This window comes from Chrysemys picta, chromosome 9 (assembly GCF_011386835.1).
Source record: "Chrysemys picta bellii isolate R12L10 chromosome 9, ASM1138683v2, whole genome shotgun sequence".
Taxonomy (NCBI): domain Eukaryota; kingdom Metazoa; phylum Chordata; order Testudines; family Emydidae; genus Chrysemys; species Chrysemys picta.
This window is the reverse complement of record NC_088799.1, coordinates 39,169,970-39,242,058: the sequence shown is the minus strand read 5'-3', so window position 1 is coordinate 39,242,058 and position 72,089 is coordinate 39,169,970.

The window sequence follows — 72,089 nt, the reverse complement described above, 5'->3', positions numbered from 1 at the left end:
CACAAAACCACTATCCTTCCTGATCTCACTTACAGTGCAGGACATCTGGAACACTTCCACTGACTTTAATTTAAAAAAAAATACAGATATTTTAGTTCATGAATTAACAGAATTTCAGAAAACACTGAACAATATTTTGAGAAAGGTAGAGGAAAGAGATGGCTTCACTGATTTAAGGGAAAAAAGGCTGTTTCTGAGTCAATCTTAAATTACAAGTTTCAGCATGTTATAATTTTAAATTGTTAATAAAACCACCCCCCTCCATTTAAAGAGTGGGTGATTCCGTATAATGGAGTTGTATATGCTCCAATTCTGCAACAGGTTCACTCAGGTCAGACCACTGCATGTATGCTGGAGCTCTACTGACTTCAGTGTAGCTCGGAGGTCTATCAGCGTGAAGCCAGTTGCAATATGGGGAGCTAGTTTATCATCTCATCCTTAATATCTGACAGATGCTGAATGTCAGTATAGCCATTGGTGTGAAAGAGTTTGGGCATCCGACATATATAAAGAGGGCTTGTCTAGCAATTCATTCTAGCTATTAGCTGGACACATAAAGAAGCTAGGAAAGTTGGAACATAACAAAATGTCTTAATAGCACCCCAACGTTGGGGAAGGGGTTATTTTTTATTAGAAAACATGTTTGAAGAGGTACAATACAACAGTTATGGTGAAATCATAATTAAAAGGATGATAAAATGTCCGCTGGGACAGGAGAAGAACACCAGTAAAATTCACAATGAATGGAAAATTGATTTAAAAGTCTATAAGAATAAACTGCAGATTCCTACCTATAGGAGAAATCTGGAAGATCAACAGATGGAAACAGGATCTTTATGGGATTTATTAGGAATTTTGACTCAAGACTTGGGCCAAAGTTATTGCTGGTTTTTGTTTTTAAATATGACCTAACATCTCCAAAATCTCATGACTCCAAAATCTGTAGGCATATTAATAAATTGACTGATTTTTAAAAGTCCACTTGGCAGCCAGCAGGTCCTATTGACTCCAAACTCCTATGCTTAAGGACATGTACTATATAGGAGATTAAGAACCACCACACTGAATGGGCAGATTATTGACCACCTCAAGTTCCTTGCACTTCTCTCTGAAGCCTGTGGTACCGGACACTGTTGGAGGGATGATACTGGATTAGATGGAATGTGAGTCTGGACTGGTATAATGAGTCCTATGTTCCTAGTTTTGCAAGAAGAATTAGCAATTACAGCTAAATGATTTAGCAAAACCTTGACATCCCATTAGAAAACAAGTTGTGGTAAGGCAGCAGCCCTGACTAGCTTGTCACATTTTTCTGTTCCACTTTGCCTAAATAAAACTGAGGCAAAGCCCTGACACTTGAGGGGACAGTGGGCAGTGGATTTATAATTTTGTCAGTGAGTAGGGACAATTCCTGAAAAGACACTAATTATTCAATAAGAGAAAGCTCTTGCAAATGTTGGTTTATGATTGATGAATTGTCATTCTTTCTTAGCAATCTGAGAGCAGAAGTTGATTTGCCTGATTCTAAAGTTCAGGCTTTGGGAAGGATAATTCCTTGCAGCAAAGGAATCTCTTTTCTTGCCATGTGTAGAAATTAACTTCCCAGGATAGTAATAAAGGTATGGCATACAGGAGTGCTGGTAAGAATCTGATCTTTATTTCTTGGCCCCACTGACATGTGAATTCAGGGTCACAGAAGGCCAGTATCCAATGACTCCCTGGCTGCTTCTATATGGATGGTAAGCAATTCTATCCTCTCCATCAATTTTGTCTGCATGTTCTGGAATTCTTGGAGGTGAGGAAATAGTTATGAGAACTATAGACCCCTGCATGAGATTAGAACATCTGTTCCATTGCTTTGTTGCCTGGGATACTAACGGAATACAGGGTTTTTTTTAATCCAGTTTGTTTTTTAAATATGACCTAACATCAGGCTTCTAAATCTGTAGGCATCTTAATAAGTGGGCTGATTTTTAAAAGTCCACTTGGTGGTGAACAGGTATTTGAAAGTGTATTTCCCTTCCTACCAGGGCCGGCTCCAGGCACTAGCCTGGCAAGCAGGTGCTTGGGGCGGCCACTCCGGAGAGGGGCGGCAGGTCCAGCTATTTGGCGGCAATTCGGCGGATGGTCCCTCATTCCCGCTCAGAGCGAAGGACCTTCCGCCGAATTGCCGCCGCAGATTGCGATCAAGGCTTTTTTTTTTTTGGCTGCTTGGGGCGGCCAAAACCCTGGAGTTGGCCCTGCTTCCTACAAACCTTTGTTCCTACCAGCCATTCACTACCAGACTTTCTCCTTAAAACATGTTTTGCAATTAGGCTTTATTTCTTTCTGGACAAAATTTCCAAATATTTAGGGCCAGGTTGGTCATCAACTCTGAAGTAGTTCTCATTGTTCGGTCAAGTGAGATACTACAGTGCCATTGTCTAGAAGTTAACTGCATGTGTGACCTGAAGAACGTGTGTCTTACTTAGAGTTCTTCGACTGATAAATCAGGCTTGTTTATGCTCAGTGGAATGGACTTTTGACAAGTCCATGAACGCTTTGGATTGCTGATGAGGAAAGAAAGCACAACAGGCTGCCTTTGAGACATCTGTCTCCAGAACCTGGATAGGTTAAGAGGTGAGTCTAGAAGAGCAGTATGTTAATCAGAGGAGATTTCACTGCTACTACCGAAGGCTAGACCAAACCATCTGTGACAGATGGAGGCTGAATTTTCAACTGGTTTTGCCATTAATAAGCAATTTTCTATTCTTCTGCCATACAGAGGGATCATAGGAAAATTAGGAACCAGAGACCTAAGTAGAATTGAAAATGCTTTTCGGTGACAGATGGAGCAGACATTACCTCTTAGGACATACTTATTTAATTTCTTCTGAGTTTAAAATGTAGTCATTTTACTGAAGATAATAGGGCAGTTTTCACCACAGTATAAATGGTCCATGTGTAAAATAAGAGCACATTCAATTAATAGCGTGAGCGTTATGCCCCAAATACACACAGTTGCCTTTTAAATAAGTTGGCTAATTAAAAAGCAGGATATACACAGCTGACAATTATAAAACAGTCCTCTGTGGCTCCTCCATCTCATTTCTACACCGGACAGCTCTCCACGCTCCCATCTCTCTTTAGATCACTGTAAGTAGTGCCAATTAATACCCAGATAGTGTCTCTTACAGCTGAAATTTACTCATTATAACCAAGGTAATGTGTTTACTATATTGGGCAATAGCACCCTCAGCCGTAAGCTGCACTTCAACATAAATAATTGTGTTTGTGTCTTCCGAGTCACCAGTCACTTTCAACCACTAGCTCAAAAACAAAAACAAAACAAAACGATGAAGCAAGCAAGAAAGGAGGAGGGTGGGAAGTAGTTAAATCTAGGGGCCTTTACCATCTTCAGTCCCCAACTGAAACATCTAAAAGTTTCACTGGAATGTATCTTTTATTGACCTTAACTTATGTGCATTGTAATTTTTCTGATTTTTTTTTTATAGGACCAGGAGATGTTTTCTCTTGTCTTATATTTAGATTTTAAGTTCTTTGGGCCAGTCACTATTTCTTTATGTGTTTGTACATCGCCTTGCACAATGGGGCCCTGATCCCTTAGGAACTACTGTAATACAAGTAATAACAATGGGAATTCTGCCTGGCAATAATATATATAGGTCTTAATTAAACCTTTCTATCAGTGAGGGAAAACTGGTTCTGGAGCTGCTAAACATTATTTTGACTGCTCTAGGATTAAATCATGGCTTCGTTAATTTAAGCCATTCTTTTAGAAAAGAGATAGCATATAAACTGCAAAGTTTGTGACCTATAGGAAATCTGGGTACTTCTCCATCAATTGTGGAACATACTGTATTTTAAATGTCTGTAATGTGAGTACAAACAGCACATGATCTCTTTTGTGTCTCTCTTCACTCTGTCCTCCTAAGAAATAATGGTAGCAGAATATTATATTATGCTGATTAACCTCTTCCATTGTTACTTGTCCAGAAAAATCTACTAAGTATTTGCCTGCATGGAGTTTAGAGACCCATTCTACCACAGCCACTAAGGGATTAACCACTGTGGCTAATTGCTGGGCCAGCAACAGCTGGAGGGCAAGAAGGCTGTAAATTAGAGGAGAGGGGTGGCTTCTACACAGATTGAGGATATAGCTACACAGCAGCTGGGAGGAGTAATTCCCAGCTCGGGTAGACATGCATACACTAGCTTTGCTCAAGATAACAGTTAAAAATAGCAGTGTGCCCTCAGTAGCTCAGGCTAGCTGCCTGAGTACAATCCCACCTGACCTCCTGGGTACACACTTGGGCAGCTAGCCCAAGCTGCTATCCCTGTCACCACAGCTACACTTAGGCACTAGGTTGAGTTAGTTCATGTACATCCACCCAAGGTGGGAATTACACCTCCCAGCTGCAGTGTAGACATACCCTGAGGGACTACTGAGAAGTGGTCCATTCAGCAACAGACTGTCGGGAAGCTGCCCAGGAATTCTGACTTCCAGAGAAGAAGAATCAGAAAACATGGCTCTGGGAAAAGCCTACAAGAGAGGTGAGGTAAGAAGCAGTAAGGGGCAATAATATGAGAAACATGTCCCAGCTGCTTAATGCCAGGATCCTGGACTGGATCCAGAGGAGAGGGTAGCCAGAGGGGCTCCCCTGTCATCCCCAGCAAAGGTAAGCCTTTTAGAGCACAGGGGTTAGGATTTCAGGGATCTGGGATTATCAACCCCTAACTAAAATCACTGGAGTCCTGGTCTATCAGACTCTCTTTTGTCCCAGAAGAGGGGAGACTATAAATGCCCTGGCTGGCATTTGAGGAAGTTGCTGCAACACTACAGACAGGCATGAGAGGGCACTGACCATCAAAGCTATCCACTGACATTGCCACCTGAAAAGTATTAGAGTAATAAATATATAGAAACTGCCAGACTGGATCAAACCTGAGGTCAATCTAGTCTAGTATCCTGGCTCTGAGAGTGGTCAGGGCCAGATGCTTCAGAGGAAAGGGCTAGAAACCTTGCATTAGGCAGACATAATCTGTCTCTCACACTAGATCTCCCCTTAATCCCTAGAGTTAGGCCTGGTCTACACTACGACTTTAATTCGGATTTATCAGCTTTAATTCGAATTAACCCTGCAACCGTCCACACAACGACGCTATTTATTTCGATGTAAAGGGCCCTTTAAATCGATTTCTGTACTCCACCCCGACGAGCGGAGTAGTGCCAAAATCGATTTTAGCAATTCGAATTAGGGTTAGTGTGGCCGCAATTCGATGGTATTGGCCTCCGGGAGCTATCCCACAGTGCATCATTGTGACCGCTCTGGACAGCAATCTAAACTTGGATGCACTGGCCAGGTAGACAGGAAAAGCCCCGCGAACATTTGAATTCCATTTCCTGTTTGCCCAGCGTGGAAAGCACAGGTGACCACAGATAGCTCATCAGCACAGGTAACCATGCAGGCTGATAATCGAAAAAGAGCACCAGCATGGACCGTGAGGGAGGTACTGGATCTGATCGCTGTATGGGGAGAGGATTCAGTGCTTGCAGAACTTCGTTCTAAAAGACGAAATGCAAAAACTTTTGAAAAAATCTCCAAGGGCATGATGGAGAGAGGCCACAATAGGGACTCAGATCAGTGCCGCGTGAAAGTCAAGGAGCTCAGACAAGCCTATCAAAAAACAAAGGAGGCAAACGGTCGCTCCGGGTCAGAGCCGCGGACATGCCGCTTCTACGCCGAGCTGCATGCAATTCTAGGGGGGGCTGCCACCACTACCCCACCTGTGTTCGTGGATTCTGGGTCGGGGATAGTCTCATCAGCGATGCCTGAGGATTCTGCCGATGGGGGAGAGGAGGAGGAGGAGGATGAGGATGAGCTTGCAGAGAGCACACAGCACTCCATTCTCCCCAACAGCCAGGATCTTTTTATCACCCTGACTGAAGTACCCTCCCAAGCCTCCCAAGCCAGTACCCAAGACTCTGACCCCATGGAAGGGACCTCAGGTGAGTTTACCTTTTAAAATATAAAACTTGTTTTAAAAGCAAACGGTTTTTAATGATTACTTTGCCTGACTTTGCATTCGCGGTCAGTTCAGCTACTGGAAAAGTCTGTAGCTACTGGAAAAGTCTGTTAACGTGTATGGGGATGGAGCGGAAATCCTCCAGGGACATCTCCATGAAGCTCTCCTGGAGGTACTCCGAAAGCCTTGCCAGAAGGTTTCTGGGCAGTGCATCTTTATTCCCTCCTCCATGGTAGGACACTTGACCACGCCATGCTTGCAGCAAGTAATCTGGTATCATTGCCTGACAAAGCCTGGCAGCGTATGGTCCCGGTGTTTGCTGGCATTCAAGCAACATCCGTTCTTTATCTTGTTGTGTAATCCTCAGGAGAGTGATATCGCTCCTGGTAACCTGGTTGAAATACGGGAACTTAATTAAGGGGACAGAGGTGGCCGTTCCTACTGGGATGTTTGCCTGTAGCGGAAAATAAATCCTTCCCTGCAGTTAGCCAAGCGCAGATGGGAAATTGGCCCTGAGTTTTTCGCGTTTGGCTAGCAGGGATCTTCCCTGTTACCAGCCACGCGGTGGGGGGAGGGGTACCGTGATCATCCCAGACAATTCATGGCGGGAGGGGGGCGGCGGCGGGGGGGGGGTTAGTTTGGTGCCTGCAGGGATCTTCCCTGATACCAGCCACGCGGTGGGGGGGAGGGGTACAGCGATCATCCCAGAGAATTCATGGCGAGAGGGGGGGGTGGTTAGTTTGTTTTCTGGTGCTGCTGAATGTTAACAGAAAAACCGCAGCACTCTACTTGCCTGAAGGGGCCCAGACAAGCCCCCCCACACTGCCCCCCCCAACTGGCTGAGATTGGACACAGCTCGTGTGGAGTGCTGCCACTTCATTTCCCAATTCTGCAGCAGTCTACAAGCTATGCTTGGTATGTGGGAAAGGAGGGCGCAGAAGCTTACCATGGCCGCATGCAAGCCGAATTCTGTTGCCCAGACCTGTGATCTCTAGCAGCAAAGCCACAGGCACTCAGCATTAAGAGGCAAAATGCGACCTTGCACAGAAATCACATGTGCTATGTAATGTGAACAGTGTTGGTCACCGTGAAAGAGTATAAGCATTGTTCTGCAAAATGTAGCTTTTAAAACAATTCTCTCTTTTTTCCCCTCCCTACAGCAGCTGCAAATTCCTCAAGCCTCCCTCCTCCATCCCGAAGGTTATCACAGATAAGGCGTCGTAAGAAGAGAACGCGAGAGGACATGTTTTCTGAAATTATGGAATCCAGCCGCAGTGACAGAGCTCATGTGAATGAGTGGAAGGAAACAGTTTCAAAGTATAGGAAAGAAGTCAGTGAACGTGAGGAGAGGAGGGACCAACGTGAGGAGAGGAGGGACCAACGTGAGGAGAGGAGAGACGCTCGAGATGAGAGGTGGCGGCAGGAAGACCAGAGGATGAAGGATGCAACGCTGGGGCTGCTCCGGCGTCTGGTGGAGGTTCAGGAACGGCTGCTGGAAAACAGACTGCCGCTTCAGCCCCTGTTCCACCCTCCCCCCCTCCCCATGTTCCGTATCCTCCTCACCCAGACGTGTAAGAACGCGGGGGGGGAGGCTCAGTACACCTTCCCATTCCACCCCAGTAGACAGCCCAAGCAAAAGGCTGTCATTTTTTTAACCTTTTCTTTGTGGCTTTTTCCTTCCCAGCAATCCTCCTCCCAAATACCACCCGGGTTCCCTCCCTCTTTTTCTAATCTATTAATAAAGAATAAATTATTTTTAAATGATAGTGACTTTATTTTGTTTGAAAGAAAGCTGGGGGAAGGGGCAGGGTGGGTTCCTTACAGAAAATCAGTCAGTAAAGGGGGAGGATTTTCATGAAGGAGAAACAAACAGATATTTCACACGGTAGCCTGCCAGCCATGAAACTGGTTTTCAAAGCTTCTCTGATGCACAGCGCTTCATGGTGTGATCTTCTAATCGCCCTGGTGTCTGGCTGCGCGTAATCAGCAGCCAGGCGATTTGCCTCAGCCTCCCACCCCGCCATAAAGGTCTCCCCCTTACTTTCACAGAGATTGTGGAGCACACAGCAAGCAGAAATAACAATGGGGAGATTTCTTTGGCTGAGGTCAGAGCGAGTCAATAATGATCTCCAGCGACCTTTTAAACGGCCAAATGCACATTCTACCACCATTCTGCACTTGCTTAGCCTGTAGTTAAACAGCTCCTGAGTCCTGTCCAGGCTGCCTGTGTATGGCTTCATAAGCCATGGCATTAAGGGGTAGGCTGGGTCCCCAAGAATAACTATGGGCATTTCAACATCCCCAACGGTTATTTTCTGGTCCGGAAAGTAAGTCCCTTGCTGCAGCCCTTTAAACAGAGTAGTGTTCCTGAAGACGCGAGCGTCATGAACCCTTCCTGCCCAGCCCGCGTTGATGTTGGTGAAACGTCCCTTGTGATCCACAAGTGCTTGCAGCACCATTGAAAAGTACCCCTTGCGGTTTATGTACTCGGTGGCTTGGTGCTCCGGTGCCAAGATAGGGATATGGGTTCCGTCTATTGCCCCACCACAGTTAGGGAATCCCATTGCAGCAAAACCATCCACTATAGCCTGCACATTTCCCAGAGTCACAAACTTTCGTAGCAGCACCTGAGTGATTGCTTTGGCTACTTGCATCACAGCAGCCCCCACAGTAGATTTGCCCACTCCAAATTGATTCCCGACTGACCGGTAGCTGTCTGGCGTTGCAAGCTTCCACAGGGCTATCGCCACGCGCTTCTCAACTGTGAGGGCTGCTCTCATCTTGGTATTCTGGCGTTTCAGGGCAGGGGACAGCAAGTCACAAAGTTCCATGAAAGTGCCCTTACGCATGCGAAAGTTCCGCAGCCACTGGGAATCGTCCCAGACCTGCAACACTATGCGGTCCCACCAGTCTGTGCTTGTTTCCCTTGCCCAGAATCGGCGTTCCATGGATAGAATCTGCCCCATTAACAACATGATCTCCAAAGCACCGGGGCCTGTGGTTTCACTGAATTCTGTATCCGTGTCTGTGTCCATGTCCTCATCATGCTTGTCGCTGCGCTGCCGCCGCCGCTGCCTCCTCGCCTCGTTTCTCAGGTCCTGGCTGAGCATAAACTCCATGAGAACGCGCGAGGTGTTTACAGTATTCATGACTGCTGTCTTGAGCTCAGCGGGCTCCATGCTTGCCATGGTATGGAGTCTGCAGTGTTCACCCACCCAGGAAAAAAGGCGCAAAAATGGTTGTCTGCCGTCCGTTGCTTTCATGCAGGGAGGGAGGGAGGGAGGAGGTGAGGCTGTACCCAGAACCACCTGCGACGATGTTTTTTGTCCCATCAGGCACTGGGATCTTAACCCACAATCCCAATGGGCGCGGGAGACTGCGGGAACTATGGGATAGCTATGGAATTGCTACCCACAGTGCAACGGTGCAGAAATCGACGCTAGCCCCGGTACTTGGATGCACACCACCGAAGTAATGTGCTTAGTGTGGCCGCATCCATTTCGACTTTATACAACCTGTTTTTCAAATCCGAATTATCTAAATTCGGATTAATCCCGTAGTGTAGACATACCCTTAGAGATAGTTTAAACTTCATGATCAGGGCTTAAAGCAGTCTAAAAAGCAGTCCCACCTTGTGCTAGTTACTGAATGGGAGCATAGGGAAAGAGGGCACAGGAAGTCTTCCTCTTTTCATGAATTCCTCCATGCATGGTCATAGTCTCTGTGCTCCATTAAATGCTCCATTAAATCCCAGCAACTATAGAGAAGCTGGGCAAAGGTTGAGATGAGGTTTGACCATGGTTCTGTCCTCCTCTGCACTGCCAAGTGGAGTTGGTAGGGTGCAGAGAGGGGTACATGTAGAAGACAAGTACCTCCTGTGTGCCCTGAAGCTGTAGTGCAGTGACTCTGCCTCAGGCGATGCATTTCCAGCTGCTCACAACATGGGCCAAGTCAAGGATGTCCAGCTGCTAGTTAGGGGGGTTAGTTGCAAAAATAATCTTCACCACCATTTTTCTTAATTGTTATTACTAAATCTGAAATTCACTTGGTGCCCTCGAGTAATGAACAGAATATCTGATGCTGTATTACCTACCCACTGTTTTTCCTCTTATAGCCACTTCATTTGGACAAGTAATGGCATCGGTACACTGTTTTGTTTACACAAAGGCTCTATATACACTACAGAAATAGCCATGATTAAACACTGGACTATGGCCCAGTCATGTTGTGACATGTTTTCTTTTTGCTTGTGGGAATAGAAAAGAACAATGTTATGGCCCCAGATTTTCTGATCTGGGTGAGTTGTGCTGGAGTGGAGCAAAGCAGTTGTAGTGGGGCAGTGGATTTGGTTTTATAACGTAGAAAACCACATAATTAAGAAAATATATTTTAGCCTAGGTATTTATGAGGATTAAAGGAATGTCCTCTGACATTGTCATAATATGTGTTGGAGGGATTCTGGCCATATTGATAATACAGATGGGCAACAACCATATTTCATAATTGTTTACACATAGTTATTTTTGTGTAGTTTAGTTGGAGGGGAGTGTAAAACAAATGTTGACCGCCCCACAACCACACTGATAAAAAAAGTTAACATCAGAGGGCTATTTAAATATTCACAGGGTATTAGCACTAAATTACTGTCTTTCGCACATGTGTCTCTGTGCTGTGATACATTAAGAAAATTTACAACGTTCAGTGATTTGCACTTTCTACCATGTAGTAGGGTAGTTTATTTTACTGAGCTTTAATACAAAGCATGTAGGAACACCTGCTGGCATTTTGTTTTTCCTATAGCGTCTGTTTTGTGAGGATTTTTTTTTAATCTAGGTGTGTTTCATTTTGATCTGAATGTATTAAAATCAAATATTATAACACAAGGCACACAAGGAAAGAAAGATTGCACCTGGAATCTGTAGAAATATTTTACCCATAGTTTGAAAGTAATCAGGTACCCGACCTTCTAGAATACGATGGATCTCATGCTCAATACATTTAAAGCTTCAATAGCCTTTTGCTGATGCCATTCATTTCAACCAGAGACGGAGGAAAGAGGAGAGAGTTTGATGGTTCATTGCTGGTGTATGTGCAGGGAAAGGATCAAGCTGTCCCTTTTTTGTCTCACTAAGTTCCTGAAAGTGGTGTTAATTACTAGAGTCTCAAAATGGTGTTGGCATTTGAAATATGAAACTGAATTTATACCAGTGATTAGGGTCAATTTATCTTCTAACCCAAGGTGGATTTGTGGTAGGAAGAGAGGGTGAGGAAATGAAATTAGTTTTCTTCCTGACATTGAAACATAAAGGCTTTATTATGCTGAATTTCTCTGGGCTTTGCATCTTAGATTTGTCTAGGTTAAACCAAAGATAAACAAAACAAAACAAAACAAAACAAAATAGCATAGCACAATGTGCAGCAGAGTTCTCATGTTTGGGGCCAGATTGTGCGTAAAGACCTCATGTAACTTCCCATTTCATGCCCCCGTTCACTAAAAGGGTTAGTGACAGATTCTTATCCATCGATATAATTATTTACTAAATTCCAATGACTGGACCAATCACTTAACATCTGTGTAACACCAATGGCAGCTAAGGATTTCTATAGGTACTTCTATGGACCTATTCTGGATACAATGTCTTTGCCCTGGTGTACCTGAAAGCAAAATTTCCCCTGCAGAATCATTATTGCTGGAGATAATCATAGAATCATAGACATGTAGGGCTGGAAGGCGCTCTGAAAAGTTCTGGCCTCCCCTCATAGCCAAATAAATCTAGACCATCCCTGACAAATGTTTGGCCATCCTGTTCTTAAAAACCCCAGTGATGGAGAAGAAACAGGAAGTAAAAATCCCAGTTTGACTTTCAGATTACAGGTGAGATTTTCAGGACTGGCAGTTAGGGGAAAAAAACACAAAAATACTTGTAAACTGAATAAATTTGATCTGGAAGTCATAGAAAGACAATAAACATGGCATAGAAGCATAGAATCATAGAATATCAGAGTTGGAAGGGACCTCAAGAGGTCATCTAGTCCAACCCCCTGCTCAAAGCAGGACCAATTCCCAGCTAAATCATCCCAGCCAGGGCTTTGTCAAGCCAGGCCTTAAAAACCTCCAAGGAAGGAGACTCCACCACTTCCCTAGGTAACGCATTCCAGTGTTTCACCACCCTCCTAGTGCTAGTGAAATAGTTTTTCCTGATATCCAACCTGGACCTCCCCCACTGCAATTTGAGACCATTGCTCCTTGTTCTGTCATCTGCCACCACTGAGAACAGCCGAGCTCCATCCTCTTTGGAACCCCCCTTCAGGTAGTTGAAGGCTGCTATCAAATCCCCCCTCATTCTTCTCTTCTGGAGACTAAACAATCCCAGTTCCCTCAGCCTCTCCTCATAAGTCATGTGCTCCAGACCCCTAATCATTTTTGTTGCCCTCCGCTGGACTCTTTCCAATTTTTCCACATCCTTCTTGTAGTGTGGGGCCCAAAACTGGACACAGTATTCCAGATGAGGCCTCACCAATGTCGAATAAAAGGGAACAATCACGTTCCTCGATCTGCTGGCAATGCCCCTACTTATACAGCCCAAAATGCCGTTAGCCTTCTTGGCAACAAGAGCACACTGTTGACTCATATCCAGCTTCTCGTCCACTGTGACCCCTAGGTCCTTTTCTGCAGAACTGCTACCTAGCCATTCGGTCCCTAGTCTGTAGCAGTGCATGGGATTCTTCCGTCCTAAGTGCAGGACTCTGCACTTGTCCTTGTTGAACCTCATCAGGTTTTTTTCTGCCCAATCCTCTAATTTGTCTAGGTCCCTCTGTATCCGATCCCTACCCTCTAGTGTATCTACCACGCCTCCCAGTTTAGTGTCATCTGCAAACTTGCTGAGGGTGCAGTCCATGCCATCCTCCAGATCATTAATAAAGATATTAAACAAAACCGGCCCCAGGACCGACCCTCGGGGCACTCCGCTTGAAACCGGCTGCCAACTAGACATGGAGCCATTGATCACTACCCGTTGAGCCCGACGATCTAGCCAGCTTTCTATCCACCTTACAGTCCATTCATCCAGCCCATACTTCTTTAACTTGGCGGCAAGAATACTGTGGGAGACCGTATCAAAAGCTTTGCTAAAGTCAAGGAATAACACATCCACTGCTTTCCCCTCATCCACAGAGCCAGTTATCTCATCATAGAAGGCAATTAGGTTAGTCAGGCACGACTTCCCCTTCGTGAATCCATGCTGACTGTTCCTGATCACTTTCCTCTCCTCTAAATGTTTCATAATTGATTCCTTGAGGACCTGCTCCATGATTTTTCCAGGGACTGAGGTGAGGCTGACTGGCCTGTAGTTCCCCAGATCCTCCTTCTTCCCTTTTTTAAAGATGGGCACTACATTAGCCTTTTTCCAGTCATCTGGGACCTCCCCCGATCGCCAGGAGTTTTAAAAAATAATGGCTAATGGCTCTGCAATCTCACCCGCCAACTCCTTTAGCACCCTCGGATGCAGCGCATCCGGCCCCATGGACTTGTGCACGTCCAGTTTTTCTAAATAGTCCCGGACCACTTCTTTCTCCACAGAGGGTTGGTCACCTTCTCCCCATGCTGTACTGCCCAGTGCAACAATCTGGGAGCTGACCTTGTGCGTGAAGACAGAGGCAAAAAAATCATTGAGTACATTAGCTTTTTCCACATCCTCGGTCAGTAGGTTGCCTCCCTCATTCAGTAAGGGATTGGCATCTCACAATGTCACTTTTACTTTTAAGATAAAGCTTCAGTTTAAGGTTCCTCACAACAGCTTGCATTTGCACTTTTTCTTCTACTCTTGTTTTCCTTGTAACTGTATACCTTATTACTGGTTTATGTTGTAAAATTAATATCAGAATATGTACAGCATGTGCAATGTGGCTGAGTTGCTATGGAACTTTAAATTTTGAATTTCCTGTCTCGTGTGCTTGAGTGCTCAACTTCTGTTTTTTTTTTTTATTTAATATGCTGTATAAAATATACTTTCCAGATTTATTCTGAATTGTGTATTTGAATTTAGAAATTTAAGGTTGCAATTTAAAACACTGTGCCCGTTGTGGAGTAGGGAAGGAGGAATGATGGGATTACTGTACTTTTCCAATACTCAGAGTACATCTCTTTATGTTCTATTCAAGGTTTTGGACTGTAAACTAGTCATCTGTCTTTATCAAGGACCATGATCTGAAGAGCCGATGCTTTGCCACTTTGGACAAACACAGATTTTCAAAGAGAAAATTTTATAAGTTACCTAAGTGACTCTGGGCTTGTCTACACTGGACTGCAGTGCGGACTACTAAAGTGTGAATTGCAGAGCACAACAAAGAGTTGGGATCTAACTGCCCCATGTGGACACTGCCAGCATGAATTTAACATAGTCCTCTTTCACAAAGGACTATATTAATGCAAACTAGATACCATTTAGTTTATGCCAGCAGGATCCAAATGGAACAGTTAGAGAGCAACACTTTGGTGCTCTCTGCAATTCAGACTGCATTGTCAGCACTGCAGCACGATGTAGATATAGCCTCGGGAGCCTAAACTCTATATTCAAGTGGTTTAGGTGCTTGGGAGCTGAAGTTTCATGGGACTTATGCCCAGAGCCACCAAGGAGCCTGATTTTTAACGGTATTTAGACACCTAAAGATGCACCTAGGCAGCTAGTGGAATTTTCTAGGGGACATAGTGGGTCAATCAAAAACACTCCAATGAGAGTTAGGTTCTTTTGAAAATCCCACTATGTGTCTATCTGCATTTTTAGCTGAGTAAATATCTTTAAAACTCTAGGCCCTGAGTGCCTTCACCTTGCATTCCCTGGAGATGATTTCAGTAGGTGTTAAGGGTGCTCAGCATCTGGTATAACTGTCCATTTGGAAGCTGTTGCAAATCCATTGACACTGCTGGGGTTGCTCTTGACTTACACCTACATGAGAGTAAAAGCAGACCCTTTGTCTGTTGGCCAAGCACTTAGCAGAATTGTGGGTTGCTCCCATCCCTATATGAACATACCTGAGTAGCCACTACAGGTGTATAAATAAGTACCCGTGTTTAAATGTAGTCCATGTATATTCAATAATGTTAGTACATATAGAGTTTTATGAAAAATTCTCAAATTCAGGGGATTTCCTCTATGAGGGGAAAGAAGTTTTCTTCTTGATTTTTATCTACAAAACAAGAGAAAAACGTAACAGCTGCATGCTATGTTAAAAGGGAGCATAGACATACATTAAATCCCTTATGTCTTTTTAATGATGCAATTGTGAATTATATTCTTGTTGCATTTGTAATTAGAAGGCGGAACAGATGGTAAAGACTAGTTGTAAAGCGTTTTGTCTATTAAAATAATCCACACTGCCAAGCTGATTGTTGGCTATAACAGGGTTTTTTAGTCATTGAAATACTCAGATACTATGCTGATGTCTAATTGATTATTACAGCTCATTACAGATGAGCACATTTATTTTAAATGTGCAATATATATACACATTTGTTATGTGCTATATATTCTTTTCACAATCATTAGGGAAAATGAAGCTTTAGTCCATCAAAATCTGTTTACATGGGTAGGCAGGACTTGCTTTTTTCCCCCATGTGTGCAAAAGTTAAATGTGCTAATGTTAATGTGAACAATAATTGACCAATTGGGATGTTGCTATATCACACAAATGAGAACAACTTTGTTTAAATCAGTGGTTCCCAATCTAGGGGCGCAGCTTGTTCAGGGAAAGCCCGTGGTGGGCCAGGCCAGTTTGTTTACCTGCCACGTCCGCAGTTCAGCCGATCGCAGCTCCCAGTGGCCGCGGTTCGCCGTTCTCGGCCAATGGGAGCTGCAGGAAGCGGTGGCCAGCACGTCCCTCAGCCCGCACCGCTTCCTGCAGCTCCCATTGGTCGAGAACGGCGAACCGCGGCCATTGGGAGCTGCGATCAGCCGAACCTGTGGATGCGGCAGGTAAACAAACCGGCCCAGCCTGCCGAGGCTTTCCCTGAACAAGCGGCGCCCCTAGTTTGGGAACCACTGGTTTAAATGATTCTAATGATGGCTGTTTCCTTTCTTTTGGGTCAAAAAAGTTTGATTTGGTGTCTCTTAGTACACCTCCCCCTGCTTATCACATAGTCTGGGAATAAATATAGTGGAAACATTTCTTTACACTGGCCCCAGCTATGTCATCCTACTCTCTAATACACAGCGAACATTTGACTTTGACATTCTTCTGTGTTCTGGCTGTTGTTCAGTAACCTTAGACATTGTCAGGGCTCACCATGGTGTCAGATGCCCTCACTATTGTTTATGTTGAACTAAAAGCAGTACCAGTTTAAAACCCAGACAAAACTTGCACCTACAACTGTCTGCCAAAGATGGGCCCAGGACAGCCTTCCCGCCTATCAGTTGGTGACAACTTGTTCTCCCCCCCTCCTCCTTCATATTTATAACATCCCTACTCCCTATATGCTTTCTGCTTGTCTTAAATTGTCTGAAGCTTGCAAACTGCTCCCTTTACCTACTTTTATAGATCTGTGGTACTTTGACTTACCCTCCCCACAAGCAGAGACAGAGAGAATATTAAGGAGATGGAGCTGAAAGCACAATTGTTACAACAGGGATGCAGGAAGCCACACATGTAATTCCTTGTCCATCACTGGAGTTAGATGGAACCCCATGCAGGGAGTCAGGGGTGATGCTCTGGCTTCAGGACAGGTTGTGGGAATAGGCTGTAGGGCCATATGTGGCTGCATATGCATAATACCACTGTCGCTCACTGCACAGGAAGTATAGTAGCTAATTTTCCATGATGCCACCAGTGCACTCTGCTTACCAGGGGGAGGCAAGATCAAACCCATAAGATCTGGAGCAGGGGATCAGAACACAGTTCCTACTTTTTTAAAAAAACTCAAATTGACAGACAAATGACTAAATATATTTCTTTAGTGATCCAACATTTCTTCTTAATGAGGCAAGTTGTCATTGACTCTGCTTGTTGTCTATAAATTCTGACTGACTCAATCTTCGTAATGTCAGACTGGTCAAAGACATCAGTAAATTGCATGAATAAAACATAATACTTGGTAATTGTCCTTAGCTGGTAACATACAGTAATTCAATTTATTCAATAGCCTTTGTCCAAAATAGTGTTGCCTGAATTGCCTATTACTCTTTCTTTCCTAACAGGAATAATGAAACCTCCATGAACAGTTTATCTATTTCAATTTTTTAAGACCCATAACAGGGAAAGTTAACAAGGGGTTATGAAGTGTTGCAACCAAAGGCATGCTCAGTATGAGTAAAACCGGTGAGCATTGTACTGTAGGTATGTGCATAACTGGACCGTGAGCCTTCTGACAGATCAATGATGTTACTTCTTCTCTAACAGAGATGCAATATCTTTAAGTTCATTGCAAGTATTATAGAGAACTGGAACCATGGTAGATGCTTTACCTCTGGTCTCCCAACAGCTGAAACTTTGCCCTGATAACTTATGGTTTATCACAATGTGGTAATCATTCCAGAAAGGAAACTATATATCCCCTATACTCGAGTCTAGGACCATTCCTCAAGTAAATGATCTAGTGGATTGAGGCTGAGACTGAGACCCAGTAACTTCTGACTCATAAACCCGGTTCTGCCACTGACTCATTGAGTCAGATCCTCTGCCCTATTAGGGACCCTTTCTGCTGCTGGAGTGGCACAAAGTGACCTTAAACCAGCCCTAAATGGTCAGGCCTCTGGGGGAAGGAGAGGAAAGAACTGGAGTGCTCTTATGGGATTGTTCCAGCCTTGTGGCTGCTCTAAGTTGTGCCAAGAGCTACCTTTGCCTTGTGTGCTGCTGAGGATTCAACCCACAGTGTGTCCTTGCGTAAGTCACTATTAACTGCCATGTGTTTTTCCTCAGCTATTAAAAAAAAGGCAGGGGGGCTTACTGTCTGTTACATACTTGACTCCTAGGGCTGTTGAGAGATTAATTAATGAATATTTGGATGGCACTCTGACCACACAAATCCCACTCTAAATGTTAGATAATCCACAGTCTCTGTTACCCTCACACAGTAAATTACAATCCCGTATTCAGATATTTCAAATTACTTCTGCCATGTAAAGCAGTCATGCAACACAAATCACATTGTCCTTGTATTTATGCTGCACTCTGTAGTCACAGAATACTCACAGCACCTCTAACAAGCTACCTATAGGACAACTTTTTTTAACATCAAGTATTCTAGAAAAAGAAATCATCATCCAAGATCCACTCACAACTGCTTATTGCTCCATTCACTAAACTCTGCACTTGAAATATACTTGGGTTTTATTCTACCCTATATAGTAGAATAATAGCTGCTTTCATTTTTTACCACCTATCTTTGGAGTTAGGTTCACTGGATCCATGTGGTCACAGTGTCCATGGCCCTTCCCTGCTTGTGTCCTGCACACTCCCATCACATTAATTCCCCTTTTTGTGGTGCCCCCCCTCCCCAGTCCCCTTATTCCAGTGTATGCTGTGGAGAGCTTAGCATAACCCTTGTGTGACATGGGTGAAGATCACCCACTATCCACTCACCTGTGCGTATATGTGGCTCAGTGGTTCAAGTTTTCATGGTGCACACATTTTCTGCAATATCTTTGCATGTGTCACTAGTGAAGGAGAAAAATAAGTAGTTTGCCAAAAAAACAATTGGTACACTTCAAGTAAAAATTGCCTATACCAGGGTTAGGCAACCTATGGCACGCGTGCCGAAGTCGGCAAGCGAGCTGATTTTCAGTGGCACTCACGCTGCCTGGGTCCTGGCCACCGGTCCGGGGGGCTCTGCATTTTAATTTAATTTTAAATTAAGCTTCTTAAACGTTTTAAAAACCGTATTTACTTTACATACAACAGTAGTTTAGTTATATATTATAGACTTAGAGAAAGAGACCTTCTAAAAACGTTAAAATGTATTACTGGCACGCGAAACCTTAAATTAGAGTGAATAAATGAAGACTCGGCACCCCACTTCTGAAAGGTTGCCGACCCCTGTTTATTTAGACCAAATCCATTCTGCTTCGTTTGATCACATTAAGTGGCTGATGTAGAAAACTGCTTTACTGACTGCCAGTGCCAGAGCACAAAGTGATAAATGAACTAAAACTGTCAGATACAAATAATTCTTAAATTCATCCTTCTTATAAAGTTTACACATTTATAACTAGAGACAGGTCTGAAGTTAACCCCCAGACCCAAACAGTCAGACTTTGGAGAAGTTTGGACCTGGATCCAAAGTTTGCAACCCTATATGTATTTAAAACATCAATATATGTCTTTCTTAACACTGTAATTAAATGAATTAGAGTGGAAAGGCTGTGACTTCAATGCATGTGCTATATGATGCCATTTTCCAGTTTTGGAAAACACCTATAGTGTTGGTGTTACAGCTGGGGTCTCAATCTCAAATGACCACGAGGGCCACATGAGGACTAGTGCATTGGCCCGAGGGCTGCATCACTGACACCTCCCCCCCCCACTGCCCCTGGCCCCTGGCCCCGCCCCCACCCCCACTCCACCTCTTCCATGAGGCCCTGCCCCTGCCCCGTCTCTTCTCCACCTCCTCCCCTGAGCGTGCGGCTCCCTGCTTCTCCCCCATCCCTCCTGGAAAGTGCTAAACGCCACCAACAGTAATGCACCTCACTCAAAGGACAAAACATGCACTTAGTTAGATTTACTTCTGTTAAAGCCCCCCCACTGTACTGGGCTGCACCACCACTCCACCCCTGCTCTGCCTCTTCCAGGGTGACAGGTTTGTAGAAATTTTGGTGGTGCCCAGAACCTGCCCCCCCAAACTCCACCCCCACCTGCCTAAGGCTCTGGGAGGGAGTTTGGGTGGGTGGGTGGGTGGGGGTCTGGGGTGCAGGCTCTGGGAGGGAGTTTGGGTGCTGGGTGCAGGCTCCGGGCTGGGGCAGGGGGTGGGGGTGCACGCTCTGGGATGGAGTTTGGGGATAGGAGAGTGCAGGGGTGAGGGCTGTGGGGCTGGGGATGAGGGGTTTGGGGCATTGGAGAGGCTCAGGACTAGGGCAGGGGAAGGGCAGCCTGCCCTGGCCCTAGTGGAGGGGGGCACTAGGACCCTGCGGCAGTAGGTGATGCTGGAAGCCGGCAGAGTGGAGCAGAGTCAGCATGAGCTGCAGGCTCCAGGGCGGTGAGGGGGCAGCAAGTGAGGCCGGGGGACACTCGGGGGAGGTGCGTGGGGCGGCAGGCGGGGCCGGGGGAGAGGCCCGTCCCCAGACATTGGGGAACAGTGAGCAGGGAGCTTAGCTGCCACATAAAATAACTGAGGGGGGGCCAGGGGAGTTTGGCGGCGACAGGAAGTAACTGGGGGGGGGGCGCGCGGGGAGCTTGGCGGGCCGCAGGGAAGAGCTCCACAGGCCGCATGTGGCCCGCGGGCCGCGTGTTTGAGACCCCTGTTACAGGAAATCTATCAAGTTAAAAATCATACTTAAAAACCAAAATCCTTGTCTTTGTTTTAAAAATCACCTTAGATAAGATTTTAAAATGAATTTTGCTTTTGACTCTGTATTCTGGTTACTTACGTTTCCCATTTCAGCTTGGACAGTAAAAATAAACTAGTTGTTTTTACATTTGATTATACTTTCTAGTGTGGTTCATGTTCTGGATCTAATGCAATGTTTGGGGTTCAAACAGGGCTGAGGAATGTTTGTTTAAAAACTTGCCACTGGTATTTTTAAACAATTATAAAATAAACCATCCTTATTTTTATAAATCTAAATTTGAGGCCAAATTTGACCTAATGGGGTACATCTACACTGCAGCTGGCAGTGAGTTTCAAAGCCCAGGTAGACAGACACTTGCTAGCGTGGTTCAAGATAGTTTCCTAAAAATAACAATGTAAATGTTCCCACTCAGGCTGGACCTCAGGCGAGCTTGAGAGCCCACGCGCCAGCCTGAGCCAGAATGTCCACATTGCTATATTTAGCATGCTAGTGTAACCCACACACCTCCTGGGTGTGGTGTTCTGTCCCATCTAGTGGCACCGTGACCACTTAGAGAAAGAGAAAATGAGTCTGCTCTACAGCCTTAGCCAACAGCTAGTTGGCTTTTAGCTCATGTGATAGAGGCTCATGCACTAAGTTCCAGAGGCCCCAGTTTTGAACCCGCCCACCGACGACTGGGGCGACTAGTATCTGTCGGTGTTGTGCTAGCAAGAGCCCTGCTAGGGCTAGCTTGAGCCCTACTACCGTGAGTCTGTTAATCTGGGCTGGAAGATTTATTCCCATCTGCAGTGTAGACTTACTCACAATATCTATTTAAATGCCTCTCTCTGAAACATATCTTATCGTTCATAAACCATTATGCAGCTGAGGAACAGAAGGATCTGCTCAATTTGTCTTCATTATTAAGCACATCAGCAATAGACTTAATGGACACCAGTGGACTCAGCAAAATCTTCATATATTATGTCCTCATCAGCATTCACTGATAACCTCACATTGTTCACAAGATTTATCTAGCGCTGGCTTGCGTTTAAATCCCTTTCACTTACTTCTAAGGCGAAGGGTGGCTTTGTGGTTAAGATAGAAGAATGGAGTCAGGATATCTGTGGCCCTGCCACAGACTCTGTTTGACCTTGAGCCAAGTCACTTAACATCTTTGCGACTCTTTTTGTTTATTTGCAGGTGAGAAGGGCTCCAGTCATGAGTCAAGGCCCCATTGTGCTAGATACTACGCAAATAACAGTTTGCAGCCTGAGGATAAGACAAAAGACAACAATGCAGACAGACAGGAAGAACACAAGATAAGGAGGAAACAATATGGGTCAAAATTATAGGCCGTGGTCTCAGCGCAACAGCTGTCTAACCAGGCATCATGGCAGAAGGGAGTTTTAAAGAGGGACTTGAAGGAGGACAAGCAAGTAGCTTTGCAATTATTTATGGGAATCTTCCTCCCATGAACCAGGGGCAACATGGGAGAAAGTGTGCAGGTGTTTGAAAATTTAACACGTGGGTGCTGAAGGCTGGTATCACTGGCAGGTCAAGGTGGGAGTTAATATCTCAGTAGGATCTGAGTAATGATAGGTAGGGTCCTGATTGGGGATAGGTCCCAAAGGGCCTTAAAAGAGAAGTAGTGTGTGTTTTATATGGTAGAGAAGAGGTGCAAGTGGAGGGATGAAAAGAGCGGGGTGATCTGGTTGAAATGATGAGCTAAGAAAATGATCTTTGCAGCAGTGAGATATAAGTGAGGAAAGATTGAATTTTTCATGATTGATGAAGAGTTTGCAATAGTCAAAACACAAGATGAGCTTGGTTGAGAGTTTATCATAATCTCTTGTCATCCATAGAACATACCCAGCTCATGGGAAAATTCTGTCTCCTGTACTCATTCTGTCTGCTTCTGCTCACTGAAAGGATGGATCCCAAATAACTCCACAAAGAGTGCTCAAGTCACAATTCTACATTGTAAAGTCAGTAGCCCAATCAGAGGCATGTCTTACTTCATGGGTGCTGAAAGGAAGTTGAATTTTTGGACTTTGCGGAAGTTGATTTTTTCCTTAGTTAATTTGTTAGTTTGAGCTGCACCTTCCTCTCCCCTGAGAATCATGTGGTTGTGCCACAGCTCCATTTTGCTTCATTAAAGACTAGATGAGAAGTGGCTGAGAAATGGTCTCATTCTCTCCAATTTATTCAGGGCATTTCTTCACTTCATGTCTGAAGCAAAGCATGCTGTCAGAATCAGCGCTGTAAAACAGCCCCATCTCATTAATATTGGGCATCACAATAATCTGTTGTCACCCCTCCAGGTTGGCATTATTGGCACCATCACGCTCAGCACTTGAGGCCTGAGTAGTGGCTGGTTATGGAAAGAATCTGCATCCCTGAGGGGAGTTTACACACCTGTCAAATTGACAGACCTGCCTCCATGATTGGCTGCTCTGGCAGCTGTGTGGGGTTGTGATCAAGCTCCTTGCTTGTAAACAGGAGAGACTCTCCTCCCTGCATCTAGGTTTGTAGACCTCATGACAGTGCCCTATTTCAGCCTAGTCCCAAGCTCCTTCCCTGAGTGTTTATATATCCTACCCTTCACAGAATCACCTGCCTGCTGCTGCTAACCCCCCAGTGCTGAGTATCGCAGTACAGAGAAGGATGACTTTATGGGCAGGTTTTTAACCTGAACCTTATAGAGTTCCTTTGCCTCATCACAGCATCCCATGATGTCCCATGTCCTCCCTTGCACATCATATTGTTATGCTGTTTGAAACATGAGAAAAGTCAGTTTCCTATCGCTACAAATTCATTTGCTGAACACATTTGTGAGACGTACATAATCCCTTGTAGAAATGGCCTCTTTACAGTACTGAATTGCTGCCTTGCAAAGAGACCATGATCTTACTCTTTTGAACATTTTCTATTGGCAATTCAAGCTGACCATTCCACTTCCTCATTGGGGCTGTAAGAGACAAATATCCTCTGTGGATCAGGCACAAAGAGAGACCTGTAACATACCATGATCAGGGGTTACATTCCTGCCTCATCAGCTAGGAAATGAGAGCAGCACCATGTGAATTACCTGAACAATCACATAGATCAGCTCATAACTATGAAGTATTTACAGAGATCCATTCACAATCAGTCCAGGAGTTTAAAAAAAATCAAAAAATATTTAGTTGACACATTTCAAATAAATAAATTTGAGATAAATGATAGCCGCAAAAGAGACTAAAATAATCAAATACATGACTATGAATTATCTGCTCAGCATTAATATACATTTGAAGAATTGTGTGTCTGTTCTGAAGCAAGAAACAATTGACTGTGCCAGTCTGTAATTCTTTGCCAGTATATGCTTGTTAAACAATCTTCCTGGAGCCCTATTTTCCTCAATAATCCTCTGGATTCATGTCTCCTCTTTCATACACATATTCTTCTTTTGCTTTTCTGACATCATTGTGTATTGGTGCAAGAAAACTAGCATGACATGGGTTTACTTTTCAGGCTACATGCCAATTTCAATTCTTAAAGGATTTCCTGAACAAATTGTTCACTTTTAACAGTTGAAGGTGATCAAAATAAGTGTCAAAAACAGACTAGAAATGGTGCAAGTGATGTTGTGCTATTTAGAAAAAATCAGAGGATCACGTGACTCAGTGATCAAATTAAATGAACAAAACATTTCATGGGTTGTAAAAAAAAGTTAGCAAAATTATAGTTGTGCTGTATATCCACACAGGGTGGGATTTTCAAAGGGGCCTAAAGGAATTTGATCCTCAACTCCCATTGACTTTCAAAGGAATGTGGGTGCCTAACTTCCTTAGACTGCATTGAAAATTCTCATCCTCAGAGCCTGAGACTCCTCTCACTTACAGTAGGGTAAATTAGCAACTCCACTGAAGTCAATTATTATGTAATCTGACAAGTTAAACAGGACACAGAACTAATATGATACTCCCTCTAGAATTCCTAAACCCAAAGAATGTATGGCAAATTGTAACCTAACTGCCCCATAGGGACTGGTGATGCAAACTAATTTGAAAGAGGACTATGTAACACGAACTAGGTACTTTTTAGTTCATGCCAGCAGTATCCATACATGGCAGTTAGAGTGCAACATTTTGGTGTGTGCTACATCCCTGTAATCTGTATTGCAGTGCCGTGGAGACAAGCCCTAAATGTTCAGTGCTTTGAAGTGCAGCACCCCATGCATCTTACTAGAACATCAGGTTCAGTGCTGAGTTGGAGGGAATCATGTCATCCAATAAACCACCTGCACCATTGTCAGTTTTTTTTAGAGTAATCCCTTTCAATTGTTGATCACACCTTGCCCTAATTTATGTGAGATACCTGCATCAGTCTTGGAAAATTACACCAAAAGCCAAATCAAACAAAATTCCACTGTTGATTAGATGAGAGATAGTGAATATACAAATATTCTGAGACCTCTATATCAGGAAAGGTAAAATGGATTATGCAGAAATCTGTTCCCTTGAGATCTGTAATGAACTGAACCTGAATAGTATGGGTTTGATTAAACAAATGTATGTGCTCCTCCATGGAAAAAGTCAGACATAGCACTGTGCCATACGAAATGACTGTCCAAGAAGAGCCCTGAACCACTGCAGCTCATCTGTGCATGAAAAACTAGGGATGTCTACTTCCTGTCGCTGGCCCAAGGGAGACTATGTTCCGAAAATTATTTCTATCTTGCCCAGTGGCTTAGATAAGTGGCTTGCAAAAATGAACACTGTCCTCTTAAACCAGACCCAGAGGGCGGTCAAGGTGAAAAGAACACGTTTGGTTCTCTAAGGTTGCTGATCTTTGTAGTGAGCAGTAGCACTCAGACCCAAGCTTCTTTGTCCACCACAAATAGACATATAGCTCAAAGTAAAAAACATCCAAACATACAATTAGGCTATCAACTAAAACTGCAGCTATCCCTAAATGAAACTGCTGTATATTGCCAGTTACAACTGGAAAGCAACAAGCTACAGCAAATACTCATCTTACCTCTCAGAGGTTCTGCTGCAAGAATCAAATAACTATTCTTCCGCAGCTGCAAATGTACCAAACTATTCCAATGAAGGCAGGCAGTCTCTCTCTCTCACTCTCTCTCACACACACACTCACACACAAATAAGATACAGTCTCTCCTGTGCGTCTCAAACTAGTTTGCCAGAATTCCTGAAATAATGCAGTTTCCAGCAGTCAGCTCAGCATCCCAGTTCTCAAGACTACTTGATAACAATTTCAAAAGAGAAATGAGTTTCAGGGCAACTCCATCAGTCCCTGGTCAGCACTGCTACAGGCATCTGTTTAAACAGGATCCCGCATATCATAACTCCTCAGTGTATACCATTCACTTCAGTACTCAATAGCAGTCTCAAAAAAAGAGAAACAAGATCCTGAATAATTTGAACAGCCCAAGAGATAACGTAGCTCTGGCACTTTACTGCCGCCAATATGCCATTAAACAAGAAACTATAAGCCCTTCAAGAGGCACTATGGAAAGAAATACAGCTCTCATGGAGCCTATGTTCTTAGACTGCAGGAACATACCGTACATAGCTAAACCCGCACTCAACATGTATTTGGAGAGAACACATTGTCTTTACCATAGCCTTAAAACCGTCTTATACTAGACTAGAGATCCATGAAACAATTTTAATTAAATCCAGGGCACAAACATTCTTTTAGTTCTCCTAAGGGAGAAAGCCAAAGAGAGCTTATTTCACAAAACTCACACATACTATACAAACACCAATGTCATGTTCTTCAACAAGTTATATCATCTGAGCTGCTTTGTGCTGTTCATGACATATACACAAGCTATTTACTGTTAAGCACTATGATAAAGAGACTAGTTTTGACAACAATTAGGCTTAATTTAGGCTTATGTATTCATAGCCTTATATAACAGAACATGTTCCAGTATTATATCCATATAAGCCTGAAATCCAAATTTCAATCAAAAGTAGGTTTTCCTGAGATGATAAAACAGCATTAATATTTTTCAGATGAACAAGTTAAATAAATCACAGATTTCTTGTTCCACTTTAGTAATGCTCATTTGAGGTGTCCGTGAATGTGTTTAAAAAAATAAAGTGCATCTAGATTGACAGGAACACTGACCAGTCACCAGTATACATTCAATGTTACATGGTAAGAATAGGTGGAACTGGAAGAATTTTGAGTTTGGGTTCTTTATAATCACAAAGCATGCTGAGCCAAAACTCAGATTCCAACTTTCATTTCAAGGATAGGAATGGCTGCTATTGATTATGAACATGAAGTGATCAACATCACAAGTTGCTACACTGTGTCTGCAAAATGAGAACTTGGAAACACTTAGATTCTGAGAAGACGCTACCATGCTAGTGGCTCTGGACAGAGCTAGCTGAGAAATGGAACTTCCATTCCACAAAATTTGATGGTTTATTATTATTATTATTATTATTATTTATTTTATTATTATTATTGAATTGGGATGAAAAGTAAACTCTAAATTTTTCATAGAAATGAAATTCTGAAATATTTTGTTTTGGAATCACTAAAATGGTGCCAATACCTGGCTCCCTGGCTATCTAGGAAGCTGTGCAGTGAGCCACCTGGGGACTTGGACACCCTGGAAGACATGTAGCACAGGATACCAGGCAGCTGGGAAGTCAGGTAACCAAAACAGCCAAACAACCGGGATGCTCGGTAGCCCATCAGGTGGTCAGCTGGGGGAGTCTGAGAGCAGGCCACCTGCCAGGCAGGCATTCAGGGAGCTGGGGAGTCTGGGCAGCCCTGGAATCCCAGGAAACTGGGTGGGCTTGCATGCCTGGTTTCCACCAAAAATTTAATGTGTTCCCCTTATTTATTTAGCGTGTGCATAATCGACTAGCCAAGCGATGGCATCTTCAGTGGCATGATGCAGTTCTTCTAGGCCACCGCCAAACCTAGTCGGCAGGCATTCCTCGACATTGTGCGTCATCATCTGTGTTGTGACACAGCTGCACAAAGGACTGTCACAAAGGGCCCAGTGATACTGGTTGGCTGCAAAGAGACCTTGCCTGGTCTGGAACCTGTTCAACAGGGACCATTGGCGACAGGGCAGGTCAAAACCAGGAGGGCAAATTGTGGGGTCGGTGATGAGGGACTGGTTGGGGATTATAACAGATATCCATTCCTCTCGCCAGAGGGTTTCCGCCCTAACATCCTGGCATGGTGGATGAGACCATAATGGACGACATGACGGCAAACATGCAGCTGGTGGTTTAAAAAGGTCATTGTGCAGTGGCAGGCTTGAGTTGGGGTGTACTTTCTCCAGTAACTTGCCAGTAGCAACCTCTCGTCTGATATGAGGAGGAGCAGTATTGCTCAGAACTGGAAGCCATGGAAGTGGAGTCGAACGCAGGGTGCTGGAGATGATACGCATGTTGGCATGTAACTGCGTATCCACCAGTTTGGTGTGTGACGATCGGCTCCATACTGGTGCGCAGTACTCTGCCACCAAATACGAGGTGGTAAGATCTGATGTCCGCAGAGTTGGAGCATGAGCACCCCATGACAAACCTGACAGTTTGCTAAGAAGATTGTTGCGCATCTTAACTCTAGCTGCTGTCTTCTTCAGGTGGGCATGGTAACTCAGTGTGCAGTCTAAGGTCAGACCTAGATAGACTGGTTCTACTTCATGCTTCACCTTCTGACCATTCAGATAAACATTCAGTTCTCGGGTTGCACTGGTGTGATGAAGATGGAACAAACTGGAGACTGTTTTTATGATGCTTGGCTGGAGGCATCAAATCTTACAATAGTCAGCTAACTTTACCATGTCCCGGTTTAAGGTGGCATCAAGCTCGTGGAACGTCCAGGCCTGGGTACCGCAACAGATGTCTGTGTAAATGAACTTTCGTGACTCCGTTGTTGGCAGGTCATTGATGTAAAGGTTTAACAGGGTTGGCGAAAGCACAGACCCTGGGGTAACCCATTCCTCTGTCGTCTCCAAGCACTTGTCTTCTCCGCCATATGGACTCTGAACTGCCTATCGTGGAGGAACAGTTCAACGACACCTGTGACCCAAGATAGCAGGACTCGTGATACCTTCACGAGCAGGCCAGTGTGCCATATCATATCGTACGCCGCTGTTAGGTTGATGAAAATAGTGCCTGTTTTCAAGTTTCTCTGGAAGTCATTTTCAACAAATGTGGTCAGCACGAGTACTTGGTCGCATGTGCTATGGCCTCGGTGAAAGCCAGCTTGGTCAGGGCTCAAAATTCTCTCTACGTCGGGTAATATGTGCTTTAGGACCAAGCGCTCTAGTGCCTCGAAGCACACCACCAATAATGATATGGGACAATAGCTTGATGCTTGGCGTGGGTCCTTTCCAGGCCTTAGGAGGCCAATGACTTGCGGTGTGTCATATGTTCGGTAGCCTCCCTTCACTGATGACCCTGGTGAAGAATTTCACAAGCCAAAGCCGAGCATGGGGCTAAGGTTTTTCAGGAATTCTGGAGATATGTTGTCAAAGCCTGCAGCTGTTCCACACTTGATGCTACCCAGTGTCTGTTCCAGCTCTGTTACACTGAATGGTTCTGGGCAGCTTCTGCTTTTGTGTACACATTTAAACATACGCCATTCGTTCCTCACTTGTCTTCACACCTATTTCTCCAAAGGTGCTCTGGCCACTTTAAGTAGGTTTCCGGCTACCTGATTGGGTGTCACTGAGGGCCGGCAGAGTGCAGGTGGCTGCTGCGCTGCTCCAAGGCGTCGGAGCAGACCCCAACACTTGTGGCTGGAGCGGATAAAGCTCATCCTCTCAGTCGTCTCCTCCCATCTGTCTCGGCGAGCAGTCTCCAATGATTCGATCAAATGGTCAGTGACATCTGGGTAACCAGATGCCTCATAGCACTCGAACAAGGCAGCGCTCTCCATGTTGAGACAGGGGATGTAGACAGGGCGGCAACCGCGTGGGATGGCTCTGCAGGCTGCTTTGTAGATAGCACCACAGCAGCGACGGTAGGTCTCATTTACCGAGATATGCCAGACTAGGACTGTCACCACACTCTTCTCCAGCGCTTCCCAGTATTTTTCCCAGTCAGCCTTTCAGAAGTTCCTCCGCTTCTTTTTGGAACTCTTGACGACTGGGAGCTGTATCCCAATATGGATCAGCGACTGTCTGTGTTGGCTGCATAGAAAGTTATTCAAGACTTGGCATGTTGCTGGCTGAGGATGGCCATGAACTGAACTGACCCAGCACAAGTCAGGAGAGTAGTCACAATCCCATCTAGAAGCATGGAACATGCCTTGCTGCTTAGCATCATGTATAAGGGAGAGGTCGTTTTGAGATCCCCAGTCTGCAAGTTGTTCACTGTCGATGTCAACCTCCTTATACCCCCAGTCTGTGTGATGGCTGTTGAAGTCTCCGACGTAGACAGCTGGGTGTGGCAGGCTTGGTAGAACCTGTTGGTTCCAGCTGAAGCTTGGAGGCTTGTATACATTTGCCAGCCAGAAACCTGGATGGTGTCACAGAATTCAGTAGACATCAGCTGAATGGCATCTGCAATATCGGACCAAATGTATGTGGCACAGCCATGCTTCGGGTGTGCCACATGGCACAGCAGGACGAAGCTGTCGATACTGTAATGCCAGGCTTCGGCAGTTGCCACGTGTGTCTTTTGCAAGCAAATGATGTCAATAGTATGTCGATGAGCAAGAATGCCGAGTAAATCACTCTTGGCAGCTGACAAACCCTCCATGTTGAGATGTAACACACATAGAGCTGGACCAACGACATAGAAGTCACCGGGCTGCACATTGGGTATATCGGTGATGACAATGCTGGGATTCATTGAGCTGGTGCTCGTGGAATTCAGCTCGCTGGTTGGATCATTAGCTTCCCTGACTGCTGGCGGGTGGCACGATGAGGATGCTGATCCATGTGTTCCCCTGGAAGATTTCAATGCCACTGAATCAACATTTTCCAGTGGAAGAGTTCTCTTAGAAAATTTTCAACCAACTCCAGCTTTGAACCATTCATCTAGCCCTAATAGTCTAAAGTTAAGATATCAGAACAGAGACTGCACTTCCTAATGGTATAAGAAACAAAAAATACTGAGATTTTGATTATTCACTACTGAATAAACTCTGAGAAAGAGACTTGGATTTATGATGACAATTTAACTACTCCTACCAGTTATGAACCAAAATATTTGTGTGAAAAAGGACATATTCACACTTCAGATCAAACAAATTTTTATCAACTCAGATCTTCCCCAGATGTAAATATAAATAATATCTACCCTTTTCACATAGACTGTCAGATGAGTGAATAATATTGTGGCTGGCAAAGTTCCCATTTTGGAGAATTCATTTAATACCCCAGCACACAGTTTACATTAATTTCATTTTTTTGTTTTTCTACTCCCCATACACTTTTATGGAATTCTCACAGGAAAAGTTCCTACGATATTGTATGCTGCTGCATCCCAGCTGCAAGAACGCTGGGATCTTGGCCAATGTATGTGAATACTTGGAAGGTCAAAGGGTCAGTAAAAAGTTGGCTGGGTCTGCTCTTTCATTCTCCTCTGAGGAACTGCTACGCACCTCATCACCAAGAAAAACACCTCCCACTATCGTTCTTGCCTAGTGCAACCAAAACACACCAGAGTTGAGTGTGAGGTACTGGAATGCTGAGGTCAAATTCCAATGAAGCAGATGTTGACGAGGGAAAGATTACTTTCAATCATATGTTAGGAAAGCTAGACCATTTATATCAATGTTGATTTTAAAGATGTACCTATGGAACAAAGGTGGGGAGTGAAACCAATCAACGCGCTTCTCCCATCCATCTGCGGTCTTCTCCCATCCGTCTGCGGTCAATAATAAGACTATATATTTTAATATCTGTGTGTGTGTGTGTGTGAATTTAGTTCTTTTTAAGGTGCTGGAGTTAGGAATTGACAATCCCAGAGTCTGAATTCATCCATTTACAACAGAAGGAAAGGCAATGCAAATTCTCCCATATTCTCCCTCCAACATGCTTCAATTATGAACTGGAGGGAACCCAGTTTTAGAAGTGAGTTGATCTCCATAAACATTTTAGTCCTTGGCCTTTGCTACAACTATTTCTTTGGGTATGAACTGATATCAGTTGTGCAGGTGAGTTTTCCATGTAGACACCAGTCCTCTGGAAAATAGAATCAAATTCATTGCACACAGGCCACCAAAACTCTCTCTCATTAAGTTCAGCAATAAACAGATTCATATCCAGTTGTCAGGTGTCCATTGGGTCTTTTTGTTCTCCCAAATGGACAGTAAACAAACCTATTGCTATTATCAGTATTCATTTTATCATCTTGATCCAATATATAAGCGGGGGAATGGTTCCGCTATTGTGGGGAACTTTCCTGGCTTCTGCACTACCCCGGTGAAGTGGGCTAGCGAAAGGATCTGAGTCCTCGCTCCCATTTCCTTTACTCAGAGGCCTCCCTGCCCTTGAGGACTCCCCTTCCACTCTCCTGTCTGGCAGAGTCCTCGTAAACCCCGACAAGGCTGGGCCCAGGATTCCTGGGGGGCTCGACCCCCAACCCTGCTGTGGTCACCCAGGACAGGGGCTAGCGTGTCCCCACTCCGGGGTACTCTCTCTGCACTGGGCACCTCCCTGACCCACTGATCATTTCATACAATTTAAAGCAAATACAAGTTGTTTAATTAACGATTAATTTAAAAAAAGAATAAGGAAAAATGGGAAAGGTTAAAGGAAAACACATCACCCCGCTCTGTGGCAGGGAACATTACAAACAGTGTCTCTGGAACGTCAGGGCAGTTCAGTCTGTTCCTTGTAGGTCCCAGGCTCCTTCTCAGGCCCCGGCTGTGCTGCAGAGACGCTGCGGGTTGGACACTTGATCTGGCGGTGGCCACACGCTCTCAGGCTCTAGGTGGCAGGACCCTTTTTCCCAGCGTCACCCCCGCCCGGTCGGGGTTATGATCCCCCTCCAAGTCTGGCCTGCAGAGCCTCTTGGCTGAGGTGTCTCCCTGCGCTGGGCCCACTGCCCAGGGTCCCCCTCACTCTCCCCAGCTGCTCACCGCACCCAGCTCCGGACTGCTCCAGCCCCGGCTCCAGCTCCAGTTCCAGCTCCAGCCCCAGCCCAAGCTCCACTCGGCCTCAGCACGGCTGCTGCTGCTCTGCCTCCAGCTCCCTGGGCTGCTTCTCTGGCCTCTCTGGATCTGGTTGCTGCAGCTCTGCCCCCAGGACAGGTCTGCTCTCTCTGGGCCGTGCTCTGGCTTTGGGGCTGCAGCTCTGCTTCCAGCAACTTAGCTCAGGCCCCTGCTCTCTCCTTAGCTCGGCCCCAGTTTGTCTGACTCAGGCCATTCCAGTTCACATGGAGGACGGGACCCCCCCCGGCCTCCTGACTCCCTGATTAGCCTGCCCGCCCTGTCAATCAGGCTGATCTGGAGCATTGGCCTCTCCCCATTGTTCCTGGGGACTGTCAGTCTCAGGCTCCTGATTTGCCATCGACCCCTCCCCCTTTTAGTGCTGGGAGCTAGCCAACCAAAACACCCCCACTGAATGTTAGTAAGGGGGCAACAGTCCTATTATCAGTATTCATTTTATCATCTTGATCCAATAGAAGACCATTTATGTTACTTCTGCTGGCTTTTGATCACAGCATTTAGGTGAACAATTTTATCGACTGAGCCGCATATCCCAAAAAACATTTATTTATGATACTTTGGATCTGATGATGTCGGAGTTCTGTTTGCAGAGCACTTAGTATGTTGGACCCTTTGTGTTTGCCCATGCTACATACATTCAGGCATAAAAATTCTCCATAAGAAATATATTATTAATCATTATTATGCCTCCCCTGACTTATTTTATTTGGACGCTTCACTGGCACCTGCCAGTAAGTACATAGCCTCCATTTTCTTAGGCTTTAGGCATGGAGTCACAGGATAAGGGATATTTTTGATCCTTTATTGTTCTGCTTTCTATTTCCAACTTGGAGCTCTATTGTAGCATGAGGCTTTTGGATTTGGATTACTTATGAATTTGGATAACTTTGTATCATCTGTATGCATCTGTGTTGTTTTAATATTATGTTAAAGGCATGCAGAGTTTAAAACATGAAGTTATACAGCAGATAGAAAAGGTAGAGTAACAGGTCAGACATTCCATAAAAGGATTGCATGCATATAACACCTATATTTGTGCGGGGAAAGAGAGGCCCCGGCTAATAAGACAGGTAAATGTTCAATACCGGGCAACATGTTAAATCCATTTTGAATATAAATCAGCCACTCAGAACTTTAAAAGAGGGAATGAAATTATAGAGATCTAGGTAACTGGGCTTTTTAACATCAAAACCATTAAGAGGAAGAACAATTATCCTGTGGAACTCAGTGGGAAAATATATAAATTGAAGCCAAGATTATCAGGATTTAAAAACCTTCACATTTATGTAGATAAGAATAGCCATAGTAATATAAGAAAATATTAAACATATAAACAAGAATTTTGGAAGTGATATAATCCATCATTCTTCAAGGCATGAGTCAAACTATTGGGGATCAGTAGAAGAATTTCTCCGGGGACCAGTTATCCCAGAACACCTACTGTGAGGTTTTTTGCACCTCGTCTGAAGAATCTAGCGCCAGCCACTGTTAGTAACAGGACACTGGGACTAGGTGGACTACTTATTCAGTCTCATTTGTGGTATTCAGTATGTTAATTTCTTCCCAGGTATAGATAAAGTAAAGCAGGGTTTCGGATTCTTTTTGTCGCTGTTTTAAAGACACCTTGCTTGATAATACCTTACAGAAATAGCTTGTGCAGAATACATCCAGCAGCTAGCCCCCCTAAGATTAAACCCGAGGGGGAGAGGGCAGGAGATCTTAAACAAACATGGAAAGTAAAGTGCCCTCCCTTTTATAATACCTCTCATCTAATGGTCAAGGTGTAGCAGCAGCGGACTGTGGAGAGTAGGTTTACACTTGCACAAATCAAGCCTTTGAACAAAGAATTTCATCATATACCACTCATATACTTCTCAAGTCTTTAGGGAGTTCTTCCAAAAAGATATATTGTTTCCACTGCAGTTTGCATCACCATTTTGGTTTAATTATTCCTCATAATTATGAAATAATTAGATAAAACGATGATATAAACCCCAGTGGAAAATATACATCTTTGAAGCAGCCTTTTTTTCCTCACTTAAAAGGAGGGGTATTTAAGTTACTATAGGAAAAAACTAATTAGAAAAGCAGACACATCTTATCCCTATCCCCATATTTCAGGCAAGTTGGCAACTGCTCAAAAGTGATCAGAGACTGGCCTATTTCTCAAGGACCCCAGGAGAGTATAATAATTTAAATCATCATCTTAGGAAAGTGCCCTGAGCACTTGTCTTTGCATTTTTTAATGATCTTCCATCAAGAAAGATGGTTCTGCTCTCCTAACTGGCACAGACACTATAAACACTGGTTGCAGGAAAGCTCTGGCTACCTCACACTGAGATGGATTCAGGCAAGGCTGAACTTCTGCCAGGATAAACACACTTTACTTTATCTAGGAGACATAAATATTTAAAACAATGTTGTTCACGAGCATAATTAAAACAATACAGTTGCCTAATGATACAAATCTGTTTTGGTCAATTAACAGTTAACAGGGGGTGCAGTTTTACCACTTCAGAAGTTTTATGTAACTTTTTGCACATATGGCACTTTTCAGTTACAAATATTAATAACTGTCCAGAGTGCTCTGCTGAGTTATCACCAGCCTCATGTTCAAGAGGTGGAAACTGAGGCAGAAAAGGTAGGTGCCCCAGGCTATGAAATGTTAAGGCCAGGATTAGAGTTCATGGGTGAAATCTTGGCTCCACTGAAATCAATGGCAAAACGCCCATTGATTTCAGTGGAGCCAGGATTTCATCCAAGGAGAGGGGTGGGGGAATAGAGAATGAGGGAGAGAGCGTGCACTTCCACACAAAGCCCCAGATTTTTAGCAGAGAGAAGCCTATAATTAGGTTCCCTAAGCTGTATTAGGCACAATTTATGGCCAGATTTTCCCCAAGAACTGAGCATCTAGAAGCTCCCCTTGACCTCAGTGGGAGCTGTCATGTACACATTTGCCAAGGAAATGAGGATAGCTATGCCCTGATCCACCGCCCATTAACTATTGACCATTTAGAAGCTTAAATTTAAGGACCCAGTTTTGAAAATCTTGGCCACTGCATTTAATGCTTGATGGCTTTGTGCCCAGGGGTCTTAACCATTGAAAAGGTAATGCCTATAGTGCATAGATCATGCACACACAAAGGAGAAGCCAGTCTGAGAGGTTCATAAAAGCTTGTTTTCCATTATCGTGCCCACTTGTAAATTTGCATTGTTATATTGTTTGTTCAGTGGTTTGAAATTAAAAAGGAACTATAAGTGCTAAGTAGAATTATTGTGTCGAGAAAGTGGTTTAATACCCCATTGATTAGTAACAGACACATCCCTGCTAGTGCCATCAAATGTAAACATCTTCACAGGTAAAACCATGTAGAAGCACTATATCCCCATTTGAAGAGAGAGAGCATATCATGGAAGACTAGAAATGGAAAACCTGGTCATGTTTCCTTCTCTCTGGGAGCCTCAAAATCTCTTCTCAACTAGCAACATGCTTATGGCCCCCTCTTGGATTCCAGGGATGGACGTAGGTGTAAATGATCTCCAAAGGACCCAGAGTGCTAGCCATTCCACTTGCATAAAGCCTGAGTAGTTGGGCCTCATGTGTGCGTGGAGTAAAGTGGGGTTAAAGAGAGACAATCTCAGTCACCCCAAGGCACAGTACTATCCTCATCAAGGGCTCTTACCAGCCAATGGATTGGAATAGACCAGTGGTTCTCAAACTGTGGGTCGGGACCCCAAACTGGGTCACCCTGTTTTAATGGGGTCATCAGGGCTGGCTTAGACTTGCTGAGGCCTGGGGCCAAAGCCCAAGCCCCACTGCCCTGGGCCAAAGCCCAAGGGCTTCGGCTTTGCACTCACCCCACCCTGCCCTGCTCAGGACAGTGGGGCCCAGGGTTTGGTTTTGCCCCCACCACCACTATGTGGGGCAGTGGAGCTCGGACAGGCTCAGGTTTCGCTCCCTCCTCCTGGGGTCATGTAGTAATTTTTGTTGTCAGAAGGGGGTCAGGGTGCAAGGAAGTTTGAGAACTGCTGGAATAGACCATAGCCTTCCCTGCCAATTTTGCATGTTAAATCATTGGATCCACATGGATTCTAGGGCCCACTCTCATAGCTCACACAGAGACTATGCCACAAAAACCCTATTTGTTTCCCCTCTATATCGCTTGGTGTTTTCCCACAGGTTTGCAAGAACATGCCGTACAAGGGCTTCTCTGCCTACCTCCTCAAAGCTTCATGTCCTCCAATTTGGGATTGCAGAGGGAGGAAGCTTGAGATGCAAACCCTAGAAATCTAAAGGCAATGAGGCAGGATGCTTGAGTAGTTAGGGTGCTGGGACTCGAGAAAGCAGGGCTTCCTGCTGTGTCACAAACTTCCTGTGTGACCCTGCGCAAGTCACATTGGGACAGATTTTTAAAAGTTATTTAGACACTAACTCCCATTGCAATCATTAGGCATTAGGTGCCTAAAAAACCTTTAAAAATCTGCCCCTTAGTTTTGCATCTGTAAAATGGAGTTAATAGCACTTCCCTCCCTGACAGGCATGCTGTGAGGATAAATATGCTAATGATTCTGAGGTGCATTTGTATCTGCAAAAAGTTCTCAGCATGAGACACTCATAATCCATGGATCATTGAAAAAGTTTACTTGAATCACTCCAAAGGAGCTAGTTTAGTCTTTCATGTCTAATATTATGTACTTTTAATAAGATCATTATGAATAATCATTAACTGCTCTGTTAATGTTAGAGTCATACTGTATGGTATGTGATGTGAATACACACATATACTCCTAAGGGCATTCTGCACCAAAAAATTAAAAATTCTGCACCAAAAAAATAAAATTCTGTGCACAATATTTTAAAATTCTGCAAAATTCTGCAAATTTTGTTTGTGAAATAAATGTGGAGGAACCAGCCTGACATCGGGGAGCACAGACTACTGGCTGCACAGTGGTGGGAGATCACTATGCAGCTCCCCGCCTCCCTGAGACACAGACTCAGCGAGTCAGCAGTGAGGCTGCACCCAACCCAGACAGTGCAAGGACCGTGCCTGCCCCAGAAACACCCCAGGGCCCTGTCCCTGCATGCCAGGTACACCAGGTATGGGTAGGTAGGCTCAGCAAGGAAGGATCTAATTGTGGAGGGACTTAGTGTGGGGGGATCCAAGTATTACTTGAGAGGATTCTGTGTGGGGCAATCTGGGTGCAGGCAGCTCAGTGAGGGATCTGGATGCATAGAGGCTTGTTGGGGTTTTTTGGGTTAAGTGGTAATGGGACTCTGCAGAGGGGTCTAGGTGAAGGTGGTTGGGGCCCAGCGGGGGGGATAGGGCTCAGCAGGGGGGTCTGGGTGTCGGGATCTCAGTGGAGGTGTCCAGATGTTGGGGGAGTGGGGCTTGGTGGGGTGGGGATGTAGGAGGAGTTGGTTGGGTCTTGGTGGGGTGGGGATCTGGGTGCGGGTGGCTCGTTGGGGTGGTCCAGGTCCGAGGGAATGGGGCTCATTGGGGGGTTCTGAGTATGGGCGGGGTGAGGCTCAGCGGAAGGCTCTGGGTATGAGGGTGTCTGTATGCACGGGGGTTGGGGGGTGCAGCTCCCTGTACAGGGATCCCCCCCGTGCAGCTGAGGAGCGATGGGTGCAGGAAATGGGGGAGAGAGGGGGGAGTTTTGAGAGCTTCATGCAGCCAGGGAAAAAATCTGGGGATGGGTCTGACCCAGCCCCGGATGCCATGCAGGGGAAGAGGAAGTCCCAGCCTCCTCAGCCCAGCCTGGACTACCAGCTGAGCCCAGCGCAGGGTAGGAGCCACCAGCCAGGTCTTCCCCAGTCTCGACTCCTGCCCCACAGTGATTTACCTCTCTGCCGGCTGCCCGGGACACCCGAAACATACTGCGGGGGAGAGTCCCATGACCGCTCCTCTGGCTTCCCTTTGCTTCCCCATCAGAAAGCCATTTTTCTGTGGGGAAGCAAAGAAATCTGTGGGGGACATAAATTCTGTGCATGCACAGTGGCACAGAATTCCCCAGAAGTAACACATAGAGCCAGCTTCTCTGCTGCATCAGTTTCCATGGGTTACAGTAGGCAAGAGAGCCATCTTAGCTAATTACAGCTCCTTGATTCTCTGTCTGGATTTAAGTGTAGGTTAGAGCAACCAGAACTGCCCCCCTTTCCTATTCTTCAGCAGCGGTCTGGATAAAGATTCCAGAATAAAGACAGACTCCTTTTGAATCATGGACTATAGGTTATAGGAGTACAAAGAAAAAAAATCTGCAGTGTTTTATTGCAATTCTATAACTTAAAATGGTTGTGTCAATTTCAACCAACATAGGTAAACACAATTTAATTTGTTCCTCCATCTAAAACCTTACATGTTAAGTTTCAGTTGACTTAAATGTACAGCCAAAGTAAGAAGTAAAACCTATAAAATATGGGTTTCCTGTGGCAAAATTGACAGACTCTGAACAATACGCTAGAGGACAGCTATCATATAAGGACTTTGAGATCATACCTGCATTAGTGACTTTGGTACCACTTGTATGTGTGTGTACACACAATTTATTTCAAACTCCTGCATTCAAAACAAAGGTCCAGATTCTGATATCCTTATTCATGCTAAATTGTCCATTATTCCACGAATAATTCCATTGGTTAGACACTATTTAGCATGACTAAGGGTACCATACTCTGATCCAAAATCATTTGCAATTAGCCAGCACCACACTCCCATGTGTTTGCTCAGTTGCTCTATATTTTAGATGCTGTCTGTTTTTAAATAGCCCAAAAATCTCATCCAAGAGATTTCTAAGAGTTCATTAAAATAGTTTATATAATATTAGTCTGACATTATTATTTTCAGGGAAGCTACATTTTACAATTTGCTGAGACAACACTCGTTTCCCTAAGAACCGGAAACAAAATAGTGAAGATATTTGTCTTGGGTAATTCTTTTGCAGTTAGAGTGTCATTGATACATAAATGCTTTGGAAATGGAAAGAAAAAACATGCAGAGGAGTTTATCTTAGCCCTCGCTTTGTTTAAATATGGTAGAATGTTTATTATCCTAATTTCTGACTGTTATTGTCCAAGTTGCTGGACCAAACTGATGTTGTCTTTTCTCTATAAGCCCTTATTTATTTTATGTTCACATTTCGTGCATTAGTATGACTTTAGATTAAGAACAACAATCAGAATTTATGATAATAAACATTTTGCCAGGGTTGTTTGGGGGGAGGGTGGGGTTGAAGAGAAGTTGAAAACAATCTCTTCTAAAATTTTGTGTATAATTGCAAATGACCCAATTCTGTATCCCTCTCACACACAGTAACATTCAGGGCTTGCCCATCCCAACATTTAGTTCATGGCAAGCTGGGGTGTGAATCTGCTCCTCACTAGCCTGCCATGGACCCTGCAGTTGCGCACAAACAGAAAACTTATAGTCCATGTCAACAAGGACCAGACAGACAGTTGTTCCATAGCAGACTAGTGCAGGGTAGAGTCACAACTCCATCTTGCCACAAACTTCATATTTGTGCAGACAAGTCCTTACTCTTATAAATGGTTCCAATCTTATTTTAAGCGCTTAAGGGATGCATAGGTCTTGTTCTGCCCCTCTGAAGTTAAATGTCATCCCCTGATTAAAATTTACCTGTAGGCTCATCAAATTCAACAGGACTACTTTCGGTGTCTCCATTCCCCATCTGTAAGTGAAGATAGTGATGCTGCCCTATCTCACAAGGTGTGGTGAGGACTAATTCATTAGGGCTAAATTGTGAACTCTTCACTCATATATGTGATGTGTTACATGAATATCCCCAATTACATCAATGGAGGTATGCCTATATCAGTTCACCAATATGAGTAATGGGTTCATATTCTGTCCTATAGGGATTCTGACCATATCGGCAATGAGCTTAGATACTATGGTAACAGCTCCATATAAACACTTAGCTAGAGAGAAAGATACAACAACACCTTGTTATCCTACTATAATTGCTCAAGTGTGACCTCTTAACTTAACCGTTCAGGATCAACTGATTGCATTAAATTTTCAAGTCACACATGATTGAAATAAAATAGTACAGCATGCTTGAATATTCTAAGTAATCTATATTTGGTCTTGCCCTATTTCATTGACAATTAAACTAATTTCGATAATCACCTCCACTGCTATGATTACTTCCAATCATTTCTGGTTTGGTTCTGTGTCTCCAAAATATGAAGCATCAACTTAACAAGAAATAATTTATTTAGGTTTTTATCTGAGAAATATACAGTCCATAGCCAGGCACAGTGCTATTTAGGTCTTCAAATTCACAATCCTTCTCTTGTGAATTTGTTACTAGTTAAAAAAAAAAAAAAAAAAAGGCAAAGCAATGCTAATCTGTATAAATTGGGAAGCCTGCCCATACCCAGAAGGAATGGTTGTAGTAGGATGGAGCTGAACAAATTAAAAGCCATTTCAGAGTCAGTTGCTTAGGAATGGATCCTATGAGATACTCAAGATAATTCATTGTAAGAACGAGCACATGAATCAATGTGTGGCTCATCCTGTTGTAAATGTCTCACTCATAACCCCATGTCAGGGACAGATACCCCCCAGTCTGTTTCTCCATTAGTTTCTTGGATAAGATACAGAGAACAGGTTCCAAGGTCTCCTAAATGTACCTTTATAAGCAATTTCACAGAAGTGGCATTATACATAACAGTTCTGCATTGATGCATGTAAACAGTTTTTACCTGAACAACTGGTTCGACCTACTATACAAGGTACACTGGAGTGTCAGTTGTCCATCCCCAGCAGGCAGGGCCGGCTTTAGGAAGTGCAGGGCCCGATTCGAACAGTTTCGATGGGGCCCCAGCAGGGATGACTGAAAAAAAAAAAAACACATAAAAAAACACGTGGGGCTTGTACTCACCAGGCCGCGCTCCTAGTCTTTGGCGGCGGGTCCTTCACTCGCTCCGGATCTTCGGCAGCACTGAAGGACCTGCCGCCAAAGTGTCGCCAAAGACCCAGAGCGCCACCAGGTGAGTAAAAATTAAAAAGGCGCTTCTAGCCAGGGAAGAGATTCTCTGCCACTTGCCCCCCACTCTGGGGGGCCCTGCCACTGGGCGCGGGGCCCTCTTAGGCGCGGGGCCCGATTCGGGGGAATTGATGGAATTGGCCTAAAGCCAGCCCTGTCAGCAGGGAAGAGACTGCTTCAGAGTGGGAGATCTGTTCTTTGTGGTGTCTGCCTCTCTTCACCATATGCCAGTTTGTTGGGACTCCTTACTATAGGCTAAAATAATAGAAACTAGCCCACTTACTAAATGGCCATTCTTTCTAGATTCAGCTTCTTTATCACAACACCATGACCATCTTATTTTATCCTTTCATATGGAAAGGAGGGTACTATTACCACAAATGATTTCAGCATTCCTGGCCCACAGAAAGGAGAAATGGATAGCTGGTTTCTCAGGCTTGGTTAGTAAAATACATAAGCTAGAGACTTTGGGATATAAGTGAGCACTGGTGATATTTAACCTGAATTGAGCAGTTTGATAATCCAAGGTCCAGATACTAGTTTTGTGCTTTCTTCACATTCTGGTGTTATTTATCACAAGCAATAGGCCAGAGATAACACACTCAATTTCAGTTTTGGACTACCTTGAGAGCAGGTTGAATCTGAAAACAATCAAGACCACAAATATTTAGGAAAGTCTGGAATTTAACTCTTCCTGATCAGGGAATATTATAGGATCCAGATCTCGAGTGTGCATTTTTGTTCAAGGTTCTCCGTTTCATTTTCCAAGACAAAAACCTGGGATTTTCCCTCTAGAAATGTATAATACCGAACAGACTTTCACTCCATTCTTCTGTTTCCAGATAAAACAGTATATTGTGAAAAGAACTATCTCTTACCAGACATTGATCCCTGGTCAAAGCTGCAATACAAGGGAAGGAAGGGGTACATGAGCTAAGGAAAACATGGGAATATCAATTAAGCTAGCTGCCATCTGGGCTTGCCCATACCCAGAAGATCCGGCTTTCTCAATTTTTACATTTCTTTTCAAACTCAAAAACTTTACAAAACAAGCTGAATATGGCAGCAACAATCTTGAGATAAGGGCCACTTCCATTGAAACCAATGGAGCTATATTGATTTACACTAGTTGGAGATCTGGCCCAAGGACTCAGAGGTAGGTGAATCCAAGGACTCAGCATATGCTGTCACAATGAAAGGAACCAATTGTCGCTTTGGGCTCTTCCTTCATATATCTCTCCTTACCTTAACACTTCCTCTCTCTAGGATCCAGAGAAACCTAGGATTGTAAAAGAGGCATCTTATGATGGGCTGGATAGATGCCAGACAATCATTAGGAGACAAGAAGTATCAAAGCTTTGAGAGCCTCAGATGAAAGTATTATTTCAGCACCTTTTGATTCCCCAAATTTCTTGGAGCCATGACTGGGCACACCCTATCTTCCCTTTAATTGGGTCTGTGGAACCCTAATTAAGATGGCTTACAATGTTCTGGAGATAGTCCATCTATTTATATTGTTAAAGAGACTAGTATTACATTGCCATCCATTCTCTTTGTGACAAACAAGCATTCATTATAAGTGGAGGCAGTCAAATATGCATACAAACTATGTATAGGAGTGAACATGAGGTGTCTATCAACTATTCATTTGACTAAAGGGCTAAAACTAGTCTAACAGATGTATTGATTCCTGGCTGACTTATTCAAGTGGCAGGATGTTCAGCCAATTTGTATAATTAAGTCATGAGAGGACTTCAGAGGTTCCCAGGCTGTGGATGTGTGCAGCTGGGGCATCACATTGTATACATTCAGCTGCTAAGGACAGATGCCAAGTTCCCAGCTTTCCCATTCTAACCCTTATACAGTACTCTACACTCCAGGTATGAAGTCAGAGGTAGCTGTGTAATAATTATGAACAAGGATATGAGAACTAAACCGAGAAGACTGTTTATACACTCTCCTGTACACCTTTTTTTAAAAAAAGGTAAATATTCTAAACATTTTTTTCAAGCCAGTCTTTTATTTGCAATTATTTCCCAGGAGAAAGAAAACTCAAAGAGTTCTAAGTGAACAAGAATAATTGAACTCAGGACCAAGCTTAATGTAATATGCTACAGTATGTAATATAATCCCCCTTCATCCATGCTTCCAGACAATTAGACAACTATTCCCTTGGGAGACTCTTGCCTGACATATAAGATGCTGAGATAAAATATAAGACTTACTGCTTGTAACTTGGATAGGTAATATACTTGCTGACTATTAGGTTGCTGAGATCATATGCACAGTCTCTTGACAACTGTAGATTTAAGTAACAAAATTGCATCCACCTTGAGCGGACATGTCAACACACACACACACTTTTTGTTGCTCAGTATGGTCCAGCAATCTTCTGCCAGCCTATAGCAAATGAAAATAAAAATAAATCCCAACAGGCTATACTAAGGAGGCAACTTATTTTGTTGGCCACAATAAAATCAAACACTTAAAACATTAATTTTGTGTGAAAGTGTTTTTCCCGGAGTAGCAACTTTCAGGTCTTGTTTTCCACTTGTCTTGGTAAACTGTAAGACTGACAGTGAGATACTAAAGTACTTTGTATTTAACTATGAGCAGAAAGAGTGCCAGTCACAAAATCACACTCCCAGCATTGTCTTTTTTTTTTTTACCTTATACCTCCTATTTGGTTCGCACCTGCCTTTAGAAGAAAGTAAATTCTTCAAGCTCCAATATAGCTCTCCTGAGAAGAGAGGGGGAATTAGGGCAAATAATGTGTGATGTTTTTATCACATAGGCTGTTGACCACCAGAATTTAAGTTAAAGACAAGTGAGCACAGATGGCCAGAAGTATGGAACTGTAGTTCCAAATACAGGGGCTTGAGTAAAGGGTAAGCCAAGGGGCGCTCAGGGATGGATGGTGCATTAGGAGAAACAATCCCTCTTTGGATCCTAGCATGCGGAGGATAGTGCAGCCTGTTTCTCTTCATCCCTGCATGCCAAACTCCTCCCCATCCTTTCTGGGGTGATTTGTTCCACAAAGGGTACAAATCACCATGTGTGGAGGCCCAGCATGAGGCCAATGCACCACTCAACTCCACTTCTGACAGTTAAGTTGCATCTAAGTGGTGCATAGGCTTCTGTGTCAGCCTCTGCACAGGGTTGATTTTCTAGTAGGAAGGAGCAGCTCCTATGCTCCTCTTAGTGCAAAGACGGCAGCTGCTCTTAGCTTCTGTGTAGAGTACACAAGGGCGGGAACAAAATCTTAAGATTAGTTGCTTAATAACGAAATACTATGTCTAGATTGCAATTATGGGGCATGATTGCAGTTCAAGTCGATATACCCAAACTAGTTTTAATCTAACTAGCTCAGGTCCCTGAGCAGTTATGCTGTGTCAGCGTGAGCCTTGGCACTGGCTGTACAAGACCATCGGGTACTTACTCACAGGGCTAGCTGGTGCTGAAACGTGCTGCCATGGCTTCAGGGACCCCGGCTAGTTAGATTAAAGCAAGCTGTGTATGCCTACAGAAGCTGCAAATGCTGTGTAGACATACACTAAGTCTCTTTCTCTTGTGAAGCAACTCCTTAAGAAATGCAGTATCCCAGGAGGAACCCCTTCATTGACCAAAAAAAAAAAAAAGACTAAACAAAAATAGAATATTGGAGGGCTAGAAAATGCAAACCCATACACAATTCAACTGATAAATTTATTCAGTTAAATCCCTTCAGTATAAAATGAAATGCTGTAGAAAAAAAATAAGATTCCAAATGAATAAAACAATTTAAAACTTGCAAATTAAATATATATAGAAACAAAATGCATTAGACCTACCTGTGGTCTGATTCCACTGAAGTCAGTGGAATTACATCATGATAAGAATTGTACAACTTCTGCAAATTCACTTCAGCATTTACTTATCCTTCCAAAACCTGAGTTCAGGAAACTAAAATTATGCAATGTTAGTGTTTTAAGATAAATAACCTTTGTAATTTTCACACCTGCTGACACATTTTTCCTTTTGATTTTTCATTGGAAACATTTTTCAAATTTTATTTCCAAAACTTTTGTATTTTACCTTTAACCTACTGAACGTCTTTACTTGTTTATTTTAGAACTTTACAAAAGTCTAAGAAAATCAGTCTTTAAATGTCAGGTAGTTTTCTCTGAATTTTCCTCAAGTAACAAAGGAAAGCAGGTGGAAAATTCTCCCTGTAGACTACAAGTGTAAATTTGTTGGATGAAAATCAACTGCATACCCTTTAAGAAATGAACTGGATTTCCTCTTTAAAATATTAGCATACATGTTGCTCTGTCAGATACGGTCAATAACATTTGTGAAAGAGTGGTTAGTATGGCCTTGTACAAATGGCAAAGCCTATGTAATATTTTTAAGACATCTAGTTCACGCAGAGGAAATTAGATTAAATCTACACCTAAAGTTGCACAAGACTAAATTTCTTTTAGTTGATTTGACCCACTCCCCGAAAAATAGAGTGATCTGAGCTGAGTAGTAAACAAAGATACTATGCACTGAGTATTGAAGTCAATGGAAATCTTTCCCATTGACTTCAATGGGATATACTGTGTGATCAGTGGTGGGATTGAGGAGGTTCTCCCCTGCCACAAACACTCACACACACCTCTTTAGCATCCTTTCAAAAGGCCTTGTATAAATTATATTCCAAGGTGAAAAGAAACAAATTCTCATGTAAAAAGTAGATATGTATGAACTCGTTAAGTAAAAGAAAAATAACTAGAAATTGATCTAGATCCAGTCAAAGAACATCCTTTTATTATTAATTATTATTATTATTATTTATTATTATTATTGGTGGTCTGAAAACATTTGATTAACTTTTGGGATCCAGCTATCTGAGAGACCACCTCTCTCACCCTGCCATTAGCTTGTTATTAGCTGCAAGAAACTACTCAAGGACCTTCTTAATGGGCATGCTTGCTTTTGGAAATCACTCCTTTCCCTGATCCAACAAGCCAAGTATAATACATGTGAATTTTTGGCCACTTCAAACAGAATCTAACAAAACCATCTGAGGTATAACCCTCAATTTCCATTGTCCATAGTGTATCCACTTGACTGCTACCCACTTGTTGTACAGGTTTTACCTGCTCTCCTCCAGCATGGTGCCACAACCACAAATTGGCATGTTTGTGGGGTATGCAGCCCATCCATACTTCCTGAGACAGTGCATGCTGTCAGCAGCCCTGGCCAGCCTTCCTTTTTTGCTCTCAGGGCATAAACAACCAAATTTTGGAAGTCTTGTGTGGAGTATTGCTGTGGGGAAAAGGGTTTTTTTGAGCCTCCCACTTCACTAGCACAGTCATCCAAGAAAAACAAAATGTTTTTTGGCCCAGAATGTGCAGACTGAGTGAGTCTTGTCATATGTCACCTGTTTCACCCCCACTGGACATGTTAAAAGAGAAACAAAATTTTCTCCTCCATTATTTCTACAATCCTGTCTTTATGGGCTTGATCCCATTGACTTGAATGGTGCAGGACCAAGCCTTGAGTCCCCACTGGTAAAACTGTCATCTTCAGCATCAGCCTCCTTTTCTCTCATCATCATCATCATCAGCAGCAGCAGCGGCTGCATCTGCCAGTTGATGATTTGGGCAAATGACCATCCTACCCCATCAATGAAGAGTGTAAACCTTTTGGGACAGGGATGGTCTTTTTGTTTTCTGTTTGTACAGTGACAAGCAGGCCCATGACTGGGGTGTCTAGTTGCTATTGTAATTCAAATAAATAACACCTCCATCCCCACAAGCCTCATATAGGCCTTAGGTTACTATTTCACAAAAGCCAAATTGGGGAACCTTTCATTACATTTTGTCACTGAGTTTCTCTCCCCTTCAAGAATATTAATCTTCTACAAACTAAGAATCAGGTGATAATCCCAAAGAAATCATCCCATTATCAGTTAATGGCTGGATTTTCAGTTAATGGACCAAGCGGAAGACAAGGGCAGTTAACACTATAACAAACTACAGTAATATAACCAATTTCAAGGAGATTATTGCTATCATAAACTGTATTAAATGGTTTATAAAAGCAATGGCTTTTTTAAAGTTATCTGAAGTAGAGTAAATGAGAGGCTGCTTTGTTAAATAGGTTGTTTCCAACCAATTTTCAAAGCATTTAGGACACAGGGAACACGCTGATAGCCGTATAATGAATATTTTAAATGCATCTGAGGTTCTTTCCTCTGATAGGCGGAGGGAAAATCATTAACTCTTTTATGTGGCCAGCTTTCAATGAAGCTGCTATGTAACTCAGTGTACAGAGATGCACCAAATTCAGATTGTGCCTAGCAGTTTGGTTGCCAAAACCCATCACTTGGTCATTTAAAATGTAGATCATAAAGACAATAGCAAGAGGTCAGTAAATATTAAGGGCCCAATTCTGCACTCAGTTATACAGTTAGTAGCAGCAGGATGGATTAATAAGTAGAGTTGGGTGAATAATGGTTTTTTAGGCTTGCTGGCAATTCCAAAAGTTGTTTAAAAAATTGTTTCAGGTTAATGAAACCAAATATTTTTGAATTTTTCAGCAAATCTAAGTTGAAAAAAGTTGTTTTGGGATCTTTTTCTTATATAGGCTCCTATTACCCCCCGACCCCAGTCCCGATTTTTCACATTTGCTGTCTGGTCACCCTAGCTACTCTGCACTAACTCCCCTTATGGAAACTTACTGTGCACTAAGAATTTTTGTGTGCGTTGGCGTAATGCACTTTGGAAGTGCACTAAGCTAAGCTGCATGAGGGCACTCTTAGGCTACGCCTACACTATGAGCCAGGGTGTGATTTTTGTCTCCTGCTTGCATACACATACTCATGGTAGCTCAATGAGAGCTCGTGTAATTATAAATAGCAGTGTAGCTGTGGTAGCATGGACGGCAGTAGCGGAGGCAAGTTTGAGCCGTGCTAGGAAGGTTCCCACCATTTCCAGGCAAGTTTGTACTCAGCACAGCTCGACTGTGACTCCGCTGCTGCTGCCCATGCTATTGCAGTTATGCTGCTATTTATTCTCACACTAGCTCTCATTGAGCTACTAAAGGGGTGAAAAAATCATGCTCCTAGCTTGTAGTATAGGCATAGCTTTAGTGTGGAGCAGCTACTGTGCTTTAAATTCACTCTCTAGATTACTCCTCACTAACTTCCCCATGTAGACAAAACATAAATGTTGTATTTGAGTTTCAATGCTTTTTATGTATTTAAATTTTTGAAAATAAAATGAAAGAAATGTTTTAAATGAAAGGTAGTCATATAAAAAATGGAAACATTTTATTTAGAAAATGTTCTAAACATTATTTAGAATATTTAGTATTTACAAAAAAAAAAACTTTTTTTGGATTTATTTTTTTGACTGAAGCATTGGCCTATTTTACTATCCTAAGGTACTGCATACTCCTTTATCCACAATCATCCATAGGTCTTTCTGGTCTTACTAATTTCCAGGTTCCCACCAATAGAATCTCTGGGTTACGGACTATTTTCCCCCAACCTGCATTACTCTAGGTTCCATTTTTCCAAGCTAAGCCTTATTTTACTATTTTCTGCTTACATTTTCAATTTCTCCTGAACTTTTTGCATTTCTGCTCTGCCCACACTGGAATCTGTAATTTCTTCAAATTTACTATCATCTGAAAATGCTACTAAAGTACTGGTTACTCCTTCTTCCAAATCATAAAACCAAATTTAGCACCAGTCCCTCTGGTACCCCACTAGACTCCTCAATGCTTACTGTGATCAGTTTTAATTACTGACTGAGGCCACATCCAGCTAATTCCCTCCTTATAGTACCAAGTTACATCATGCAGGGTTGTAAAGTTCACTGGCTTCCTCCTATATTGATCAGATTAGGTTTGGAATGGTTTCCATTGTACACTACATTCTGTATATCTCACAGCTCATAAGCAGTATGTCTATTGTAAACAGATTGCAATGAGCTATGGACAACTGACTTTTCATTCTCACTTCTGTAATTTCAGGGCAAAAAACCCAGCAAGGAACATATGGCTCCATTGTCATACCAGTACAATTTTAAGCCTCCCAGGGAAACAGCTGACCTCTAACTTGCAACCAGTACTTGTGATTTAAAAAAAAAAAAATTACTGCAGTCTATGCTGTGTAAAAGCTGTCAGCTTAACAACCTGTACACATGCAGCATAATGTCTTCCAATAATGCTGCCTGCCAGGAGTTGCCATCTGTACTTCCTCTACATAGAGCGACAAAACTGTTAGGCAAAATTGGACTAATGCAGCAATACTGTACAATATTTCTCACTGCAAATGTCAGAGCTCATGGAGACTTCACCTTAATTGTTTTCTGTGTAGATGAGGCTTGGTCTGTGAGTGTTTCTGCCAGGTTCCTGAACAGTTTTTAAAGCAGTTGTGAGGCCTTGAGAGTACATAACCTTTGAAGACTGACAGTTGGTTACACATTCAGCTACCCTGTTTTGGGCAAAGTTGAAGGGTGGGTGGGAATGCCCCCTTTTTGAAATGTGGGAGTGGCAGAGCTGTTTAAAGGTTGGGAAGTGTATGTAAATGAGTTCTTGCCCTGACCAATCCCAGGGCAGATAATATCTTATATAGCACTTTTCATCTGTAGATCTCAATGTGCTTTACAAAGAAGGTCAGTATCATTAGCCCCGTTTTTACAAATGGGGAAACTGAGACTTAGGGAGGGGAAGTGACTTGTCCGAGATCACCAAACAGGTCAGAAGCAGAGCTGAGAATAGAACCTAGGATTCAAGTCACAGTTCAGTGCACCATCCACTAGGCCAAACTGCCTCAGCAATAGATGTTTAGCAGGTGTAAGTTGTCATAAAGCTATTGAAATCTATGAAGCTATGGCAATTTACACAGTTGAAAATCTGCCCCACCTTCTCCATTGCTTGTCTAGTCCACTCCACCACACACACACACACACACAGGGGAAGGGAAGGAGTTTCTTCAGCCATAGCCCTGTACTAACCCCACTGGGCTTCTCCACCACAGATCTGAGGATACAGTATTGTTTAATCTTTAACAAAATTGTGCTAAGGGGCCCCTTTTCCTGACCTCATGGTGGTATAGGAGAGGGTTGTGTACCCTGAGGGACCAATTGTTGAACCCTCTTCTCACCTTGGTGAGCACTCAGTTGCCTTGAGGGTGATTCTTGCAAAGGATTACTCACCAAGAGAAGCAAGGAGCCCAGAACTGGGCCCTGATTGTACAGTCAGTGCTGCCGGGTCCCTTCTGTTGCTGTTGTGAAGGGGGATTTCTTCATGCAAATGGGGCCCCTTCCTCTCCTTACCACAATCTCTGGTTGAGCTCCATTGCAGCTCAACCAGACAAGTAGTCGTCTTTGGGCCAATTTGTTACAACTTTATTCTATTCATGTTCTCATACTATGCCTTTATATGGTGCCTGAACCCCTTTCAGAAACATGCTAGTCATGTTGCTTAGTATCTTTTCACATACGGTTCTTACTTGTGTTGCAGTAGCACCTGTATCATGGTGGGCACTTCCCAAAGAACAAAAGATAGTCCATGCCCTGAAAAGCTTCTGACTGAACCCTTGAGCATGAAGATTCCACACGCCTGCAAAGTGGGTGTTCTGCCTCCCCAATGCTATCATCAAGAACCTGAATGCCATACATTGGTGGCAGGCCAAACTGGGTGGGGCAGAGACAAGCTGCACCCCTGGAAACAGGGCAATAAAAATGCTGGGCCTGATTCTCTACTGCCTTGCACTGTCTGTAGTGATTTTACACCCTGATGGAATTTTATATGCCCTTTGCCATTCTGATTGTGTTGCATCTTAGACCCACTTTGTACTGATGTAAGTGCCCACACATGGTGCAGGGCAACAGAGAATCAGGCCCTGTGTTTCTACCTCTTCAGAAGAAGTACTCTCAGAATAGGAAATTGCCTCTGTACCAGTGGAACCTGGGATCCTCTCGGTATATCTGTGGGCTGCACAGAAATAGAGGAGATAAGTAGAGGGGAAGGGGAAGGATTAGGCATCAAAATGTTAGATTTACAATGTATTTAATATCTCACCCTACAGATCACTGGGGAAAACAGTGGTTATTTAAAATTCTTGCAAACAGCATTTAAGAGAGTTACTTCAATCTTCAGTGTAGTATTGGGTTATTAGTTCCTTGACAGATCAGCACATCAGAGCAGTGAGGTGCTCACTGTTATAATCATTCAAACACCTCCTCCCCTCAGTTTTTTTTGTAATTTATTTGCTTAAGGAAGTTTAGATGCAGCATTTATTTTTTACTGCACTCCTAGTTTTTAATCCAAATTTTCTAGTTGGGTTGAGCGAGGCGCAAGTAGGTCAAATTATGACTTGGCCAAAGTCACACAGTGAATATCTGGTTCACTCCCTGTTAGAAAAATCCTGGATGTTCATAGCTCTCATTCCTCTGCTTAAGAAGCTAGGCCTTAGTTCACACACCACAGAAACAAAGTAGGGCCTGTATGAAGTGGTCATTACAGGTACTCTATTAGAGAAAAAATGAGCCATACTAGAAAATAAATTAGTTTTTTATTATTCCTGTTGACTCTTTTCTTTATACAGTTTGTATCTGGTTACTATGAATGTCCCATACTGTTGAAAAAAGACACTGCACAAGCTACGGCTAAGATTGTAAGCTCTGTGTGATAGGGACCATCTTTTAGTTCTGTGTTTGTGTAGCACAATAGGATCTTGGTCCATAAGAGGGGCTCCTAGATGATGTCATAATGCAAATAAGATGTTACAAAGACTGCAACTTTATTTAACTAATATACAATCGATATAAACCACCGAAGAAAGGGATGGATGTAGTCATTGCAGTAAAGTGACTACTCTGGCAGTCCCCAATGTCAAAAAAGCTGCCCCAGGCAGAAAACTATCCAGCCCAAGCCCTACACTTCCCCACTGTCAAGAGGGTTATAGCTTCCAATGATCTGCCCCTGAGATAGTCTCTGTGAGTTCCTCTGTCCCTCAGTGGCATAGAATCCTGTAGTGCATGGAGATACATACTCCTCTCTAACAACCCTGCCCAAATAGGCAAATAAATGTACCTCCTGGGAAAAACTTCATAGGCCCTACAAATTACAGCATAACACTCTGGCACATGTGGCAACCTGAATACAATTCTGGTTTGACCAAAGAGAAAAGGAAATGCAATGGCTTAAAACACAATGACATAAATTCAGCAATTAATGCACATATAGTATCCCATACACATGGTGATGGGATTCCCCTGAGCACATGGAAGGAGAAAATCTGCTGCAAGCATAGTATCTGAACACCTCAGAGTCTTTAATCCTCAACTGCATCAGAGCTCCGCCCAAGGCAGCTGAGGAAAAGTGGAGGCAAAGTAATTTTAAGCAATCTTTGAGTTCCCTCATTCCCTGGAGATGCCAGGGGGCTGGAATAATTTAAGAGCTGTCATACCTGTAGATGACTATCCTATGAAGCAGTGCAGAGTCAGGTATAGATAATATCTTCAGGAAAATATGAGCAGGTTAGTGGATCATTGACCTATAAGGTACTATACTTTATAGCTCTAATTTATGGCTGTTTCATTCAGTATTGATCTCATTGTAACCCATGGAAAAGGCTGCTACTGTGTTTAATTGCTCTAAACATTTTTGTGCTCTAATTTGTACATTTTACAAACTTTTTAAAAGGTTGCAGTAAAGGCTTCAAGGTATTAATATTGCATTCAATAAAATAGTTTTGCCTTCAGGCAGTAAAAATACCTGCCGTTACTAAAAAAATCAGACCCAGTATTAATATTATGCACTCCAGTTTGCCACACCTCCTGAACATCTGCATAATTCCATTTTTATTAGTCTTGCAGTTGCGTCAATTACATTTACAGAGCTCTCCATAGATGCATTCTGCTCTACAATAGCCCCCAAAAGCCACTGATTTCTGTATTAAACATTTAGTAGGAAACTCTCAGAAACCTACATTGCTCTAAAATCATATCTCATGTCTGAGGACAGTCTCTTAGCACTGTAAAGATAAAGTGTGTAGCCCAAAGTCAAAAATAATAAAGGGGCTCTATATTTAGGAATATCTTAACTGAGGTTTCCCAAACATGGTGGGAAGATAGATTATTATGGGCATGATTGTGAGCTGCTTCTCTGTACCATATTTCCCCTTTATTGTTTAGCTAGCAAGTAGCACTATATGTTAACACTCCCTTTATGCAAATAAACAATAAGAGTGAAGCAGTGATCAGAGGAGAGACATTTAATTATTTAAGACAAAGTACTTCCTTTGTGAGCCTATCACCTGGTCATTTCAGTTTGTATCTAAGCATGACAATGGCAACAAAGATGTGATGCCGAGAACAAGGTAAGATAAGTGACTTGCAATAATGCAATAATATGTAGGGATACCTTTTTCAGTGAGTGATTGGGGGGGGGGGGAGAGGTTGGCGGACTCAGGAAGCCTGCATGTGGTTCTACAATGACCTTTTGGCTGTCTGATGAAGTGTGTCTTTCACCTAGAGCTTGTGTTTGCACTGTTCCTCATGTTTTTCCATTGTCAGACACTGACTGAATGGGCATTTATTACTTCAGACATCACACAGGCACTAACATTAGTATTCAGGAAGTCCTCAAGAAACAAAGAGCTAGTATCCTTCTTGGTTTTGTTTAAGCATCTTCTGTATATAACATAAGCACCTCTGAGGACCAGTGCTATAGATATGATGCATATACTTCGTTATGTGTGGGAGAACTATTACTTCATCAGGCTTCTGGTCATTTTGTTTGAAACCTAAACTGACTTTAAATGAAAGTTCAGAAGACTAAAGAGGCCTTACTCACTTTTGAAAGTGAACATAGGTACTTTCTGAAGTTTTACATGTGATGTGATATTATATTGTACCAATATTAGATAGGGATTACTTATAGCATGGCAATCATATTTTAGACTCAAAGTTAAAAATCATATTGGAAAGGATACGCGAATAAAAGCTCAAAAAAGTTTAATAAAATGTTGCCTGAGAGTCCCAATATGTATAGTTCAGTGGTTTCAGCATTGGCCTGCTAAACCCAGGGTTGTGAGCTTAATTCTTAAGGGGCCATTTAGGGATCTAGGGCAAAAAATCTGTCTGGGGATTAGTCCTGCTTTGAGAAGGGGGTTGGACTAGATGACCTCCTGAGGTCCCTTCCAACCCTGATATTCTAGGATTCTATTTTCCTTATTCGAACAAAGTTTCTTGTTAAGTGTTAGAAGAAAATATTTGTTATTTATATTATTGTCACATGACAGGTATTTAATATCCATTTATTGTTAGAAAAATGGAGAGTTTTTCCTATGAAGAGATATACATTTATTGTAACAGCTGCAAACATTTTCTTCCTTCATTCAGCACTTACTCCCCAAAACACACACACACACACACACTTTTGTCTCTTTTTCCCAGGTTGCTGCAAGAGGCTTTTCCCCTCTGTCCACTCTATTCTCAATAAAATAAAAATTAAAACCCAAAAAGCTTTGGCAGAAAAAAGTGGCCAACTTAAGTTTTCATTTTGTAATCATTTCCATGTATTCATCTCCATCTTACAGTCCCATAAAAACTGAACAATGATTTGAATCAAGGACAGGGTGACAGACCTAACCCTGCATTTCTATTCATTTGTAGGAGCTTTTAAGACGCTTAATAGTATAGAATTTGGCTTTCTGTGGCACTTTTCATATTTCATATCTCTCAAACTGCTTTATAAAATAATGAGTTAGTTACTAGCAGCACAGTGACTGTACAGGCAAGCAGGGCAGCCATTATTCACTCAGAAACTGTTCGCGCGTTCCGTACCCTGGTCATTAGAAACAGTTTTTCCTAAAGGCAGAATGTTGGCAAGGACAACAGCTTTATTCCCTCTGCTTTCCAGCAATTGACATGGAACCTTTACCTTTCACCTTGACAGCCACCAGACAGGGGCAGAGGGAACTTTTGTTTATATTCCATCAAAAATTCAAGAAAAAAAAAAGTTATTACCAGAACTGGGTGGGAAACAGATTTCCTGTTCTGAGAATTTGAGATTTTGAAATTCCCTCCCTGCATCCTGAATGGGACCAAAAAAAAAAAAAAAAAAAAATCTCAAAAGTTTTCACAAACCAAAAATCCCCCAAAAGTTTTGCATCAGGTCAATAGAAACATTTTGTTCTCATTTCAGCCCTTTAAATTTTTACTTAAAAAAAAAAAGACCTAAATTCCAAAATGAAAAGTTGTTTCAAACAGAATAAAGAACTTTTTGCATTTAGAAAGTGTTTAACTATTCCCCTCCTTCCCCTAAACAGGAAGTTTGACAAAACTGACCCTTTCCCATGAACAGTTTTGATTTCAATTAATCAGAAGTTCCTCGTGAAAAATGTTTAACTGAAAGCTTCCTGACTAGCTATACTAACTTATTTTAATTTTAGATTTTCTAACAGCATTGGCCTGAGTCTCCACTCACTCCTGTTATCCAAGTGTATGATCCCATTGACTTGATGGAGTTAATCCTGATCTTGCACTGGCATAACGGAGAGAATCATCAGGACCCAAGTGGCTAGAACACAGTATCTCAGACTTTTCAGATAGACAGCCACCTCATTTAGCAATATCGGAAGGACAGGTTGGTCACAGCTCCTGACCCCTTGCCACAACACTGAAGCAGATAACTTCTTTCTAGGCTGGGGGTTAACAAACTATTCTTGTTTTATTAACTAAGGCCCCAGTCTTGCAAAATGAGGTGTTGAGAGCACTCCCCAAGGCAATGGGAGTTGAGGGCACTAAGCACCATACAGGGTCTTCCCCTGATTGAACATGCTGCATTTTACTGTATCACGGATATATTACCTGTCACGAGGGGAAAGGCTCTTGTGGATCCTGCTGTCATAACTCAGGGAATGGGAGTTTTGCCCAAAGATTGGTGGCAGGATCATGTCCTTAATCCTATAAACCTGGAGATTTCAAAATGGGCCATATTGCATTTCAGCTATACCTTACCTACCTGGTAAATTGCACGGTACACTCATTTCAAATAGTGAAACTAATGCCTAGTTTTAGGTATAAAACTTAATGCAAATGGGAAAGGAATTTTGCTAATATTTAGAATAGTCCCAATTCTTATCTGCCTTCTTGCCTCAGATATCCTTTCACTGAACAACAGAGATAAAAATCTGTCATTTTAACAAGATTAACCATTGGCTGCTTTCTGAAAGCCATTGGGATTCCTCTATTGCTTTACAATCTGTTATCTCAGTGAACCTTCCCTGGCTTTAGAATATATTCCGTGTCCTTACTAAAGTTACTGGATAATTACTGCTTTTATCCACATCTAAATAAACTGATTATATGTATGTTAGACACTGGTAGGCCCTGTATTAATCTTAATCCTATGACTTCACTCCATGCATACCTGCTAATATACAAAAGCTACAGTGTGGTATTTTCCATAATGATGGCCCAAGAGAGACATGAAAGACACTCTCAGAAAGCAAATCAGGAACAGGAAACTTGAAGCAGTTCTAAGTAATCTAAGTGTCATTAACTGGCCAACATTTTTTATATTGAGGCACTGAAGGTATTGGTTTATGAATCTGAGTTTGCCAAAAAGCAATGGGTGTCTGAAAAGAAGTTTTTTTAAAAAAAAATACCCAACACCACAAGATTCTGGACCAGATTTGGAGAGTTGGCAAGAAAAGACTTCTGTAGTTTCTGTTTTGTAATTTAGTTTGTCTAGGCAATTATATTAGGAAAAAGTGAGGCAGTAATGACAGATCAGCGCAGATTGGAGTAAAAAAAAAAAAAATAGTGGAATTATCCCTCAAAGAAATGAGCAGCAAAGAGACATCTTTAGCTGATCTTGAGCTCAAGAGACCTGGGCACTCACACCTACAGAAAAAAATAAAGCTTATCAGAGCTGAAGCTGAATTCTTCTCAGAAGACAGGACACTCACCACCCTCAAAGGTAATTAGATGCTCAGACCTCCTTAGGAAAAGCTGCAGCTTCTCTAGCTTTTATGCGTGTATGAAGGGGTTCACTGACTGCAGAAGCACCTCCTTGTGTCTAGGGATGCTGTAACTGCTCTCTCTCCATGTGTCACCCCCTGCCCATGGTAACTGCCTTGCTGTAGTGGTCCCTCTACTTATAACTCAGCTCTCCAACAAAGTTGCTATTTAGTCCATCCCTTCCAGGGTAACAAAGCCCAATAAAGCCCAACAGTCCAATGTCCTCACAAGAGGCTCTTTGGCCTCAGCTCCAGGCCCTGGTCCTCACCTTTCCTTGCAGCTTTCTAATGGCCTTGTTCCCTTCTCCAGGCACAGACTCATGCCACCTTGCCAGTGGTTGGTAGGGGAACACAGGCCCTATCACTATACCAGGTTCCCGCCCAGGGACTGTAAAACCAGCAGCCAAGGTCTGTGCGGTTCCACGCCTTGTCGCTGTTTCCCTGGGCTCCTTCACATCCAGCCTCTCTTATGTTTGCCCTTTTAAACACCCCTTACTCTGTTTCTCCATGGGGCACCTACCCATCCTGGGCTCTTTCTCCTTGGCAATCCAAACCCTGCCCTTCTTTCAGGGAAAAAGAAGAACAGGAGTACTTGTGGCATCTTAGAGACTAACAAATTTATTAGAGCATAAGCTTTCGTGGACTACAGCCCACTTCTTCGGATGCATATAGAATGGAACATATATTGAGGAGATATATATACACACATACAGAGAGCATAAACAGGTGGGAGTTGTCTTACCAACTCTGAGAGGCCAATTAATTAAGAGAAAAAAAACTTTTGAAGTGATAATCAAGCTAGCCCAGTACAGACAGTTTGATAAGAAGTGTGAGAATACTTACAAGGGGAGATAGAGTCAATGTTTGTAATGGCTCAGCCATTCCCAGTCCTTATTCAAACCGGAGTTGATTGTGTCTAGTTTGCATATCAATTCTAGCTCAGCAGTTTCTCGTTGGAGTCTGTTTTTGAAGTTTTTCTGTTGTAAGATAGCCACCCGCAGGTCTGTCATTGAATGACCAGACAGGTTAAAGTGTTCTCCCACTGGTTTTTGAGTATTTTGATTCCTGATGTCAGATTTGTGTCCATTAATTCACCTGCATTAATTAATGCAGGTGAACGAGCCCCTGATGGTATGGCTGATGTGATTAGGTCCTATGATGATGTCACTTGAATAGATATGTGGACAGAGTTGGCATCGGGGTTTGTTACAAGGATAGGTTCCTGGGTTAGTGGTTTTGTTCAGTGATGTGTGGTTGCTGGTGAGTATTTGCTTTAGGTTGGGGGGTTGTCTGTAAGCGAGGACAGGTCTGTCTCCCAAGATCTGTGAGAGTAAAGGATCATCTTTCAGGATAGGTTGTAGATCTCTGATGATGCGCTGGAGAGGTTTTAGTTGGGGTCTGAAGGTGACAGCTAGTGGTGTTCTGTTATTTTCTTTGTTGGGCCTGTCTTGTAGGAGGTGACTTCTGGGTACTCGTCTGGCTCTGTCAATCTGTTTTTTCACTTTAGCAGGTGGGTATTGTAGTTTTAAGAATGCTTGATAGAGATCTTGTAGGTGCTTGTCTCTATCCGAGGGATTGGAGCAAATGCGGTTATATCTTAGAGCTTGGCTGTAGACAATGGATCGTGTGGTGTGTCCTGGATGGAAGCTGGAGGCATGTAGGTAAGTGTAGCGGTCAGTAGGTTTCCGGTATAGGGTGGTATTTATGTGACCATCGCTTATTAGCACAGTAGTGTCCAGGAAATGGACCGCTTGTGTGGATTGATCTAGGCTGAGGTTGATGGTGGGATGGAAATGATTGAAATCATGGTGAAATTCCTCAAGGGCTTCTTTTCCATGGGTCCAGATGATGAAGATGTCATCAATGTAGCGAAATTGTGGAAAAGCAACATCACTTGCCACATAACCTCAGCCATGCAGAACACAACGCCATCTACATCACTGAACAAAACCACTAACCCAGGAACCTATCCTTGTAACAAACCCCGATGCCAACTCTGTCCACATATCTATTCAAGTGACATTATCATAGGACCTAATCACATCAGCCATACCATCAGGGGCTCGTTCACCTGCACATCTACCAATGTGATATATGCCATCATGTGCCAGCAATGCCCCTCTGCCATGTACATTGGCCAAACCGGACAGTCTCTACGCAAAAGAATTAATGGACACAAATCTGACATCAGGAATCAAAATACTCAAAAACCAGTGGGAGAACACTTTAACCTGTCTGGTCATTCAATGACAGACCTGCGGGTGGCTATCTTACAACAGAAAAACTTCAAAAACAGACTCCAACGAGAGACTGCTGAGCTAGAATTGATATGCAAACTAGACACAATCAACTCCGGTTTGAATAAGGACTGGGAATGGCTGAGCCATTACAAACATTGACTCTATCTCCCCTTGTAAGTATTCTCACACTTCTTATCAAACTGTCTGTACTGGGCTAGCTTGATTATCACTTCAAAAGTTTTTTTCTCTTAATTAATTGGCCTCTCAGAGTTGGTAAGACAACTCCCACCTGTTTATGCTCTCTGTATGTGTGTATATATATCTCCTCAATATATGTTCCATTCTATATGCATCCGAAGAAGTGGGCTGTAGTCCACGAAAGCTTATGCTCTAATAAATTTGTTAGTCTCTAAGGTGCCACAAGTACTCCTGTTCTTCTTTTTGCGGATACAGACTAACACGGCTGCTACTCTGAAACCTTCTTTCAGGGCACATCACCAGGGCCTACTCCACCTCAGGGTCTGCTTGCCAGCCTTCTGTAGTCCAACTAGGATCCCAGGACTTATCCTCCCTCGGGCTTCCTTCCCTCCCCCCCCCCCCCGTTCTGTTTCTCTTCTCCCAACACACACATACACCAGCCAGCTGCAACTTCTTCTCCAGTTAAGCCTGGTTCTCCATCCAAGTGCAACCAGGGAACATAACTGGCCTCCCAGACCCACATTAATCCATTCAGGGATTGTTTGGTGTGCACATGTGGGGTATACACACTCCTTCACAGGGTAATATTAAGTTTCATGCCAGGTGGAATGAGTATTTTCTATTGAAAAGACAGCAAGTCAGCTTGAAGCTAATAAGTTATTATTGCCACTAGGATTTCTTATTAATGACCCATTGCTGGTATATGTAGGAGTGCTTTAATCCCGTTTGTGATTAATGTTTCATTCTTGGATCAAACTAGTTGTCTGTTCACAGAACAAACATTGAAAACTTCATTTTTCTTTGCCCAGGATTTGTTCCGAGCAGCTTTGTAAGCTTCTACTTTATGAATATCAAACAGAGTGCATATCTATTCACGATAGCAGATTATCTGAGGCAGGATGGTCCAGGGGCTAGGATAGGAGCCTGGGTTCACTTCCCTGGTCTGCTACAGACTTCCTGTGTGACCTTAGGCAAGTCACTTAGTCTCTCTGTGCTTCAGTTTCCCAATTGTAAAATGGGAATAATTGTACTTCCCTATCTCACACAGATGTTGTAAGACCAAATACATTAATGACTGCAAGGTGCTCTGTTGCTATAGTAATGGGGGCCATATAAGTTAGATTTGTTGAAAATAGAAAGATTGGAGGTCCAGTGATATATCCTACTACTTCTCACATTTGTTCATAAGATGATTCACTGCTAGTGGTAGGCAAACCTGAAAAGGAATACTGGTTTTGCATAGTCTGTGCGTTTATTCTAAACATATCTATTTTGCCTTTCATCAGACTTCAGAGACAATAACTAACTCTGATAGGCCAGATAGCAAAGAACAATTATGATTAGCTCAAAAGCTTGGTCAGATACAGGCAAATTCTAAAGGGAAAAAAGTTGTCCCAGTGTATTTTTAAATAGCCAAACAGGATAGAGGCAGCCCTGAGGACAATACATTTACCTTTCCTATTGAAATGGGTCAGAAGGTAGCTAGGGATTTAACAGACTACATAGGTGTATGGAGTCTCTTTCTGGTTCTAATACAATGGCCCTAAATCTGACCTCACATACACACTGATGTTGTTGGGTTTAGGGTGTGGGTGCAGGGTGGCATTGGTAGCCCGTGATAGGCAGGAGATTAGACCAGATGATCTAGTGATTCCTTCTGACATTAAACTCTATGACTCATGTACATACACACATTGATGCAATTCCATTTACTTCATTTGAGTTACTCTTGACTTAGGCCACCATAAGTGAAAGCAGAGTCAGGCCCCTGGTCTCTAGGTAAGTATCACTGATTTTAGTCAAGAAAGATCTAGACTGAAATGTTCTAAGTGCCTTAGATTTTTTTAAAAATTACTAGCATTGGTTCCCCCTGTATTTCTTATATATACTTGTTTGTGAATATCTATAAATATTAAATATGATTATTTAATATTGAGTATTATTGTCTGTCATAACAAAGTCACTATAGATCCAAGAGTCTAAAATCTTAAGCTCTGCAAAAGGAACAGCTTCTACCTAGCCCTATTACAGACTAACAATGTGCAGAAGGAATAAAGAGTTTCCTGTCCATTGGCACCAGAATTAAGTCCCATCCCTATTCCCTTGGGGTGCATGACACCCTAAAGAGGGGAAGCAGAAGTGAAAAGCAGGTGAGGTTATGGCTTGCTCCTCTCCCTTCCGTGCACCAACTAGTGAAAATGACCTGTTGCCTGGGGGAAGTAAGCTACAACCCATAAAGGGGTATAGTAATGGTATGCCTGGAAGATCCCTCAGCCAGTGGGACTCCAAGGCACAGCTGAGCTCCTAAGGATGACTTGAGATCCAGTAGGGTGGGAGCTGAGCATTCAAAGGCAAGTTACAGCCACAAAGCTAACATAGGACAAGTTGGACTACAGTGTCTGTGATGAACAATTTCCTACTAGATTTTCTTCAGCTATACTCTGGGCCCACAGACTGCTTGGCTTTCTGTATCTCAGAAATAGGAAAGTCACATCAATAATATTTGGCTTCTCTTAAGAGGAAGCTCTAGATGGAGGAAGTTGTGTCCCATTAAGAAAGCTGCATTCCAGCAAAAAACAAATGCCATCGTTCCATATAAATTCTCTCTTAAAAGTGTATCACTGGTGTTGGTTTTGGGAAACATGGAGCACATTGGCTCAGTAGGGGGATATTATAGCCTATTCTTGTACTAGTGATAGCCAAAGTGCGTTAGTTGTCCCCAGGGCCCAGTGGTACCAACTGATGTTTTTGTTTTGTGTATTAATCTGGCAGTGCCTCCATATCTCCCAATAGTACACATAGGGATGCCTACCTCTAAACCAGAAGGAGACAGCAAGTGCAATATTTGGCTCTTTTTAAGTGTCAAACTGTAACAGAAAGGGAGCACAACCTTCTGATAAGGAAGAGGATTATTACGTGAGTCTGAATAAAAAAACACCACGCTACAGAATACAAATAAATATTAGTCATGTGAAAGAATAATGTATTCCATATATATTTAGCACTATTGGAAGGTTAAGGCTGAGAAATGAAGCACACAAAAACCAAGGAATTCAACATCAACGTTAAGAATGCAAACACTTGGGAAGGTAGTAAAGTTCGATGTTAACGCTGCCCCCTTCTTTTTTATATTTTAAAATACGGTGGTTTCATGTAATTATAAGTTAGTTGACAGTTTATTCAGGTTATACCTATCATGCACACTAGAATTTCTTATACAACCGTACATATAATAAAATACCTACACTCATGCTCAGACTTGGCTTGATTTTTAAATCTCAATCAGGTTTACTAAAGAAACCAAGTTTGGAGGAATATTTAAAGGTATTAAAGGTGTAGAGGAGTGGACTCACCCCTGTGGCGCCACCTGCTGGTGACTTTGGGAATTAGCTTGATCCAGCCATCAGAGCGCCCTCTGCAGGCTGGTGATCCGCCTGGCCTCTGGCCCCCGTGTCCCTCCCAGACCCCGGTGCCCTTTTATCTGGGGTGCTGCCCCCTGGCAGTACACCCCTCAGTATTAGGGTCTCCCCTTCCTGGGGAACCCCCACCCACTATCCGTACCTCGCCTCAGAATAAGGCCACTGCCAGTCACCAACTAGCCCCCACTCCCTGGGGCAGACTGCAGTATAGGCCATTCGTCACAGGCAAGGTTGGGTTTGGACCTGCTGCCTTGGCCTACCCATGGGCTGCCCTCTGCAACCCCCAGTATCCCTTGGCCTCCTACTAGGCCGCAGCCTGGGGCTATCCAGGCTGGAGCTCCCCAGCTCCTCAGCCTTTCCCCAGCCCTGCTCCACTCAGATACTCTGTCTCAAATGAAGTTTGGCAAGTTGACTTTTTTATTATTTATTTATTTATTGTTTTAAAGGTTGGATTAACATACACTGGTTTAGAATGTTGAAGGGGCAGATTGGAGGGCTTTAGTTTTGATCAGCCTTCCAAATAAGTGCTCTATGCCCCAAAGTTCAGAATTGGAAGGAATAAGGATGGTCTAAGTATAAAAATTAGAGCTGGGAGATCTGTTATATGCCTGGCTCTGCCACGGACTTCTTGGGTGGTCCTTATGCAACTCTAAATAGCCATTTGCATTACTCAATTTGCACACACAATTAAGATAATTGCATATGAAAAAATAAGTGTGCAATTTTGAATGTACAAAAGGGTTTCCTTATAGAAAATGTGAGCCTCAATGACTCATAAATCACCCCCTCCACTCTTACACCAACCAACAATAAAACAACAAGGAGTTTGAATCACTCGTGGCTTCATTTCGGTTGTAACTTTTAAATGGATTCTGAAGGTCATGACTTAAACGGAGGGAGCTGTATTTTCTATTTTGGTCTGGCTTTAATTTGGGTAATCTTCCCATTAAATATAGCTATTTATGACATTTGTTAAAAGCCTATATTGCTAATTTGGCTCAAAAAAAAATCTAATGGAGTTGTATTGGAAGTTTTCCATAAAATTAATGTTCCAGACTTAATGGATGTCTAAGGTATCATTATTAACGGGAATATTCCATAAACTAAAATCAGACCCTTTGAATTGGTGATCTGATACAGTTAGATCGGAACTTATTTAAAATTGGAAATATGCCAAAGTACCCAGGAATTCAATTTAAACACCTTATGGACGTTAATGCTTTTACAGTATTTACTTTAATTAGTACTTTATTAAATGCTCAATTTCACTCACATAGTTGGACAAGAATAGCAGTCAGCCTGTGGGCAGAAGAAGTATGTTAGCGGTGAGACCATTTTAACTCCCTCCCAATCTGCCAGAAACACAAATCTTCTATATCATTTCCAGGGTAATGCTGCCTTGAGCTACATTATCTTACCCTTTGTAAAGTCAGACATGTGTATCACATCATGCCATGTGCCACTGGCCATCTGAGACCCAAAAAACCCCAACTGCAAGCAGGCAAGACTTTGCTCTTGGTAACACTGTAAATCCAAAATAATACCATTGAATTCAGTATGGGGTTGACATGAAACAGAGACCATTGCTGGGCCCAGTAAATCTATCTTCCAACCAAGGACTTCTCAGTCTTTTCTACACTGTGGCCTTTTTTTCATCTAGCTGGAACCTATCTGGGCTCCCCCTCCAATTTAACAATATGGAAGGGCAGAATGATCACAGCTCCCCAGGAACGATTGGGGAGGGGGACAGGGGGAAAAGGCATGATGCCTCAGGTTGGCAACGCTTCTAATCTGATCAAATATGCTGCGTGTACCTTTATTAGACAGGAAGGGAGCAAGATGCCATAAACCCCCAGAAAATTGTTTTACATTGGCACAATGAAGCTTATTTTTCTTTTACTTAGGGCCTGATCCAAAGCCTACTGAAGTCCGTGGAAAAACTCCTACTGATTACAATGGGCTTTGGATCAGACCCTTGCACCATTTTAAGTCAATCGTAGCTAGACTGAAGTCAGTTGAGTTAGATAAATCCATAATAAATGGGAGGAGAATCGGTTCTAATTTCTTCAGAAAATAATAAACTGAAGGGCCATGCAAAAAATATGGAACCATGTTACAAATTCTATAAATGTGTGAGGAATAAATGTATAAACACATCTTGGACCATTGTGCCTCGCCTCTGCACACTAAGTCAACTCCCAAGAACTCTTTCTAATCACAGGCAGTGCAGTGTCGTCTAGTGCAGTGCTTCTCAAAGTCGGGCCGCTGCTTGTTCAGAGAAAGCCCCTGGCGGTCCGGGCCGGTTTGTTTACCTGCCGCATCTGCAGGTTTGGCTGATCGCGGCTCCCACTGGCGGCAGTTCGCCGCTCCAGGCCAATGCGGGCTGCGGGAAGGGCGGCCAGCACATCCCTCGGCCTATGCCACTTCCTGTAGCCCCCATTGGCCTGGAGTGGTAAACTGCGGCCAGTGGGAACCGCGAATGGCCGAACCTGCGGACATGGCAGGTAAACAAACCAGCCTGGACCGCCAGGGGTTTTCCCTAGAACAAGCGGCAGCCCAACTTTGAGAAGCACTGGTTTAGTGGATAGAATACTGAAGTAGAACACGAGAGACTACGGTTCTATTCCCAGCTCTGGCCTGCTAGGTGAGCTTGGGCAAGTCACAGCCCCTCTCTATGCCTCAGTTTCCCCATGAGTAAAATGGAGACAATGATTCCTCCTTTGTAAAGTACTTTGAGATCTACTGATGGTAAGAGCTATTATTATGAGCAACTTCAAACAGCCATATATTTTAAGTCAAACTGGAACAAAATGTTTCCATCTCTCCACCCCTCCCGGATGTAGGTACAACATGGGAGTGGATAAGTAATTTACAGCAGCTTGGGATCTGGCCCATGTGTATTACATTTCTTGCTGCACAAGCTCTCTAGGCAGGGCTGGCTCCAGGCACCAGCGCAGCAAGCAGGTGCTTGGGGCGGCCAACGGAAAGGGGCGGCATGCCCGGATCTTCGGCGGCAATTTGGCGGCGGGTCCCTCAGTCCCTCTCGGAGGGAAGGACCGGCTGCTGAATTGCCGCTGAAGAATGAAGTGGCAGCGGTAGAAGTGCCAATCGCGGCTTTTTTTTTTTTTTCCCGCCGCTTGGGGCAGCAAAAACGCTGGAGCTGGCCCTGTCTCTAGGTAAACCTGATTTTCTGGACACAGCCCATAATCCTCCAGATTTTAACTGTATCTGACAAACAAACATACCAGCACTTCTCTTTTTCTCTCTCTGTTCTTAATATACATCGAGGGCCTATTCTCATTTACACTGAGGCCACTTTACACCACCTGGATAGTGTAAAAGGACCTTCAAGTGGGTGCAAGTGTAATCTAGACTGACTTCATGGCACCTGTATGCTGTGACAGTGTATATAGTGGCCTTGATACACAGGACAATCAAGCCCTGTACATTCTAAGGGGCAGAGACTGTCATTTTCTTATATGGATGTAGTGCAAAGGGGCCCTGATCATGGCCTCTAAGCACTACTGTCATATAAATAATAATTAACAATAGAAGCAAATGAGAAGAGTAGCTGCATACAACTATCTTAATGTAGCATTATGCATACACAAGTTAGGAATTCCAAAGTCATGGTTCTATCAGTTGCAATTCCACCACCACCCATATCTATTGAAAAGCCATTGTCCTTATTCTGGATCTGATGTGTCCCAGAATACGTGATAATAGTGAATTATTTCCTGGTCCCACTGCTCTTAAGTTGTGAGGGCTGTTTTTTGTGTTGTTCAGCCAACTCTACCCTTATCTATCAATCATCTGCTCCAGACACTAGACATACTCCCCCCACCTCCTGCCTTCTGGATTAAAAGAATTAAAATTCAAGTGCAATTAATGTGCAAAGATGAATTGATATGGAAGGGCTGATTGTCCAGCTCATGCCTAGTATGAAGATTTTTATGTACATCCCCAGAATTTCCTATTCTATGCCCCCAAGAGAAGAATCACTGGATCAGTATGCCTTGGTTGACAAGAATAAGTTGGAGGGTTCTATCTGTCTGGCCTGAAGAACACTGAGATCAGCCTAGCTGCAAACAGGAAGCTGCTATAATTTTACATTATCCTTTGGGACTGCCACCAAGTGTGATCTCATCCTTGTGTCCTACTGGAAGCCAGGATTAGAAAGCAAATTCTCTATTCCTTTTCTCCCTCACCGGGGAAACCACATACACCATGGAGGTGACACATTGATCTGTATGTGGAGGACTGAGGGCTCTAATCTCTCATTAGGGCTCTTTGGCTGGCCAAACTATGGAGTTATAGCAAACGCTACAGGCATGATAAATGAACTGGGCATGAGCATCATGGTGCTACAAGAGTTGAGCAGGAAGTTTAAGAGTGAAGAAATAGTTAAGAGCCCATACTTGGATGCTGGAATGGAGATCTGGCATACACCATTTTTTAAAAGTATATACTACTTTGACAATACAGGAACAGCACCAGCATTCCTAGACTCGAATATCTAGTAACCAAATTTTTAAAGAGAACAAAAGAAATAATAAACACAACCTGATAGCTTTCTTTGACAAGCCTTGTGAAGAGGGGGCAAGTGGTAAACTTGGTATATCTTGACTTTAGTAAGGCTTTTGATACTGTCTCACATGGACCTTCTCATAAACAAACTAGGGAAATACAACCTAAATGGAGCAACTATACGGTAGATGCATAACTGATTGGAAAACCGTTCCCAGGGAGTAGTTATCAGTGGTTCACAGTCAATCTGGCAGGGCATATCAAATGGGGTCCTGCGCGGATCAATTCTGAGTCTGACTCTGTTCAATATCTTCAGCTATGATTTAGATAATGGCATATAGAGTACACTTAGAAAGTTTATGGAGATACCAAGCTGGGAGGGGTTCCAAGTGCTTTGGAGGATAGGATTAAAATTTAAAATGATCTGGACAAACTGGAGACACGGTCTGATGTAATAGAATGATATTGAATAAGAACAAATGCAAAGTACTCCATTTAGGAAGGAACAATCAGTTGCACACATACAAAATAGGAAAGGACTACCTGGGAAGGAATACTGCAGAAAGGATCTGGGAGTCATAGTGGATCATAAGCTAAATATGAGTCAATGGTGTAACACTGTTGCACAAAAAAAATTAAAGAAAAGCAAACCTCATTCTGGGATGTATGTATGTAAGCAAGACATGATAAGAAATTCTTCTGCTCTACTCCACACTGATTAAGCCGCATCTGGAGTACTGTGTCCAGTTCTGGGCACCACATTTCAGGAAAGATGTGGGCAAATTGGAGAAAGTCAGAGAAGAGTAACAAAAATGATTAAAGGTCTAGAAAACATGACCTATGAGGGAAGATTGAAAAAAAATGGGTTTGTTTAGTTAGGAAAAGAAAAGACAGAGAGGGACATGACAACTTTTTATGTACTTGAAAACTGTTGTTACAAGGAAGAGAGAGAAAATGTGTTCTCCTTAACTTCTGAGGATAGGACAAGAAGCAATAGGCTTATATTGCAGCAAGGGTGGTTTAGGTTGGACATTAGGAAAAACTTCCTGTCAGGGTAGTTAAGCACTGGAATAAATTGCCTAGGGAGGTTGTGGAATTTCCATCATTGGAGACTTTTAAGACTAGGTTAGACAAACACCTGTCAGGGATGGTCAAGGTGGTCAAGATGGTCTCGAGGTCCCTTCAGTCCTACAATTCTATGTCAATGTTTTTAGTATGTAGTATTTGGAACTACCAAGAAGAGAAAAAAAGAGCCTCTTGGAACCAGTTTTATGGAACAGTATCCTACACTGATTTACCAGGGTTTGAAATATGCTATAACACGTAAACACTGAGTATTTAATTTACAGCAATATCTTCAGTTGCACCCACCAGTGCTGAGCTGAGTGCAGGTGGCTTTGTTCCACCTTGACAGCCTCCCAGTACTGTGTCAGACAGGAGATGGTTTGCCCTCTGCTTCAGCTGAGAGCAGCCTCAGTGTTGCTTTAAGTTGCAACAGGTAATTGTGATCATCAAAGAACTGCTACGCTCTGGCCATGCCTCTAACATGCACTCCTTACCAAGTGCAAATAGGATTTGATCCTGTACAGTTGCCATTAACTTGGAAATTACTGTCCTTAGACAAATAATGAAAACAATTATGAGAGCTAACACTTCAATTTCAATTTATTCACATGTACAGTTGCTACAGCACCTAAAATGAGGGTGGGAAATGGATAGACTCATGTCCCTTAGGGCTGTATGCCTGATCTTCTGGTTACAAAAAGTAGTACTTAAGACTGTGCATTAGCGTACAGAAATAGAGTTTACTGAATTTAGGAGGCAAGATACTGAATATAGCAGGCAGCCAGCAGCTGCACATCAAGGCATTTAATTAAAATTAGAGCTGTCCAAACTTTCAAATACCTGAACTTGTGGGCCAGCTTAGTGACTCAGTGCTTTGGCAAAGGCTGTAATATTTCCTTTCTAGACGTTGTGGCTTAGAGCCAATGCTTTTATGCCAGATGCTCTGTAGTACTCCACCCACTGACCGAATGACTGGAAATTCTAGTTAGGACTTGAATGTCCTAATCCCCTGAGCTGAAGTATCCTCTCCATTTGTGTGGATAGAGGGGAGCTTGTGTGGGCTCAGCTCTTCCTGACCATGTGGAAGGTGTGGAACATCACCATCACCAGATCGTATTCTTTCACCTTGATGTTCCCCAAAGAACTTCATCGGCGATTTGGGGTAGGGGAGGGGGAACTGCCAGTATCTGAGCACATAGTCTAGATGGTATTAAATTACTGAGGAACCACAGGGTGTTCTTCAGACATATTGCCAATGGCAACACAACCTCTGTTGGCACTGTGCTGCCAGGGGGACTAGATAAATATTACTGAGAAGCTGAAAAAAAGATTTACCTCAGGGCAGTACAGCAGGATGGCTTTTGCAAGAGATGTGTTGCCAAGGGGAGGCTGGGGCAGGAAGGCAACATGGAGTAGTAGTTTTCCACGAAGATTGTAGGCTGCAACTTACATAGACCAGGTGATGATCCTTCTTTGTGAATTCCCTGCATGTGTAGGGATGAGGGCCCCCATCCCAAATCCTCCTTCTTTGAGGGGATGCGCGTTAGAAAATTCAGCACTGTGATCAATTAAATTGTCTGCCCTGGTCTGGCTGCCTTCCCTTGGAGTTTGCGGCAAGAGGAGGGTGATTTGTTCCCAGGCTAGGAACCGGAAAGCAGCCTTTTTAAGTTAGATGCCAGGGAGCGAAAAAGGCTGAAATATCATCTTCCACAGAGACAAAATATCTCTAATCCTACAATAGGATTAGTTTAGCACTTCAGCAGAATCGGACCGGGGGATTACAGTGGATGAGAAGCTGGATATGACTCAGCAGTGTGCCCTTGTTGCCAAGAAGGCTAACGGCATATTGGGCTGCATTAGAAGGACCATTGCCAGCAGATCGAGGGAAGTGATTATTCCCCTCTATTCGGCACTGGTGAGGCCACATCTGGAGTATTGCATCCAGTTTTGGGTCCCCCGATACAGAAAGGATGTGGACAAATTGGAGAGAGTCCAGCGGAGGGCAATGAAAATGATTAGGTGGCTGGGACACATGACTTATGAGGAGAGGCTGAGGGAATTGGGCTTATTTAGTCTGCAGAAAAGAAGAGGGAGGGGGGATTTGATAGCAGCCTTCAACTACCTGAATGGGGGTTCCACAGAGGATGGAGCTCGGCTGTTCTCAGTGGTGGCAGATGACAGAACAAGGAGCAATGGTCTCAAGTTGCAGTGCGGGAGGTCTAGGTTGGATATTAGGAAAAACTATTTCATTAGGAGGGTGGTGAAGCACTGGAATGTGTTACCTAGGGAGGTGGTGGAACCTCCATCCATAGAGGTTTTTAAGGCCCGGCTTGACAAAGCCCTGGCTGGGATGATTTAATTGGGATTGGTCCTGCTATGAGCAGGGGGTTGGACTAGATGACCTCCTGAGGTCTCTTCCAACCCTAATCTTCTATGATTCTATGAATAGCCAATGTGAGGTGTTTGGCAGAAATTCCAGAGTAAGGGTTACCCCCGTAAGCTTGGCCTGCATTAACTGGCTGCGCTTCACTAATTTACCTAAAATTAGGGTGATAGCACTCCCCAAGTCTACGAGTGCCATGGTTTCTACCCCATTCAACTTTACTTGCCTTGTATATTTATGTGGGGTGACTGCGACCCCTGCAATATTGAGTAGGCTACATGGGTCTGCCCCGTTCCCCAGGTTACACTGCATTGGCTCTATGACATTGGGGCACTGGGCAGCTATGTGCCCCAACTCCCCGCACCCATAACACCTATAATTGCTTCTAGTCACTCCCCTATCATGTGGGTTAGGGGATTTAGTACCAGGGTTCTCCCCACTTAGGCCTTCCTCTTCCTTCTGGGTTCCTGACTGGTTTTCGACCTCCCTCTTCTTCCACCTAGGACTTCCTGGGGGTTTGGCCGCCTGACCCGCTGCAGTCGGGGTCGAGTGTTTGATTCG